The sequence below is a fragment of the Cryptomeria japonica genome, chromosome 9 (genome assembly GCF_030272615.1).
Source record: "Cryptomeria japonica chromosome 9, Sugi_1.0, whole genome shotgun sequence".
Classification (NCBI taxonomy): Eukaryota; Viridiplantae; Streptophyta; class Pinopsida; order Cupressales; family Cupressaceae; genus Cryptomeria; species Cryptomeria japonica.
This window is the reverse complement of record NC_081413.1, coordinates 672,681,699-672,753,787: the sequence shown is the minus strand read 5'-3', so window position 1 is coordinate 672,753,787 and position 72,089 is coordinate 672,681,699. Positions and strand designations below refer to the sequence as shown.

The 72,089-nt window shown below is 37.1% G+C and overlaps 1 protein-coding gene across 1 annotated transcript; it reads right to left on the bottom strand.

Moving 5' to 3' along the window:
* Nucleotides 1–23,297: 23,297 nt before the first annotated feature.
* LOC131054860 (autophagy-related protein 18a) lies at nt 23,298–42,130 on the bottom strand. Its single transcript, XM_057989484.2, has 4 exons — nt 40,913–42,130; nt 24,131–24,374; nt 23,891–24,017; nt 23,298–23,715 (listed from the first exon to the last, which is right to left on the bottom strand). Exons 1-4 carry the CDS (start codon nt 41,645–41,647, stop codon nt 23,619–23,621), a joined length of 1,203 nt encoding a protein of 400 aa, XP_057845467.1. The 5' UTR covers nt 41,648–42,130; the 3' UTR covers nt 23,298–23,618.
* Nucleotides 42,131–72,089: the final 29,959 nt, after the last annotated feature.

Here is a 72,089-nt window from a genome sequence, read left to right as displayed (position 1 = left end):
TATATATACATAAAGAATAAAGAATATGGATCCTTGGTAATGGTTCATGTTCATATAGTCGAGGTATACGCTGTAGTCAGCAAGCCGTAGTGATCTATGACTGCATTTTGCATAAGATCACGTAGCTTAGTGAACTTCCCACGTAGACACCATTAGTACATGCCCCAGAACTTCATCGGAAATGATGCGCAAACAAAACAAAACAATGCTGAAAAGATCCCGATACAGATAAACAAACGATTGTACTCACAAATCAACCAAGTATTTGATAGCTTAACATAATTTTCTTGTCAAAGAAAATGTCATCTTGTCTTTGTTTTGGTAAGGAAGGATGCATCCTTGGTTAAAGACAGGTTTGGATTGTTGATGTCGATTGGTTTGGTGTGATTGGTAAATGGTCATTTGTGTGAGTAGTTTGTCAATGTTTATTTTGTATCTGATTGGATGAATATGTACAAGGTGTTGTCATGTTTGTGTGTGATTTTTGATGGGTTTTTCGATGTTTTTGGATTTTGTGTAATAGTTTTTTGAATGTTTTTGATATTTTCTGAAGATTGCCTAAATGAAGGGCATAATGATGTATAAGACAATGTAGAATCCACTTCCATCACTAGGGTAAGGGTATTGCCCCCAGTTTGTAGACCGGACTATGAAAAGGTGGGATGCTAGACGCGTGGAGTACTTTCTTAATTGCAGATCAAATAACAAGCCATAGCTTGGATGGATGTGTGTGTGCATGAATGTGATCGCAACGAGCCTAAAAGATACTGGAACCATTGCCTTTACGAGTGGCGCCTGTTTGCCAGGTTTTCACCATCGCACTTACCCAAGGTGCCACCGGAGTGGTTGTTCACCGTTTGGATGCATGATTTTTCTTTACTTTTTTTGAATGTTTTTGTATTTTCTTCAGAACATTTTCTGAATGTTTTTGGTATTTTCTGATATGTAGGGGAGCCTAATGCTCTGTATACCTTAGGTATAAAACCTTTTGAGGTGCATGCTATTGATTGGATCTGCAAGCGGTTCTCCTTCTGATGTAGCCAACTGATATGCCCCGGACCCGAATACAGCAGTGACAACATATGGGCCGAGCCAATTTGATTCAAACTTGCCTTGATGTTCTCTGTTTGGTTGGTTGCGAGGATTTTCTCGAAGAACAAGATCACCTACCTCAAATGTACGAGATCTAACTCGGTGATTGTAGCTTCTACTCATGCGCTGCTGATAGGCTTTGAGGTGATTGTATGCAGCTTGTCGTTTCTCATCAAGTAACTCTAAGTCCTGAAGACGGGATACTCTGTATGCTTCATCATCGATGAGATTATGCAAGGAAACTCGTAATGATGGTATCTCGACCTCAATAGGCAAGATAGCTTCTGCACCATAGACCAATGAATAAGGAGTTGCACCTGTAGGGGTTCGAATGCTAGTTCGATATGCCCATAGCGCTGGATTTAGTTGAACATGCCAATCACGACCGGCATCATTGACTGTCTTCTTTAGGATCCTCAGTATGTTTTTATTGGATGCTTCGGCCTGACCATTGCCTTGTGGGTAATAGGGAGTGGAAAAGCGGTGTTGGATATGAAATTTCTCACAAAGCTCACGGACATCCTGATTTTTGAAAGGAAGACCGTTATCTGTGACGATGGACATGGGCACGCCATACCAGCAGATGATGTAGTTGAGGATAAATGAGGCGATCTGCTTTCCGGTGACTTGGGTAAGTGGAACAGCTTCGATCCACTTGGTGAAATATTCGGTGGCGGTAATAATGAATTTATGGCCATTGGATGAAGATGGATGTATTTTACCCACAAGGTCAAGACCCCATTGACAAAAAGGCCATGGTGTTGTGATTGGTTGCAGTTCTTGAGCTGGTGCATGTATTAGGTCGCCATGAACTTGACATTTTTTGCACTTCCTAACAAAGTAGTAGGAATCCTTTTCCATAGATGGCCAATAGTATCCAGCTCGCATGATCTTCTTGGCTAGTGATGGACCACTTGAGTGAGTCCCGCAAATTCCTTCATGTACCTCTTCCAAAGCCTTTGTTATCTCACCTTGTTCCAGACATCGAAGGAGAGTACCATCAAGACCGCGTCGGTATAGGGTTTCGGCAATAATGGTATATCGAGCAGTTTGGCGAATGAAGGTTTTTCGTTGGTTATTCGATTGGTTGGGAGGAAGGGTGTGATCGCGAAGATAGGTGTAGAACTCACCGTACCATGGGGATTCGGAACCGACAAGGCGACATATTATTTCGGATTCGGGGATATCATAAGCGGGAATCCAAAGCTGTTCTACCAAGAACTCGTAGCGTGTTGAATTCTGTGGAAGATCTAAGAGAGATGCGATAGTAGCCATAGCGTCAGCAGCTCGATTCTGATCTCTTGGTATCTGCTCAAAAGTAATAGTAGTGAATGATGTCTTTAGGCTGTCCACCATTTGCTTATATGGCATGAGTTTATCATCCTTGGTTTGATATTCATCTGTTGCTTGTCGAATGACTAGTTGGGAGTCGCCATATACTTGTAGTTCTTGTAATTTCCACTGTACGGCTAACCTGAGTCCTGTGATCAAGGCCTCATACTCTGCTATGTTGTTTGTGCATGGAAATGTGAGCCTGTAAGACTTCGGGATGCTATCACCTTGAGGTGTGATAAACAAAATGCCTGCCCCCGAGCCGTGCCTAGTGTATGAACCATCAAAATATAGCTTCCATGACTGTGCTTCTGTAATCATGAATATCTCTTCATCTGGAAAATTGGAAATGAGAGGATGATCACCTATGAGAGGCGCATCGGCCAACTGATCTGCAATGACCTGCCCTTTGATAGCTTTACGGTCCACATACTCGATGTCAAATTCACTTAGAATCATTACCCATTTGGCTAAGCGACCTGTCAATGCTGCTTTGCTGAGTAAGTACTTGAGTGGATCAATCTTTGCAATGAGTTGTACCTTGTGTGTTAATAGATAGTGCCGCAGTTTAGTGGCTGCCAAGATTACTGCTAGGCAAGCTCGCTCAATAGGTGTGTAATTGAGTTCATAGCCAACCAGTGTGCGAGAGATGTAGTAAATAGCACACTCTTTTCCTTCTGCATTATGTTGTGCCAGTAGTATACCCAATGCTGTACTTGTTGCTGAGATGTAAAGTAACAACGGTCTACTTGGATCTGGTGGCATCAGCAATGGTGGATTCATGAGATAGTCTTTAAGTGCCTGAAATGCTTGCTGGCATCTGTCATCCCACTGAAAGCGGATGTTCTTGTGTAGAAGGTGTGTGAATGGGTGACACTTATCAGCCAATTGTGCAATGAATCTGCGGATAGATTGAAGCCGTCCTTGTAGTGTTCTTAGCTGACTGATATTCTTTGGAGGTGGCATGTCCATTATTGCCTTAACCTTTGCTGGATCGACCTCAATACCTTTGCTTGAGACAATGTATCCTAGAAGCTTCCCGGAGGTCACTCCGAAGACACATTTCTTTGGGTTGAGTCGAACATGGTATTGTTCCAGTCTATCAAAGATTTTATCTAAGATGTGAAGATGTCCTTCTCTAGTAAGTGATTTTGCTAGTAAATCATCCACATAATCTTCCATTATAGTATGCATCATGTCATGGAAGATGGTGGTCATTGCTCTTTGATAGGTCGCTCCTGCATTCTTTAGACCAAAAGGCATTACATTCCAGCAGTATGTGCCCCATGGACATGTGAAGGCTGTCTTATGTTGGTCCTCTGGTGCGATCTTTATTTGATTGTATCCCGAAAAGCCATCCATGAGTGAAAGCATGGCATGTCCTGCTGTCAAATCTACTATGATGTCGATATTTGGTAGAGGGAAGTCATCCTTAGGACATGCCTTATTCAGATCTCTAAAGTCTGTACAAATGCGGATGCCCCCTTTTGGTTTGCCAACTGGTACAATGTTGGAGATCCATTCTGCATAATCAATTGGTCTAATGAAACCAACATCCAGGAGTTTCTTGAGTTCTGTTTTGACTAGCACTGCAATCTGGGGATGCATCTTACGAAGCTTCTGCTTGACAGGTTTGGCTCCTTCTACTACGGTGAGATGATGCATGACTAAATCAGGATCAAGCCCAGGCATGTCTGCATATGACCATGCAAAGTTGATCTGACGCTGTTGGAAGAACTCTATAAATTGAGGCTGTTCCTCTGGAGTGAGAAGAGATGCCAGATGTATGATATGAGGGTTTTCAGGAGTCCCCACATTGTATTCTTTGGTCTCCTCAATGAGAATCGTTGATCGTTCCTGTTGTGTACTAGCAGGGAGAATGTCAAACCCTTCATCCTCAGGCGCCTCAGAGAGGTTTTCACCATTGGATACGCTCTTTCTTTTTACTTTTGTCGGATCAAACAGTGCCACAGTGTGGTTTTCACTGGAAGATCCATGTTTTATTGTTATATTTTTGCAGCTGAAGGGTTTGGCATCCGCCCCGAAGTATGCTGCGCTATTAAGTTCAATGGCGAATCCAGCTTTGTGATCCCCGCTTGGTAGATTATCCCTTAATTCCAAAAAGTCAATGATAGCCTCATCGTTCTGGAAGAGGTCAAGACATGGGGGATTTGGTTGGTTCCATTCAATGAGTTCAGGGTGGACAATGGGCATTACGTCATCGATTAGGTTAAGTGTGGGAGATGTATCAGTGAGGGTTAAGACGGTGTGGTGAAGGTCGTTGATAGTACTCTCCCTGTCAGAATCGGGCGTAGGATGAGACGTAGGGTCTGTGGAAGATGTTTCCAGCTCAGGTACCCAAGTGGTCTTTATCTGTGCTTCTCCGTAAATAGGGATGTCTTTGCGTGGTGGAGGTGGTGATGTGTCTTCCTCATCTGAAGTATTAAGCTGTACAGAATCAAATTCCCACTCATGTGAGTCAGTCTCTGAATCACTCTCCAGCATCCGATTGCTATACCATACTGGGATGTCTTTGGAGTTAAACACGACAGGTGTGATTGGTTTATGTATCTTTGTGATGATTGGTGCTGCAGGAACCGTGATGGGGTTTAAAGGATTTGTTACTGGAAGTATTGGTAATGGTGACTCAGTGGCTTCTGCTAGAACTACTGGCGCCATAGATGTTGCTGCGGGTTCTGATACAGTTGCTGCTGCTATTGGTGTTATTGACGGGATTACTGGTTCGATTGGTGGTATGTTTGGCACTGGTGATGGTTGCGGTGGGGTTGTGAGCCTCAATGGGGCAATGGCAATATTGCTTGATGGTGCTTTGATTATGAAAGGTGTCCTCTTTGCAGTAGGTGGGCAAAATGGTTTGCTAGGTTTTCCTTTAAATCTGAGTTTAGGAAGGATCTCTTTTTCAAAGCCTAGGCCTGTATTACCTTTGGGCTTGAACTCTGGCAGTAGTGGTTCATGTCGTCCTTGTTTGCAGTATCCCAAAGCACTCTGACCATCATACCCCATTCTTTGCATAATGAGGAGGCCTTTACCATACTGTTCCGTAGGAAGTGTAACTTGTGGTTTATCAGTGGTGATGGGATCCTTATAGATCCAGTCCGCTAGGTCCTCATCTTGTGTTTCTTCCTCTTGACTCTTTCCAAGAATGAAAGGCGTTAAGGCACATGCAGGCGTGATTAGTGGTTGCTGGAGCAACTGCTGTGGTTTACCATGTGTTCTAGGAGAAGTGGGCATTTGTCCCACACAAAAGAGCTGACTCAAGTTATATTCTCCAGGACCTTCCTCTGCTACTTTCATCTTTAGCTTTTCTTGCTTGCGCATAGGGGTGTTTGAACTGGCAAGAGAGGCGGGATTTACATATGATGTGGAGGAAATGGCTTCTCTATTATTAGGAACAGTAATCTCTGGTTGATGGCTGATATTATGGCAAAATGCAAAGGGATTTGCATCGCCCAGGATTGTGATCTCGACACCGTTATGTGGGAACTTGATACATTGATGGTAGGTAGATGGAACAGCTTGCATGGCATGTATCCAAGGTCTCCCTAATAATAGATTATATGGCAGAGGAAGGTCCAGAACCTGACAGATTATGTGTTTTACCACGGGGCCTACTCGGATTGGTAGTACCACAGCTCCTTTGGATGAACGCTCTGCATCATCATAGGCCTTGATGGTGATCTTCTTGCGAGGATCCACTGATTCTATTGCATATCCCAATGCTGTGACCAATTGTAGTGTGCAAATGTTTAGGCCTGCTCCATTATCAATCAAGACTCGCTTGATCCTGTGTTGGTTGACAAAGCCTTCAATGTGTAGCGAAGCGTTATGAGGTTGTTGGAAGGAAGAGTTGTCACTTTCAGAAAAAGTGAGACAGGGTGATGACTTTAGACTTCCAACCATGGCTTGAAATTGGTCCGTGTTTAAGTTTGCAGGGACTGACGCCTCTTGGAGTGCTTGATCCAAGATTGTTTTATGAGAGGGTGACAGACGCAATAGTTCCAAGATGGATATAAGTGCAGGGGTTTTGTCTAATTGTTCCACAAGATTGTACTGCTTTGGGATGGAGGTAGTGCCTTGTGGAGCTGCCTTTATGGTGACCTTGCCACGACGTGTAACAACATTGCAATTTGAGGTGGGATTTTTGAAGGTGATAGTTGCAATTTGTTCACTGGCATCATACAGGTGATTGACAGTGTAATTATACGCAGCTTGTGTATAATCAGTGGTATCAGGACCTCGTCTGGACGTGGAAGGACCCCTTTGATCTTGCGATGGAAGTGGATTCTTGAACATCTGATGATCATTATTGGTCATTTTTGGGTCATGCCCTTCAATTTCAATTTCTCCTCGATCAATAAGATCTTGAATGAGATCTTTCAATCGATGACAATTACTTGTCTTATGTCCTCTTCCTTGATGGAACTCACAATGTTCAGTATCTCTCCACCATGCCGGTTTGACTTGAGGCTCATAATTTGATAACTTAGGTAGCGTGATCAAATTCTGAGAAATGAGTTGTCGCATCACTGTTTCAATGGGTTCCCCTAAGGGAGTGTATGTGCGTTTTTGTTTTTGTGGACGAGGTCTTGGTTCATCCTGAGATGTGATGCGACCTTGATTAGGAAGAACATTTGTGTTATTTTGAGGTGGAGGATTTTGTCCTACAAATCGAACCACAGGTTGTGCATTTTGGATAGTTCGAGCATCCACAACCCCATCATTGACGATATTCTTATTCTTGTTCCAGAAGTTCGGTTTATCGCTATTGAAGCGCGGGCGAGGACCATCTTTGGGTTCATTAAAGATTTTGATGAGTCCTTTTTTGATGAGTGCCCGCTCACATTTTATACCCTTGGTGATCATATCGTTAAAAGAATCTGTGTCTTTGACATCCAGGTGAAATTCCATTTCTTCGTTTAAGTTGGAAATGAAAATTTCCACTAGTTCTCGTTCAGGTAACTGAAGAGAACGTCTGCTAGACATTTGGCGCCATCGTTGCAGGAATACTGAGAATAATTCACCTGGTTTTTGTTTGGTGTTGCATAGATCAGCCATGGTGATGTCACGTTCAATATTATAAGAGTAATGAGATAGGAACTTCTGGATGAGTTCCTCAAATGTTCTTATGCCACCTGGTAGTCGGGAAAACCATGATGTGGTTGTTCCTCCCAAGCTTTGGGGAAAAAGGCGCATTAAGTATGTGTCTTCATATGCAACTTCGAGACAAGCGGAATGAAATTCTCGGACATGATCGCGGGGATCTCCCTTTCCTCTATATTTTTCGAATTTTGGTGTTTCGAACCCGCGTGGAAAGGGTGGCATATAAAGATTCCTGTCAAACGGATAGGGACAGATGTCGTTAAGTGAGAATTGATTGGTTTTAACACCACTATGAAGTTGCTGGGCGAGATTCTCAACTTGTTGCCGCAACATCTCTATTTCGTTAGGAGGAGGAGGTGGTGGGTTACCTCGAGGGATGTTATATCTGATGTGGTCTCTACGCCTTTCCTCCTCATGGCGACTTTGTCTTTCTGATGCTTGTCTTAATTGGGCAAGATCAAAGTCTGAGGGGAGTTTGGCTCCTTCTTGAGCCAGTCTTAAGAAGTGAGCATCCGCATTGCTCCTTAGTATTTCATCGAATAATCTGTTAAAATGAGGGTTATGCTGAACCCTTTCGATTGTGGAAGGAGTGGGTGTACTTGGGTTTTCATCATTCCCAGTTCCTCCAAGTGCTTCTTGAAATTCATTGAGGTTGTCCTCTTCTTCCTCAATTTCTATTTCTCGCTGCCTTGATCGTGATCGGGTTTGAGCCATTTTGTTTGCAAGTTTGTTTTTGAAGTTGATTGAAGATGATGATGAGTTGGTGATGAAGGATGGATGTTTTTAGTGGATTGGTGGTATGTAGGTCTCTAGCACTTTAAGATAGATGTAACCAAAATTCCTTCTTTGAATTGCTTGCTTGTTTTGATAAGTTTTGATGTGATAAGGTGTAGAGAAATCTGAGATGTGTTACAGATTTTGACTACCTAGTAATGAGAGGATTCACTCATGAACTAGTTTTAACCTGCGTAGATGTGTCTCTTAGGATGAGCTTATCCTAGATGTAGAAACAATCTAAAAGTGATGTGATGTGTTTGATTTCAAGCAATATCTAAAAAGAGAATTTGGGACAAGAACCTCTGAATGTTTTGAGAGTTTTGGGATGAATTGATGATGGAGTGATAATGTATGAATAAGATGATGGATGTTTTGTTTTCAACTTCAATAAAAACTTTGTGTCACAAATGGGACAAACTCTATCTCTTCCCTTTCGGGTGTTGGTGGCACTTCTCGAGCTGTGTTGTAGGTGATACAGATGTTTGGGAAGAATTTGGGATTAATCTTTCCTCCTTGATTTTTGTGATAACTCAGAGCTCTATATTGCATAAAAGCTCTGTGGTTCAATGATTCTGAATCAAACTCGTTTGTTTTACCTTGAAGGTATAGACGCATGCGATGTAGAAAGACTCTATGGGAGACAAAGATTTGTCGATTGATATAGAAGAATTTCCTCCTTTTGATCAAAGCCTTTGAGCTTAGTGGTCTCCTTTTCAAGGTGATACTCTGATGACACTTCTTCTTTCGCAAGATGTGAAGAATGGTCATAAATTTTTGATTCTTTGTTTGTTTGCACTTTGTTTTTGGTATTTTTGGTTGTGTTGACAGATGTTGGATGAATACTTTGTTTTTGAGATTGATTTTCTGATTTTTCTTTGACAAGAAAACAAAGCAAGCACACAAACACAAAATTGTAGCCTCAAAGGCACAAATGAGTATGGGTCTAGATCAACCCAATCCTTGGACTTGTTTTTGACCCTTCCTTTAGATTTATTTTAAGGTGTATTTCCAAAGCCTGAAGTCGGCTCAATTCGCACTAGGTCTGTAAAACGAACACACTTCAAACACTTTTTATCCCTAAGGTCAAATGGCCAGTTGTGATAAATTTAGCCCACATCTTGACATTTCTTCGACTTTGGTACTACATACCTTATGAATCCCGCCGTGGCAGGTAAGGATGTGATATACTAAGTCTTGCGCGAGCATAACAAATAGATGATCCCTATGATGGGGGAGTCACCACTTTTATCAAGCCACAAGTGACTTTTCAAAAAGCTATGTTTCTACTCAAGGAAATATGTATGGTGAGTATCTTGGGAGCAAAACCATCTATGCTCTTGCACTAAATTATACCTCAAATATCCTCAATCAATAGAACAGGTGGGCTACTACTTAAAAGTGTTTAGTCATGTTCGATGGCTTTGGACATAAGTTCATTCTGCAGTGACTCACTTAAGAGCCTTGTAACTGGTGGTGGGGCCCATTTGTCCTTTTGGCCAGTTACACTGTAGGAACAGCTATACCCAAGGCTACAGCTTTCGCTCTCACCTGATTTCTATAGCGGCTCGAAGGATTTACCGCTCGAGGTCGTTCCCAAGAGTATCGATCCCTTGGCAGGCCTCTCTTAAAAAGATAAAATTTTGAGCGTTACTAACACTTTTCTCTTGCACCTAGGACCACGAGAGCCAAGGGAGAGGATAGTGTGTGTTAGAAGTAGGACCACTCGACTGACTTTTTGTGCACAAGCGTGTCAAACACGTAAAACACTTGTTCCTTTTAATCCAGCATTTGCAAATGTGTTCTAACTATTTGGAGATGTTGCTCCAACAGCCATGGTGTTCTTTCTAACTTCAAAGCAATATGTTTTGTAATCTAGAAGTTGAAAGTCCTGGTCAACTTAAAAAAAACACGATTGCATGAAGGAAAATTTGTTTTTGCCAAAATAAAGACAAGTGGATTGTTCTTTTTACTGCACCAAAAATTTTGAAGTGTGGATTGTGATTTTTAAGTCCCAATTGATGCAAGAAAGAAAGTTTGTTTTGTTGATTTTAAGCACCAAATAAAAATGAGGCCTAACTAGAAAACAATGAAAAACTCTTTTTTGTGTTTTTAAGTTCTTTTTAAGCACTAAAAAAATTTTTTTTTTTTGTGATTTTTGTTGTGTTGTTTTAACCTGCACAAAGAAAAGAAACAAGTTAATAAAATCGATGCTCAAAGGGGGGCTTCCACAAGCCTAATTTTTGATTTTTTTCGGTTACAAGTCCCTTTGGGCGACACTCTGTCGCAATAGCGCTATTCTGTGTTTTTTACAGAAGCGCTAATTAATACGAAAGCGCTAGTCTGCGTGAGCAGAAGCGCTAATTTACACAGTAGCGCTTAAATAAAAGAAAATCCCGAGAATACAAAAGCGCTAGAATAGAGTCAATAGCGCTGAAATGGTGACAATAGCGCTAGAATGTTGTTAATAGCGCTGAAACATTTTCAATAGCGCTACTTTATGGTCAATAGCGCTAAAAGAAATTTTTCAATAGCGCTAAAACGCGTTCAATAGCGCCGAAGCGCGACCTGTGTGGCAATTTCAACAAGAAAAATGTTAATTTCAAAAAAAAATCAATCAGAAGGTTGCGTGTTCGATTCACGTCGGGTTCACCAAATGATGCCCTCCTAAATGGCACAAGATTAGTCCAAGATCAATCAACACAAAACACACAAAACATTAGTGTTAATCAATCGAAAACTAATCTAAAAAGGCATACCAAAAGAGAGACTAAAAGCATGCAAGCATATTTAACTATCAAAGGAAACATGATGAGGCATCTCCAAATACCTCCTAACATACTCCTAGCTTCTTCTCCCTTGTTCCTCTCCTCTCCAAGTTCCAAAATAGTGTAGCTCTCAGTAGCTTTTTGCACTATGGATGCTTATGGAGGATTGAGATTTATAGAATAGCTCTAAATGTGAAATAAAAAGCTATTTTAATGCTAAAATGAAGTATTTTACCAAAAAGACAAGATTTAGTTAATGCTATGCTAAATGCTCTTTAAAATGGCTATAGTCTAAATGCATACAAGTTTTCAGGATCTGGATTATGAAGGAATGGGCTCTATTTATAGGAAAAATGGAGCAATGGATGGCCAGGATTAAAAGGTTTAATCAAGGGTCAAGCTTGAAAGTTGGGGATCCATGTGCACAATTGGCACCAATAAAATAGTGACAAGTGTCAACACAGGATTGGGTTGAAAGAAAGGGGTTGGAGGCATTGAATGCCTGAGAAGACTTCATGGTTATCTAAAGGCTAAGGGTCAAGCCTAAATTAGGATTACCCACTGGATTAGGAGTTAATCCAAGGATAAACCTTTGTGCAAATGATTAAGAGATAATCATGGTCAAAGCATTAATGACCTGATGAGACCCTTGGGTTGGGTAGAGGTTGAGTCAAACAAATGTTTTAACCATGTGGGAGGGTTGAATTAACCATTAATGGTTATTGGAGACTTTGTGGATTAAGTGGTTGAAAGTTGGAAGCCTTTAATGGTTTTCAAAGACTTTGGGGTTTTTGGTGGTTGAAGGTTGAAAACCTTCAATGGTTATCCAAGACTCTGGGCCATTTGAGAAGTGACTCCATTTTGCTTAGGAATGTGACAATAATTAGGGGATGGATTAGGCTAATTAGGAAGGGGTTAGAAGAATCTAGAAGGGGATTAGATTTTGCAAGTGGATTTGGTGGGTGAGGGAAAATAGGATTTAATTAAAATAAAAATTCATTTATTTCAATAATGTGTGCAAGTTGCATTTGTAGGAAAATGCAAGTGGGGTGGGGATAATGTTTTAAATAAATGTTTTATTTAATTTATTTAAAAGAGGAAAAGGGGGATTTAATTAAATAAATTGATTTATTTATTTAATTGATTGGAATTGGATTTAATGAATTAATTAAAATAAATTGAATAATTTATTTAATTAATAGAAGAATGTTTGGGGATGAATTAATTAAATATTAATTTAATTAATTGGTGGCTAGTGGATTTTTAATCAAATAAATATGAAATATTCGTTTAATTTAAAATGGACAGATTTATGTGACTACAAACATATTAGAGAAGTAATTATTAGTCAATTTTATATGGAAATATTTAAATATTTGTAAAGTGTTGTAAAACATGTCAAGTAATGAAAGGAATGGCATAAAATATAGGGTTGTATAAAGAATTACTAATTCTAGATAAGTCTATGGAGTACTTGCCTATGAATTATCACACACGTGGAAATTTTTATGATTATATGTTTGCAACATGGTTGATAGGTTTTCTAAAATGGCACATCCTTGTTAAAATTTGAATAATGTAGGATCTAAGATCGCATACTTGCTTTTAGAAAGGAGATAGTATAATTGCATGGGTCACTAGAGATAATTATATCAAACAAGGATATGAATTTCCTTCGCAATTTCAAGCACACTTTGTGAAATAAGCTAGGCATGCAACTCAATTATAGTTATAACTATTATCTGTAAATATATTTTAAAGAAAAGGTTGTGAATCAAAGACTTGATAAGCATTCAAGGATATTTAGTGGGAGAAAAACCTATGTATTGGGACTCTATGTTGGTGTAGGTTGATTTTTGCATGCAACAATTCTATGAATAGCTTAATAAGAAAGACATCATTCTAAGTGATGAATAGAATGTATCCAAAGGGTGACACAAATTTATTGTTTATTGAAGTTGATGGGTATATCAATGTATAAGTTGTTCATAAAGACTTCACACAATACATAATAAATTGATACAATAGTCAAGAAATAGCTAGATGAATCTAGAACCAAGTAGAATGAATGCAGTTATGAGAGGCATAGATAAAACACTTTCTCAAGACAACAATTAGTGAGAACAATCTCGAAGAAGGAAAGATTCTCATGGGGAATGCACAAATTGGTCCTTTATAATTTTATTTTTTTTGCATATTCTTAGAAAATACATACATGCATGCATATACATATACATATAAATATACATATACATATACATATACATCTACATCTACATCTACCATACAAATGCATATGCATATGCATACATACATACATACATTACAACTTGTTTGTTTGTTTAGTGTTTTGTATCTAGGTTTCCATGTATGTTGTGTTTTATGAAGAAAAAATATTTTTAAAGAGGGGCATTTTGATCATGCAATGATTATGGGGATGTGCATGTGAAGATTTAGTTGTGTATATACATTCTACCCACACAACTTATTTGATGGTGTGATTGGATCCTTAGCTCACATATAATATTTTCACTACTAAAAATTAATAACATGTATATGAGTTGACTAACAATTAATGAGTATGATTAATGAGTAGGATTCATGATATTCTATAACTCGTTCTTGTTTTAGGCATAGAAATGGTTTTCGTCCTTGGAAGGTGAACTATTTTTTTATCATTATATAATTTATAACCAATCAAATCAAGAAGATCAAAGGGGGCATCAAATAGAGATTAATTAAGGCTATAAGGATCTTAACATCAAAGTTGGCAAACCTTATGTCATGTTATCTAGCATTGGAAAGAGTTCCAAGTCATTACATATAGAACCTCTACATGTTTGTAATCTTCATGCAATCAAGTTGTACATGAGTTGCAATCTATTACTATTTTACAAATGATTAAAATTTATTTTCAATGCCACCATACCAATTTGTTTTATTTTTCATTGTGTATTGTGTGTGTCCATTAATTTGTTATTTATTTGACCCATTATCTATTTCACATCATCATTGTAATTTTATATAAATTAATTTATACAATTAATAATAAGATGGATGAATTGTAGAAGTCTAAATTAACCAAGATAAGAAGAATAAAAAAGTTATTAATTTTTTTTTTAAATGACTACATCATAATAAATTTTAAACATTGACAAAGTATTAATGTTCAATAATCGTTTCTAGATTCAATTGTGTAAGCCAAAAAAAATCATCGGCATTTTGAATGACACTCTGTGATTCATCATCAAGATGCACAAGAATACCAAGGAGATGAAAGATAAATTTTAAATTAAATTCAAAAAAGAAATACCTTTTTCACGAATTTTAAGCAGTTAAGAATCATGTGAATTTATTATCATAATTAGGGCCTATAGCATGATTCCATGCAATTGTTTAATACTTAAATTTTGAAGGTGTAGTTGTTCCATAAAGTTTTTAAAGAAGCATAATCTATAGTTTAGAATATTCTTTGAAATGGTGGAACAACTACTATTGAGATTTAAAACCTTAATTAAAGAAATAGGGAGACTTGAAATTATGTAGTCTTAACCACAAATTTACCGCTAGTTTGGGAGTTGAAACTTGAGCTAGATATGCAAGGAGTTAAAATTCTATAATTATTAGTTGACTACAATTTTTTCCAAACAATTCTATATTTTATCTTTCCTCCATTTTACATCTTCCTTTATATTTTACCTTCATATTTTAGTAATAAAAAACATATCACATTTGTATAATTTTTTAAAATTAGTAGAAAAATAAAGATCATAAAATAATTAATCTAAAGAAAATTCTTTTTTTTTTAAATACCCTTAATAAAAGAAACTCAATGGCTTGATGATAATATCAATGTGCATGAAATATATAATTTGACCACTACAATTAATTGTACAATGAAAAGCTAATAATGGCATAACATGATGGTTATCATCGTGTTGTGATTCTTTCCACCCATGTTCAAACCTCTACCTCTACCTTGGTGTTATTGTTCAGAGTGTTCATGTTAGGGACGAGGTTTGCCCCCTCATCTGTGACCTTACAAGTCAATTATCATTGAATTTTGGGTCAATACCTTGGTGTTATTGTCGAGAGTGTTCATGTTAGGGACGAGGTTTGGCCCCTCATATGTGACCTTACTAGTCAATGATCATTGAATTTTGGATCAATACCTTGGTGTTATTGTCGAGAGTGTTCATGTTAGGGATGAGGTTTGCCCCCTCATCAGTGACCTTACTAGTCAATGATCATTGAATTTTGGGTCAATACCTTGGTGTTATTGTCGAGAGTGTTCATGTTAGGGAGGAGGTTTGCCCCCTCATCTGTGACCTTACTATTTAGTGATCATTGAATTTTAAGTCAATAACCGAAATCTACATGAAAACGCAACATATTGATTAAATACCAAGATAACTTATCATACTCATAATAGAATAATTTCCTACTAACCATTTTTTTTTTAAATGAATAAAAGAATCAATCCTCTAAATATATAAAATATTAAGCCCATTGAAAAGCTTACCTTTAACAAACAAATAAACAAATAAAAATTCAACAAAGAAGAATCTACATAAGTAGGTGGAATACTATGCAACAAAAATATCTTCAATCATATAAACCCAGCTAAGATCCCTACTAAGTGGTTACAATGATTATATTTTTGCTACTCTATCTATCTCATACTCCTTCAAACCCAACTAATTTTTAGAAATTTAAATTGCCATAGTCAAGACCAAAACACGCAAAATAATAATAATGTCTAAATTTATTCCCCTGCAATTATTTACGCTACCCTCATAATTTTTCCCAAAGGTCTTTTTCCAATAAAAAAACAATAATAATTTTTCCTAAAGTTAGTTGTTATATCAACCTCAGCCAACTATTTAAACCACATGCATGATAAAGATGTCCCTCTCCCCACGTTGTCATTATCATTTCACAGCATAATAATAATAATAATTAGTTGTTCTTGTTCAAATGCTTACGTCATCTTTTAACAGCTGTCGTTTATATAAAGGCCCTTTTTAATTTTATCCGAGGGTCCCACCACAGCCGTATTTTTCGTAATAGTGAGTATTTTTGGGAAGCGTGTAGGGCCCACGTTGGAAATTAAAACGCGTAGTGAAAGCTGGCGGAAACGTATAAAATATTGAGGAGAAGAATAAGCAAATTTTTTGAATTTCCTTTAAAATACACACAAATGTTTCCTTTTAAAAAACAATTTGGAAACATTTAGGGCTAGGCACTATAGTATTGGGAAAGCATGATGAATATATTTTTGAGTTTAGTTGTCTTTTGTGCTTTGTCGTTTAGGTGTTTTAAAGTGGGCTAAAAAACAAGATTGGGAATCAAGTTAAAAAGTTAGGGTTAGGGTTGCGTCACCACTTCATTATTGGTGACCCATTTGTTAGACAAAAGGTATTACTCTTTTTTTTGAGTGTGACTTTCTTCCTACCCATTATATTTGTTGAGACTTTTGCTGTTTCGTACAAGTTATAAGGACACTAGGACATAGACACTATAATGGGGGAAATCATTACGTTCCCCCTAATTGAAAGCAATGCCCACTTTGCATAAAGGAGTGTAAAGGCGAGAAACCCACCCCCTAAGGAAGGGTTGTTTGGCCATTCATGATGGGCCATTTTCAAAGTGGGGATTTTGTAACACCCAAAGTATGGTAGAGCCCCAATTTACTCCACTTTTGCCATCAATTTTGGGCCAAAAATAGGCTTAGAATTTAAGGGAGGGACGTATCTTTTGTTATAATAGAAATGAAGAGTATTGGAGAGGAAGATGAGCTTTGTGGTTAGTTCTCACTTTCGTGTTGTTGTCTTTTTATGTTAGCGATTTTGTAATTTTCAATTTTTTGTTATGGCAATTTTATTTGTATATTTAGATGATGAGAAATAGGATTTGTAAGAAGTCATAGGCATGACTAAATCTTATTTGTTGGAAATAAGTCTCACCCAGACCGATAATTGGTTAGTCAAAAAGGTTAGTGGTTCAATTGGTAGAGCACTCCAGCAAGTATGGAAGGTCCTAGGTTCGAGTCCTAGTTGGTCCAAATGAGTTGTAGCTCAACATTATTCGAGTTAGCTTTTAAAAGCCTAAAATTTCTACATGTTTTCAAATGGATTTGATTGATGAAATTCATCCCTTCTCAAATTTAACTATAGTTCATTGTGAAAAAATAATCAACAAGACTAAACCATCCCTCCCTCCCTCCCCTCAAAATACCCTTCCAATTCATTTAACGTTAATTGTATTAGCATCTCCAATACACATATGCTTTGCTTTGTAATGCTTCGTAAACCTAACCCTAATAATGAAATGTACTAATCTTTTCATAACTCAAACACTAAGATCCTATTCACTTGGTTATTTGACACGCCAACTTGTGGAATGGTTTGTTCCTCTTAAAAAGGGGTGCATACCCGCAAAGGCAGCCTATTGATTAAGGTGTTTATTCACTAGAGCTAGCTGAGGCATTTAGAACCTATTTTTAGTACAAGGGGTTGTCGTTTAGTTGATGCAAGAGCTAAATTACACAAATAAAATGTTCCAATGTTCTAATATTTATCAATTAAACTAAAACTAGAAGCTTAGACCAAGACCTCAAAATAACATTGAACAAAAAATTAAAACTAATTGTACTTATTGATTGCTACAAAATGACACACCTAGCACAAAAATATGAGGCAATCTTAGATGCCAAAAGCAAAACTTCGAGCATGTAAATAACCTTTAGAGTAATTTAGCTTATTACCTAATCTTAAAAATAAAGTGATTACTATAAAGAAAGAGGTAGAAAGAAGCACGAGTTAGAAAGATATAGGGGTATAAAGAAATAAAATAACAAAGGGTGATGCAAGAAAAATAGTGATGAATTAGTTCTCTTAAGAATTCAACCAATTAATCAAGCATGAAAATGATACAATTGTAGTTGGAGCCAAGGCTCAGCCCACTTTGAAAGGACCATAAGAAATAATTTATTAATCGATATGATACAAGTTTCTTCAACTAGCTCCCACTTGAGAACTTTAAACAAGAAACTAAAACATTTATGCAAATGAAACAAAGGGAAACTCTTCAAATCGAGATATGAAGAATAAGGCCAAAACAACATTTCAATTCATTCAAGACCTAAAAGCTCTTAACAAAAGAAAAAAATATCTACTTATATTGTTCAAAAGACAAAAAAAATTATTAATTGTTAATCAAATGGGGTAATCCAAATGTCTAAGATATTAGAATACTTGTGTTAATGTATTTTAATGCACATGTGGATGCTTGTATGTTAATGTATTTTAATGTACATGTGGATGCTTATATGTGAAGTTATTTTTTATGATTCCTTCTTGTTGATATAAGTGATCATGTATGGTCATTCCTCTAAAATTTTTTGTATATGTCAACACTCATTAAAGCACTCGAGGAGAATCAAGTGATCAATTTTTCAAACCCAAATAACAACTTTTGCCAAACATTATCCTACCTTATTCATAATGTGAAAATATTTGGCCCAGGTTAGGCAAAGCATGCTACAACAAGAATCATATCCACGGTTTCTTGACAACAAAGCATGTTGGGATTGTGTTCTTTAATTTTAAAGTATCATTGATTTGATTGTATTTCTCTTTTGTATGAATGTGGATCTTTAACTTTTGCATGTATTGAGAATTTGATCTTACATTTATTACATGTGTAAGATCATCTATGATTTACTTACATTATTTTTAAGGTTTATTTTTTTTAATATTTATGTTGTAAGTTTATTTGTATTCCTTACATGTATGTTTTGTAGGTTTTAGTCCAAGGATAGAGATCCCTCACTTTAAGACTATTGTGTATCATTTTTATATATCATCAACATATTTTCATTTTTTATATTTTTTGTTTGTGTACTTAAACATAGATTATTACAAGTTCACTAAATTTGAGACACAGTGTAATATCAAAATAGAATACCTTACAATTTTGACTCTACAAATTATATATATTTTAACATTCATTCCCACACTATGTTTCTAAGACTTTATTTTAGCCCATCCTTAGTCTCTTCCTCTAGATGCCAAGTTTGTTCTGTGGTTGAGTGTCAATGTTCATTTGTGGTAAATTATTTGATATTTTATGCTTATTTTATTTGAGGTAAACATTGTATAACACTTTTTTTTTTTTTTTTTGTGAGACACATTTCCATATCATCCACACTTTTTTTATTTCATCTTAAAATAGTACAATCACGCAAACATTGTTCAACAACTATAAAATTGACTATTAAAAATAAAGGAGGGGTAAAAATTTATTAAAGACAAGAAAAAGTAAAAAGCAAGGGTGTTACATAGCCCTATCAAGCTCAACTAAGTGAAGCAAATGTTGATACAAATCAGTGGGTAACTGACCCCAATCCACAACATTTCAATCATGAATATGATCAAAGACTCACTTGGCAAGACAATCAGCAACCCCATTCCATTCTCGAGGAATATGGGTAAAAGAAGCAGACTCCAAAGAAGCACAGAGGTTGAGAATCTGATCAACAATCAAAGTCAAATGCCAACTAACCCCATCTAAATGATTTTGAACAAGATTCCATAACTCAATAGAAATAACAATTAGATGATGAAGATTTGAGAAAAAAGAACAACATTATTTTGAGCAAACTAACTTTTGCCTTTCTATATATTTTATGGGCATTTCTCATGCTATTGTTTTTACTACAACTCCTTACTTATCCTAATACCTTAGTGATCTTGTGTTTTGATGAATTGTTTTTTGGTTATTGCAAAAGGTGTTGGAGCTTGTAGAATTCTTTTTTAGTATTCTTCTTCATCACCATTTTCTAGATAAGTTCTAGAAGAAATGTTTTCTTGAGCAACAATAGTTTATTCACTCATTATTTAATTCATTTATTTCATTTTGGTTTGTATAACAAATAAAAATTCTTGAACATGCTTCTATTTAATAGTTTTGTTCATACACAAGTATTCTCTAGGAGAAATATTTTCTTGAACAACAATAGTTCCTTTCCACTCATTAATTAATCAGTTTAGGTTAATATAACAAATAAAAATTATTCAACATGCTTCTATTTCATAGTTGTGTTCATACACAAGTATTATAATAGATACACTTTTGTTGTTTCGTTTTATCATTTAATTTGACGTTCTTAACCTAGATACACAGGTTAAAAATGAAAAAAAAAAAATTAGTTATTTCATACATCATGTACTTTTTTGTTGAAAATTTTATATTATTGTGTGTGTTATATTGTTTTCTTTGGTCGTGTACTATTCATTTCCATAACTAAAACATCTCATCTCATTTTTCAGACTTGGTGTGTAACATCTCATCTCATTTTTCAGACTTGGTGTGTATCTAGGACCACGTTGCAATTTGACACTCTCTTAGATCACTATCATTTGAGAGTACTAGCAACTATGCAGTAACGATTTAAGTTATTTCTTAATTTACTATCCAACTTAAGTTTTTCTTAATTTACTATCCAAATTAAGTTTATGTTTAAAAACCCCATTTTCTAGATTTTACTTTTGTATTTCTATTTTTTCTTGTTTCAGAAGCAAAGAGCCTAGCATTTTCATCTAGGTGATGAAAACTAAATATGGTTAGGTGGAATAAAAACACTATTGATTCAAGTGCTTTAAGATACATTTGTTTGATTTAGGAGTCTTAAGTAAACAATTTGAATGCATTTCACTTACCACAAACTTTAAATGTATTGTAAAGGTCTAGGTGAGGAGAGTAGGGAACAATTTGAAAATAGAAGTATGAAACGACGTCATTTATATTTAAATATGGACATTAAAGACCATCTAAAGGACGTCAATGTAGATTCAATCAAGAGGATGTTCTTAAAATTTGTTAATCGGTCATCTGAGCACATATGCTTCTAGCAATCCACCATTATAGCCCATGCTGCTTGGCAAGTCAATATTATGTATTAAATATCAAGCACATATAACGAGTTGATGAACAGACGTTCAGATGTTGTATCTACCGCCTCAATGTTTTTTTTAATTTGAAGTATAACATAGGTTGTTAGTTAGTGTCGTGGGAAAACTAGATGGTTGTTGCCTTCGGTTTTATCATGTAAGATAACAGTTTGTGATATAAGTGCATAAACTTTCTAGTTTTTGCTTCATTTTATTATGTGGCAATTTGGAAGAAAACGGTTACGTAGTCCAATGACACTAATTTTGTACAAAAAAGTTACAAGACAATCACCTATTTTACCAACATTTTTACACCTTTCTAGTCTCAAACAAATCATGTTTAAAGCCTTCATTGGGACCTTGTTATCCACTATTACCAAAAAAAAAAAAAAAAAAAAACTATCTACTCGAAATAATTTCTTGGTTTTTCTTCTTTCTAATCAATGAATTCCTTGTTGCTTTATTTACTGGATTCCTAATTTGGATAAAAACAATATAGCATGGTTCACAAGAAATATTCTCATTAAATATAATTGTTTGTATTTTGGTTTGTTGTTACATGTTAAATTTTATATAAAACTGTAAAACAGATTTTACAAAAAAATCAATCCACTGTCAACTTCTTCCTCTGTACAATACATGTTATATGAAGGATATAACAGTGAATCAACGTACTAAAAAAAATTAGTTTGCATTTCTAGGCACAAGTGGATTTAGAAGAGATGTCGTGTAATTACACAATCTACGAGGGTCCTAATTGAATCAAGTGTAATGGTAATTCAACTCACAGTCTTTTGTCATAAACAATACGCATATGATAATATTTCCACTGGAACTTCTTGCTTATAATAATAACATTTTAAAGGTTAACATAACTCGAATATTATTTCATATTTGGGAAGAATTTGACAAGAACTACAATTTTTTTTTTAAAAGAACATGATAATCGTTTTACCATTTATATTCCCTTCATATTTATTCATAACATTAATAATCGTCGGATAGCATTCTAAATTGATATATTTTATATCCTTTTTGCTAGATTAAAAAAAATTGAGGTAATTGCCTAACAAAAATACATATCAATCGTCGTTTTTTATTGATCCCTATGTTGTTGATTATATTGTTGCCTATTTGATGTGCGAACGAGTATGAAAGAAGATGATTAAGGTGGTTGTAATTTAGAAAAAATATTATACTTTTTACTTGTTTTTTATACCGCTGTTAATATTTGAGTTGCGATATTTCTATTTAAATTGTTTTGCAAAATGGTTGTCTAACATTCATGTTACGTGTGGTTTCTCAAATGCAAGTCTCACAAAACTTAAGTTTGTTAATATGGTCCTCTGCACATTTTACTAGCTAGAGACTGCAACACAGTTAATGCAAGTTAAAGCCAACATTCTTTGCAAGTTGTGTTGTGCAAATATCTGAATTTATAAATACATGATATTGTAATCATTTATTGAATCACATGGGAGAATGAAATGACAAAGGAAAGAAGTTGTTGTAAGCCTCGAATAGGTGAATGTCCTGTAATCTTGATGGAAGATTAGTTTCCCTACATGGTCAACTTATTATGTTGGCAATACATTGTTTTCCAACGTATGAGGTAAGGCAACTTATCATGAGATTATTATGATCAATTTCCAAATATACTAGCACAGTTGGTATGTTATATTTATCTTTTCTATCCGATGTACACTACGTTGGCAATCACAACTTTTGTTGACAATGAATTTTGTTTTTACCAAATGCTATTTCACAAAATACAGCTCTAATTTTGTATCTTAACATAGTTTGTATAGATCAGTTCTATAGGAATCCTGTATGAACTTTTGATTCTCAAATTTTTGTATCAAAGTACAATGCTCTCAAGAAAGACATCTTGGGTTACTAATTATAGTCCAGAAATCCAAACTGACCCTGATCTTCATGTCACTTTTCACATTCATTATCACAAAAGGGTGTAATATTAAGTCTTATATGAGTTATATGTGATTGAAGTAATTTGCTTTTTAATAACACACCGCAGGTCATAATGTTATAGAGTACCAAACCTAATCAATTTTTATATCCATAATCATATCACAAAGAACTGAGCATTTGTTATTCGTGCTCTGACAAGAACCAGAACAAAACAGAGAACACTGATGGTATTCTCACAAAACAAAGGCAATTATAGGAACTTTGTTCTAAATCAAAATTCAGATATATCCGTGTTCAACTAAAAGACAACTGTTACCTGAAATGGTAATAGATATAAAAGTCGGGGCATATTCTCCATGCACTTTTATCCAGTCTTCACATTGAACTTTATAGAGCTGTTCATACATTATCTTAGTGGGTTCACATATATTTGTGTCATTCATATTTTTTATATTACATTTACAGAATGCCAAGCCTGGTCACCCACCTTGGCTATTGCATAAATCCTATAAACCCAAATTTTATTCCTACTAACGTACTGTACAATATTGGATCAATATGGCATTTACAGTTGATAAAATTCGAAAGGTTTAAAAGCACCAATTGGATTAAATAAAAACGACATAAACATAGATTTGGAAACAAGAAATCAAAGGACATTGGATTCATCTGATTTCAGAAATTTTGCATACTCTTGTTGCACCATTTCACCACCATGCACAGGATCAAATGCAAGCCTGTAGAAGCTGCATAACATAACAATGAATATACTTAGCACATGTACATAGATTCTAAATTCTTATTATTTACCCATTGTTCAATAAGAACTAAAACCACAAAGTTAAATTATATATCAATTGAGGAAAACAAACCGAACAGACAATAATTAAAATTCAGAAGCCAGCGTCAAATTGTAGTTACCTTCCATCAAGGCCAACAATAATAATTGTGTTCTTTTTATGGCCAAATGCTACAAGAAATTGCAAACCCTCCGGCAAGTGAAACTGTGCAAAAGACCATTGGGAGCTAAAATATTTTGGCAGAACTCCTGCATAATAGCAGCTAGTCAGCACACTTTTTATTACTATGGCATAGACTGCTTAGACTCATTTTTTTTGTCCACCACTCGTATAATTCAACAATTCAAGCTCAGATTGTTACCTTTCATAAAAGAAAGTGAAGAGCCAGGGTTAGCTCCTAATGAAGGAACAACTAGATTAACACCAGAACCATTTGTCCCTGAGACCCCTTGCATGCCTTCACCAATCCTTGGATCCTCTGCCATCCGGGGTACATTGAGACCAAAAATATGCACTGTTCCCTTATCACTTGAAACTGCTAACCACTGGGCATTTGAAGAAAACGCAAGACTGTAGATTTCTGCCCTATCAGCACCCCTACGAACCTGCATAACACATTAAGTTACATGCAAGCTTAAAACAAAAAATAATAATAATAATTTAAAAAATAATTTATTATATTCACATGCAAATGGTTGTTTCTCTGGCTTGGCAAACAGTACACTATATTCTATATTATAAGCATCCACGTGTCCATCTGAAGCCACTAGAAAAAGAATCCATTAAAATCCATGGAAATTTCATCTTCATTCCCTTTAAAGGAAATGTCTATGGTCTTGAATTTCCATCCTCTTCACCAAACACTGAAAAGAAATTTTAAATTCAATTCTACTTAAGTCTTATTTGAATGTTGCATCCCTAATAAACCAGATATTTTTTGGCATTTGCTGATTTACCTGCCATTAATATTAACGAGTTGTTCTTGGCCATGAACACTAAGAGAGACCATGAGAGTGGTATGTTGACCATCCTGGTTACAATGAGATCATCTTTGACGATGCTATAAAATTATCCTTATGCTGACAGCACCAATCTCAATATATATTCCCAGATCTTATGCCTCCCATACAGATGCATCTCCTTATCCAAAACAATGCAGATACAATGTTGCTTGGATGTTTTATAACTCTCTTATCCTACCCAGCTCCAAGCCTGACAACCCACTTCCAGCGACTTGAACTTGCATTTAACCTCCAGTAGGCTGATATACCATATCACTCTCACCAGGACAGATTATGCCACCACTCAAAAAATTGTTTTATGATCCCTTGTGAAACAGGACTAAAATGAATAATCTTTAATGGCCAGGGCCGTATTAGCTAAAATCTGCCATCTGAGAGCTTCCGCCCCAAGGAACTTCCCATTTTCCTAATCCTGTAGTTTTATAAGTTAAACTCCAAAAAGATAATTCAGCAATAGTGTGCATGCAGCTTAATTTGTCTTTTATGTATATGGTCACCAACCCCAAAAATATATTCCTAGGCTACGAACCATTCAGATGAGACAATTTTTTTCTTTCAATCATGATTATTACTTACTGATTTTTAGTGATTTTCCATCTGAATAAGACAGGAACAATCCTCTATTTTTTCTTTGTATCTCAGATTTTCTGCCTTAAAAGGTTGCAGCACATAAAGGATATCAAACAAAAGATTGCCACTAAATGAAAAGGAATTTCAGAAATTGGATGGTATGGATTTCGTTAAAAACAAACAACAGTATTAAGGGATACAACAATTTCAAATGTTAAGCTCAATAATGTCTGCATAACAGAGAACCCACCTGATGAAATAAATTCCATATCAGCAATAACAGACACGACAATCAAGCACCATGCTGAAGAACTTTTGACATTACACAATAGATACAGTCATTTAAGATGGGATATCAAAGCACACATGTTAAGGGCTAAAGCACTCAGTAGACCAAATTTCTAGAATAGACACGCAAGATGCTTCTCTAGAAGAGATCCCTTCAGCTGAGGCTTATATAGTGACTTGCTGATGTCTTCCTCTACAAATTTGCAAAAACACTGGACATCAAAGAATAGAGGAATTAAACCCACAGATTTAACAAAATTATATCCAAACACAATACTCCAAACTTGATAATAAATCTTAAACAATATTAAAGAAAATGACATGCTACAGTATTCAGGATCTAAACACAGCAAAGCTCAAGGCAAAATTTCTAATAATTTCGCAAACCCAAAGCAAGTCTGCATGAGTCAAAATAAAACCATAGAGAATCCCAATCACACTTTTCCTCATGTTCTATGAGAAGAAAGGCTCAACCTTATTTCTACAGAAAAAATGTATATTGTACTACAGAATGTAAAGGGCTTGCATGGCCCTCCGAAACAAGGATTCTCAAATGCTTAACCCTGCTCAACAATCAAAGAATAGTATTGTTATATGACATAAAAAAGGCCCTTCCTACCTGAAAGATATAAAAAGATGTGCAAAATGACTATCGTTTATCTGAGGGGCAGTGGGGTGGCTTGGCTATGCTTTGAAATCCTTTAAAAATCTACTACAGTTTTCTTCTATGGTCAGGTAATGGAATTCATAGCAAAAATCAATTCTTTAGCTCCAATATATCCATCTCAGCAACTAAGGTTTATAGCCTTGTGAACCCTCTTGAAAGACAATGTTTGCAGGGTGGAATTGGAAATAATAACAGAGAAATATTTTCCAACAGCAAGTGCATAGGGTTTATACATATCTGGATTGCCATACCTAGTTTGAGCATTTCATTTATTTTTGAATTTGTAAGTGCCCAAGGTTTCTAATCTAGCATTTTATAATGAATCTGGATGTGTTTAAAGGAAACCTTTACTGTGAGATCATGGAAAAAAAGAAAGATTGGCAGAAACAGCAAAGCAAAGCTGAGAGATTTGGTGACACCAAAAATTAGTAATGCAATCTAGTTATCAACTCCTTATCACATGATGCCAATTATCACAGCAAATCTGTTTCTTTGACTACAGAAAAGGTTTCACATTCCAAATAGAGCATCTCCTATTCCCAATTTTTGAATATTTTCAATAAGATTTAGTCTAACAAGACCTGAATATTTTGCTATTTGTAAATTGACTCACCCCTTGGCTTGCTGAAATATTGCCAAGTACAACTAATTGTTTTCCATAACGTCTACACACTTGAAAATGTGTATTCAACACAGTTAATAAATCTCTAATTAAAAAATGAGAACTATATAATATATATAGCCTAGTAATTGGCAAACTCAAAGAAGTCCTTTCGAACCACAAGTGATTAGGGTTTATGCACATTAGGTTTACATTGTCTGATTGTTTTAGCATTTCAGTTCTCTGTCAAACTTTAAGTGCCCAAAGTTTTGAATCTAGCATTCTATATTGTAGATGGATGTGCTAAAAAGTGGCACTTACTGTGAGATCACCCATGGAATAACAGAAAGATTGGCAGAAACGTCATAGCTGAGAAATTTGATCACTCCTCAAAGATTGGTAATGTGATCAAGTTAGCAACTCCTAAACAAATGATGCCAATTATCAAATCATTACTTTTTCTTAAGGTGTAGAAAAGGTTTCACATTGTAAATGGACAATCTCATGCCAACCAATCTCTGAACAATTGCAAAAAATTTAGACTTGCAAGATTTATTGGATATTTGCAAGTGGCAAGTTGACGTGCCCTTTTGCTTGCTGAGAAATTACCAGGTACAACTTTGTCTTCCATACTGTCTGCACACTTTAAAATGTGCATTCAGCATAGTTAATAAATCTCTAATCAAAAGGTAAGAACTATATATATGTCATAGTTTAAAAAACTCAGACTTGGCAAGCGTAAAATTCGACAAGGACTCGAGAAAAACTTGGTAAATTTTCCAAACATTAAAAAACACAAAAATTTTAAAAATAATCTTTAAAGACACATTAAAATGAATTTACATATACCATACACAGTTTTTCCTTCATTTATAGATCAAAACAAGATTAATGAACACCATAGTGTCATATAATTAAAGTTTCAAATCTATATTAGTATTTTTACAGATTCCATACATGAAAAATATGGGCCCAAAACAAATTTTATTTTTTGCTTTTCAAAACCAAAGCAGGAACTGGTGGGCGAGAGCACGTAGCTAGCTTGAAAATCATGCCATTTGTCACAATTTTATCACTTTCAAAAGTATTAACCAACCACTGATAAATCAATACAAAGTTTGTCAAAGGAACAACTGTGTAAATGAGAAAATGAAAAAAAATATACTGGTCTTTTCTCCACATGGCGAGTTTTTCTGTCAAACTCACAACCTTTTGCAACTTTTCAGCAATTTTCTGGCAAATTTTTGGGCACATCACTCACCAGCCCTATTTGCCTCATGACCTGCAAATTACTCACTAAGTTTTTATACTATGAATAAACATTTCTTGTGCTAAAATCTATTCAGTCCATTGGTGTCATGTTCCCTACTTTTCATTCCAGTGAAATACCTTCATTCCATCTTCAGAAAGATCCTTTGGCATGGAACAAAAGAAACTAAGAAATTCGTTTTCTAATTTGTAAAAAGCAGATCTTCTAAATCTAGAGGCTTAGGTTCAAGAAAAGGACCCTAAAACAGTATTCCCCATGAACATGTCCCCAGAGTTTTTGGCCCATTCCCTTAAACAAAGGAACCACGGAAACAATGGGCCAGGGACAAAATACCCCACAAACATCTCCTTGGTTATATTTAAGTACAAAAAATAAATCTAAAATCCTAATCCTAAACCTAGAAGGTGGCCCATCATATTAATATTGTAATATTTAGTTTGTAAGGGTCAATAAAGTCTTTAGGATGGACTTTAGGAATATTCTACTATACTATCAGGTACATCCACAAACAGGCCTGCACCAATACCAAGTGTGTCTAGGTACGGGTTCACCTGAGGGTATGCCTGGGTGCGCCCAGGCTGCATACCCAGGCATACCCAAAGGTGCTGAACGCCAAAAAGTAACAAAAAAAAGACATTTTTAAACTTTTTCTTGCATCCAAAAACACTAAAAGCATCATTTCGCCCAATACAAAGTATCATTTTGCTCTCCTCTCATTTTGGCATTTTGAAAGGCAACTAATATATATTATATGGCATATGACAATATTGATATTCTGAACTATCAATTGGCATTTAATATTTATCTTTATCACTACCATTTTGGCATTTGGCATTGATCAACGATGAAGTATCATACTATAAAATGTATTTAGTTTTACAATTCTATATACTTTTTAAATTTTTAATATTTTGTGTATATACATACACCATACCGAAGGAAAAAAAAACACACACCAGCAACTTAGATATTCTTTCATTCTTTTAGCTAAGCTCCTATCTTTAAAGGATAGATCTTTTGCATCTCTTATTTAAGGAGACCTTCACTCCTCGTCAATTAATCAAATATCTTGATAATAAGTATGTCATGTATTTTTCGTAACTGATATCAAAGCTAAGTTCAACCCTTGGGATACGTGAGAACAAATCATCTTTAAAACTATAGCTGACAGTGATGGGATTGAGGAATCACTAGTGAGACGGAACATGCCAAAAAAAAATTGTACATAGTAGTACAATACTAAACAGATTCGTGCATGGGTGTTTGGCATATTGTACAGAGTAGTACAATACTAAACAGATTCATGCATGGGTGTTTAGCATATTGTTCCACAAAATCACAATTTTTTTGTCAAGTAAAAATCATGCCTTTTTGTTTCAATAAATTGATGTCTAGGGCATCTGTGCAAGCACACAATTGCTTTCTAAAGATAACTGCTGATTTTTTAGCATTTTCTTTACGATTTTTTTAACAAATCATGGATTATTTTTAAAATTATTGGTCAATCTGTGACAAGCTATGGCACACGTGACGAATAAAAAAATAATTAGTGGAGTTTTACCATCCATTCTTTAACATTTTTGGAGTTGGCATAATTGGTTTTATCAGAGAAGCAAAAATCTGCAATCAATTGCAACTAATCACAAATTGCCCGTCGTTCCAATTTTTTCTCTTGAATCGGGTCAAAAAATCATTGACCATCAGTCAACAATTTTTCCCCTTGCATTGTCCCCTTTTCGAAATAGGATTTAATAATAAATAATAATAATAATAAATTAAAACATAAAAAATAAATAATAAATAATAATAATAAATTAAAACAATAAAAAATAAATAATAAATAGGATTTAATAATAAATTAAAATATTAAAAAGCTCACTCACAATTTGCTTGGTGAAAAATAAATTGAATGAATGATTCAATAATCGATTAATTACATTAAACGATATACACACGTATATGTAGAGGTTACAAGACGATGTTCTATAATTAGAACATAATGTTAAAGTAAAAGATTAAAGAGCTAAACACTAAATTAAGCGTGAAAGGTAAATTAAGCTTAAAAGCTAAATAAAGCTTAAAAGCTAATTACATAATAAAAAGCTAACTTAACAAGCTAAATAAGTCGACAACTAAAAATAGACGATGACCACTAAAAATAGACGATGACCATTATAGAAGATATTAATATTATTTTAACACTTGGGACTAAATTTAGGGCAAACACATTTATTGTAATTGTAATTGTAATGTCAGTAGGAAAATTGTCAGTAGTGTGACCATTTTCGATAGTGGCATTCTGCCCAACATTCACCAAGTGCTCCTCTGCAAAAAAATTGTGGCCATAGATGAACAATTAATTTTGTATTCCTAAAAAATTATTTTATAATATGCCTCACAGGTTAAAATCCTAGTGATTGATAAATGGTTGCCTTTTATTTGAGAGTCTTGTCGTGAAATGTGCTTAGTGATTATGCTTAAGCCTTATCTATATTATATATTTTATAGTAATGTCAATTTTTTTATATAGGATGCCAAGGCCATAAAGTCTATTTTTAATATACTAATTTATATAACCATTTTGAGAATTTAAATTATGTTCTTTTAATTTTGAATATTTATATATTATTTTAGCATTCAAATAATAAAAATAAAGTCTATTTACAAAGAAATAACATTTGAAAATTTATAAATTCACACATTATATTTTATTAAAGTTTTATCGTAATAAATTCAATATCATGAATCTACGATTTTAAAAGATATTTTAAATTGTTTCAACTTTCTCAATATTGTTACCACCTTTTGAACAATGTAAGTTATATTATAATTAATAATATAATCATGTAATATAATCAATTACTTAATATAATTATCAATTATTATACAATGATAATAATTTTTAGATCTTTGTTTTTTGTACGAATGTACCTAAATATTCCAATTGACAATTTGACAACCGTCACCATCTAGTTATTATTTATGTCGTTGCGGTATGTTTTTTGCAATGAAATCAACGATATGAATATAAAGTTATAAACAACAAAAGCTTATTTTCTACAATTCATGGGTTGAACTCTATTTTATTTGCTGTCAATATCTATGTGTTATGGAAATGCCCATAAATTTTAGTAGTTTTGACTACTTTTCTACAATTTTTTATGTATTTTTAAAAAATTCAATTTTTTTTTCAAAAGAATCGTATACTTTATGTTGCCGATTTTTCCCCCAAAAGATTAATGTTGTTATGAGTTTTACTTTGCTAGCTAGGGTTTACCGTGAATTTCCAAACTTACTACATTAGCAAAAAGATTAATGTTGTTATGAGTTTTACTTTGCTAGCAGGGTTTACCATGAATTTCCGAACTTACTACATTAGCAAAAAAAGAGTTTATTTATTTTCCGCCATTTTGGATTGCATGAGGGATGGCTCGATAAGATGGTCCTAAATACTGACAATGCATTCCTGCGATCTTTGAGTATAGTTGCCTCCATAAGATCGTCCTTAATACTGACACTCGACCAATGGTTTCAAGTTAAAAAACAAGACAATTTGATGTGCAAGATTGAGAAGTCGTCATGCTGATCAAGTTATCAATTACAAATGAAATGCTTCCAAAGGTTCAAACAAGCAAAACCTCTACAGAGATATGTTAGCCAAGTGTGAGCTCTACACAAGATGCCAAATAAAGACAAGGCCGCCTTCCTTAAAAATATTATTTTCTCAATCATGATGGATGAGAAGATGTCTTTGCAAGATCATTTAACGAAGATCAAAGACATTTGTGATCAATTGGAAGCCATAGGTCGCAAGATGGAAGTAGTCATAATGCTGAAAAGCTTACCACGAGCATATGAACATTTCATTGAGACTCTCAAAATCACATCTACAACTATTGACCTTAAGTTTGAAGATTTGTGCAACACACTCTTGCAACAGGACATATGGAAGAAGCAATTTGGTAGCGGCAATGATATATTGAGTGTGTAAAAAGCCTTTGCAGCCAAGGACAAGAGCAGAGGCAAACTCCATATTGAAGAGAAGTCAAGGGAATAATAAAGATACTTCAAACAATCTGAAACATATCAACATCACTATTGTCGTAAACTTGGTCATCTAAAGAAGCACTACAAGAAGAGGTTTATTGAAATGAAATCCAGCCAATGAGGGCCTCCACAAAAGGCTCATGTCGCAAAGCATTTTGAGCAAGAGGCAACCTTCTTTGCTTTCATAGCCAAACGAACAAGCAAATCGATCCAAGTATTCTGTGTGGTACATTGATTCTGGAACATCTCAACATTTCGCCCACAAGAAAGATTGGTTCAAAGTATGCGACTTGCTCAAATTCAATGATCTTAGGTGGTGGTGAGTACACAATTGTTGGCAGAGGAAATGTGCAAATATCTTCTAAAGAAAAAAATCTCATTTTTCTAAATGTGTGCTATATCCAAGGAAAGTACATCCATTTGCTCTTTGAGTCAAATTATGCACCATTGTCCCAATTTCGATGTCAAATTTAGCAAACACAAATGCTATATTGTTGACAAGGAGTCCAAAAAAACCATTGTTGTTAGAATTGAAGATGATGGTTCATATCAACTTGTTACTAAACAGATTTAGGAGCATGCATCAGTGGCCAAGGGTGCATTAACTTATCTCCTTCTGTGCTTCATGCAATCTAATAAAAAGTGAACCGAAATCCTATTGTTGTTTTACTCTATTTTATTTATGTATAAAACAAACTAAACATTGTATAAAATGATACTAAAAGTCATGTACATTTTGTGTGATCTAAAATAAGAAAACAAAAAAAAATCCCATGAATTTGTGCAGCTATTGGTTGTTTCTTAACTTTTAGCTGTAATGAACAAATCAAATGGAAGCAAAATACATGAAACATACTTGTGTTTGTATGATTAGTGGGCTACTCAAATAATGTCTTAGGAATCTTACATAATTAAAACAAAGATTTTTCTTGTTAATGGATTGGTTATCTCTTAGAATACTAGAAGTAAGAAGAAATAGATGGCTTTATTGCAAAGTGGGAAGCTGAATTTTAACAATGCTCCAAAAGGCAATCCAAGACCAGCCAATGTCAGCTATGTGATCAAAGATGCCTCAAGCATTCTTGCTAGGTAGATTGTATAATTTGGAATTAAAAACTAAACAATGAAGCTAAAAGGAAGGGGATTTTAGCTGATATGAACATGACACCAAAGGATATCACAACATCATAGTGAAGTGAGATTCTTTAATAGTTATTAATGCTTCTAAAAAAGCACAATACCCAAACTAGAAACTTCACTCACTTTTGGAAGACCCTTCAATTGGGAAAAATAGGTTAATTCTAATAGAGAGCAAAATAAAGTTGTTGCTTTAGGGGAGATCCTATCGTGTATTGGTAGGGCTTCTTGCATGTAGTGCCATCAACCAAGGTTCAAACCTTGTGTTGTTACTCTCTATCGTGTTAATAATTGTGTGGCCTCCAAGATCTTCTATCTTGTCTTACTTACAAAATGTGGGGTGGGCCATTTGCATTCCACACAAGGGGTACATCCCTAGCACTATTTCTTTAGGGGAAACCTTGCAATAGGGCCATCAAACCAAGTTCGAACCTCACGAGGTCATCCTCTACCGCTCAACAATTAAATTGTTTTTTTTAACTCTAGAGGTATCCCCGCGACCCAGCCCAGCGCCCAACCAACCTTACCTTGGTCTTACTGCCAAGTTGGGGCCAGGAAGGGGCGAGCTGAGGCGAGACTAGTCCTCTAGGGATGTACACAGCCACCCACAAGCCACATGCATCGGACTAACCAGAGCCTCGGAGTCAAACCCGAGACCAATGGGGAGCAAACCCACAGCCCAAGCCAACTTCACTACTAAACAATTAAAATTCTTACCCCCAATTTTTTTCTCCTATCTTATGCCTCTTCTCGCACAACTCATGTGACTCTACCAACTACCAACAATATTCCATTAGACTTGCTTGATCACTTAAATATTAGGATAACTTATACACATAAGAAATCAAAACAATAAATTAAAAATGGCTCGCAACCAAGATTCTAAACAAAACGAATACCTGTGAAGGGACTCATGGCACTCTACGCTAAGCCTTATGGAAGATAAAATAATCAAAGTAGACTTACCCAAAGAAGTGGAAATGAACGCATACATGCTAATGGAGTCTAGAATAATATGTTGATTCATCGACCCAAAGAAGACAAGGGAAAACATTACGAAATGGGTGCAAGAAAATTGGTGGTGTCAATTTGTTTTGATATTCTTCCCCAAAGGATTCTTTGTTGCCGTTTTTATCAACAAGGAAGAATGGCAAATAATCCTCACAAACAAAGTTTGAGAAATGAATATAATTGCTCTTTACATGCAAATGTGGGTGCTGATTTCAACCTTAACAATGTCATCCCTTATGACAACTCCTACTGGATTTATCTACACAATCTTCATATAGAATACTAGTTGATAGAATGTTTGACAAAGATTGGGAGAACCCTTGGAACATTGATTGATTTAGACACATGCATTCTTAGTAGAAGATTCCTATTTTTATACCATACTAAATGTAGCAGTGATTAAGCAACTGCAGAGCAAAATATTCCTAGTGGTAGGGGATAAAATTTGTAAACAATCAATTGAAACAGAAAAGATGAAATTCCATTGTCGAAAGTAAACAAAGAACCATTCCACGGATTTGTGAACCTGCACTCGAATTACAAAAAAGAAGATTTGGGCACCAAAAAGTACAAAACCAAAAATTGCTCCTAAGGAAGATAAAATTAAAAACAATTGTTGTTTCGGCCTCCAATGCCCTAACCAAAGAAGTGACAATGCAGCCAAATAAGTCAAATATCCCTATTACTTTTACCTTTGGCATGACAGCCCCAACTCACAAAATTGATGTTGCAAACCATTCTTTGATCCCCATCTCTACTAGTACACATCAAGCTAATAACTCTAAACCAATTCACAAGGATTCGGATGAAATGTCCAGCGATCCCAAGAATGAACATGAAATCAAATTATTAGATTTTCCATCAATTGACCAAGCCACCTCAAAGATTCTAAAACCTAATTTTAAAGTAAGCAAAAAAGAAGGGTTGTAAATTTAACATGATGTGACATGCTAAGTATGCTACTACAAATGGGCAAACTACCATTGACAAGATTTCAATGTCTAAGGGAGGAAAACACTCCCTTAGGGCACAACGAAGATTGAAATGTTAGGGTCTTGAATGCCCTAACAAAAGGTGCCTACTCAAGCGCCACTTACAGACAATGGGTGTACATATTTTCCTTCTCAAGGAGAAACAAACTCTCTAAAGAAGATAGAAAAAATTTCACGAAGCAATGTTTTGGATGGGATGGTATGTTTGTACCTATCGATGGCGCTTCCAACACTAGTGAGGAATGGTGGCAAGAGAACTAAAATTACTCACAATGGTTTGTGTCTCTCCTTCCAACTCAACAAATGTGTATTGACCAATCAAAACAAAAACCTCAAACTTCATTTCTATTTTGAATAAAATAAAATAACCATACTTGGGGGAATCCCAACATTATCCTATATACTACAGAAAGAAAGGTGCGTTAAACCATGAAAGTTGATGCCAAAAAGACTTAACGAAATTTGTCAATGATAATGACCCCATTGACTTTCCTCAAAAATTGATGAGTTCAATTAGACAATCCACAAAAAAAAGGTTTTACCAACATTGTTGAACAACTAGACAAATTTCTTGTACCTTCATATTTGGTGTCAACGACCTATATCGATCGATTCTTCTATTCTACCAATTTCAAGATCCGATCATTTTCTAATAACTCTCAACATAGATAATGACAGCACCCCTATGAAGTGTCCTTTCAGATTTGAAAAGATGTGTTCAAGAAATGAATCTCTAAAAGGACTTATGAAAGAATGGTGAACAAATACCCGAGCTCCCAAAGTCTGGAAAATGTTCACATTAGCAAAAAAATTAATTGCAATCAAACACAAATTGAAGGATTGGAATATCAATTCCTCCAAAAATATTCTTAAGAAAAAAGAAAGTAAAGAAGCACAATTAGAAGCCCTAAACTAGAAGGTGTGATCTGTCTTGGAATATTTTCAGAGTACTATGAAAAAGAAAAATAACTCCTAAAGGATCATTCAAGCTCTTGGCTAGGGAATAAATCTATTAGTGATCAAATCTCACAAAACATTTCTGCGAGATGGTGATTTTGAACACAAAATTCTTCCACAACTCCACAAAAATAAGAAGAGCACAAAAAAAATCATCTCAATTCATAAACCAAATGGCACCCTGATCAACGGACAAAAAGAAGTTCAAGATGAGGCTGTTACTTTCAAAGTTTGCTTAAATGTATCAATGCCACAAATCTTCCCAAGCAAGAAATGTTTTACAATTTCATCCCAAATATAATCTCAGAGGCTGACAACAAATTGCTCAGAAATCTGATGATGTCAAAAGAAAAGGTTCGAAATGATGTTTATCATTTGCACCTAGATAAACCTCCTAGGCAAGACAGATTTCTGGCTTTGCCTTATCGAGATTATTTAGAAAATATGAACAATAAGACTGAAGGAAGAGTAGAGTCATGGGCTAAGCAAATCACAAAAGGCAAAGAAAGGTCAAAGGATGGCTGAAAGACAACATCAACAAAGAATGCTAGAATATCACATTTTGCAAAAAGGATTCAAGTGAAGTTTCTTTGTCTATATACTTTATAAGGACCTACAGAATGTTTGGTGCTAAGAATGTTACAGAAGTCATCATTTTCATTGTCATTGTCATCATCATCATAATCATCAAAAGGGACTCAATGGTTTTAATTAATGCAATTAAGGAAGGTCAGGCGAGCAATTGATTCTCAAATAACATCAATCAGGGAATCCAAAGATGAAAAACTTAAAAAAGCAGATTAAAGTCTTCGCAGTCCAGCATATAAGAAGAAGTGGTAATGAGGCTGCAGATAAGCTGGCTGACCAATATGTGAGTAGAACCCTTTTCATTTTTCCACTCAGGTCTCAAAAGATTCACCAAGCTGACCATCAGTTAAGAAGGATACTTCGTGTGGTCCAGTTCCAAGTGCTTAGGATTCCTCTAAAAAGTCTATCTTGAATCAAAAAAACTGTAATGCAACATCATTTAGAAAAGTTGGGAGCTGCACAACTGAATTTGGTGCTTGAACAATAAACCAGATGGAAATGAACTTACGAGGATTTTGGGTCCATCTCCCAGGGATTGCAATGCAGGTAATCATGCTGCATATAAAATTAGAAAAAAAATGCTGTAAATAAGGAAGTCCACCCTTATTCTGTTGATGAACTTAAAAAGCTTATCTTAGCCTGAAAATAATGTTAAATTTACAAAGTTGGTGGCTGAAAATGATATGATAGCTTGGAGAACTGCTCTGATAGCTGGTGTTAATGAAGCTAGATTGCTCAAATGGAGAGCACATACTTGTCTTCTGCTTCAATCAGGAATCGTATTGGAAAGTGGTCAACAGACACTGACATAATTGTGCCCTCAAGAATCCTGAGTAATCCAAAACCCATCTGAAAAAAAACAAAGGCTGATAAATGATACTGCAGACTGCTTTGCTGAAAACTAGCAAATTACTGCAATCAATACAACTTTGAGGAGATGGAGAACAGTCTCAACTTTGAAAAGGCTATCTCTGACAGATTATAAACACAACTGTGATGTACAAAAATCAATGTGTCTGTGACTAGGTACATTTCTGCCAAACTGGGCTTTCCAATCCCTGATCCACCGTACATCTGCAACCTTGACAACTTATTTCTGGAGGGAGATGAGGAGGTGACTGAAAGACTGTAATTGGGAGACACTAGCTGCAGTCCTCTAGACCATTTTATATTTTGCAATCTGATAGTTTCTGTTGTGTTATGCAGTAATTGTACAGAGAATAAAAGACTACTATGCTATGATGATGTTGACAGTTAATACTATGATTAGCATGATATTAAGAATTTGGTAGTGGGACTTATGTACTTTTTTCATTTTTCATATCATGTATACAAAGGTGAGACCCTTTTCATATCATGTACATGAAAGCGGTTCAGACTTGATTCATGTTAGTTTTATTTCCTGATTGGTTTTTCCATGGTGACCAGGAAACTAATACCCTGACCTTTGGTACTTGTCTCCAGTACAGGAAGACAGAAATGCATCCCCATCTCAGAGACCCATGTGAAGATGTCTCCAGACATTAGGAGATTTCATATGAAGTTTTTTTACATCTCCTGGAAGCATACCTCGAAATTTGGGTAGCTTATAGAGGATTCTCAGATATATCATATAAATAACACGTCTTTCTTAAAGCACTGCTAAGTGGTTGACAAAGGCTAATTGTCCTACAGAAATACGCTAAAAGACCTGTATAATTCTTTTTTTTTTGCATTAACATATACAAGGTTTTTATAGCAGAAAATTTTCCTATCAAGTCACAAACAGGGAATATTACAAAGAGATATGCATTGAAAAATGATCATGTCCAAGGACAACCATACCATGTTTATTAAATAATGGCATTCCCCTTCCAAGCTCCAGGTGATTGTGTTTTACTAAAAAAAAATTATATCATGATAATTTACAAATATCAATATAATTAATCTTCTGCTTTTGTTGACCTCCATTTCATTACTTTAAAAGGTTTTTTTTTAATTATTATTTTAAGAATTTACATTCTTTAAAGTTGCATATATACTGTATGATCATGATTTCCAAATTTTGAATTATTTATACCAGCCTCCAGCTTTTTTTGAAAATGATGTACCAGTACCCATCCACCATCTCCTGGTAACTATTGGGTTTTTCTAAGGAACCAATCATTAATTGAGGAGACTATCAGTTTAATCAATCTTGGACCCATGTGATGTGATAATGCTTTTTATCCATAGGGTACAAAGCAATTTCTAATTTTCTTCTCAAAAAATAATTCAGATTGAATTAGATAAAGATGTCACTGTTATTTTATCAAATTTTACTATTTTGGTCAATAGGGTAGTTGTCGGAAATTCAAATTATATCTATGACCTAATATTCCATATTTCTTCTTCTTCAACTTTTTTTCCCAAATAAAAACTCTTTCTGATGACGGATGAAGTAGCTAACCCAAAACATTATAGATACAGACTTTTATATGATTACATACAGAAAGCTCGGCAACAAATAAAACAATTCATTTTAATATAAGCTAATGTCAATGTTTTCAAATCATAGTTGCAAACCATGTGACTTGGCAAAAATTGAAAGACCTAATTTTGACTCATACTCAGCAACTTGGTAAAAACTCAGCAAAGTTTCTCATATCTAATACAGTGATCACAGGTTCCCAGGGGCAATGAGGGTTTGAATGTGCAGGTTTCAGAGACAAAAGGGTATCACCTCGAACCCAATGATAAGACAACCCTTCTTTGTAAGCCCCATAACTGAAACTAGCACAGGTGTAGGTCACAAAGAATAACAAGATTGCTGTTATACACATGCTTCAAGCATGATCCAAATGTGATTCAAGTGTAACTCAGAGAAAGGCTCGAGCACAATACAGCAACATTTTGCAGGGTTTCAATGCATTTTCAGGCGGCACATTTTCTAAATGTTTTTTTGGCTTTTCCTAAGCATTTTCCAGGTCCAACAAATCCAAGGGTAATTTATATTGAAAACAATTTACTCCAATCCAAGAAGTTATCAAGTAATACCAAATCTAAAAATATAAACTTAAAAGTTGTTCCATAGAGGATGAATCCAATATTCTTGGAACTAATAGCATTTCCCCATTAATTTCCAGAAAGCTCAAAGAAACCAGTAGCAAATGCTGTTTCATAATATTGAAGTCAATATTTTCTTAGAACAAAAATTTGTTTTGCAATAACAACCAGAAAACGCAGACAAAAGAATAGAATAAACATAGTGGAGAACTGTGCTCAAATCCCCAGAAGTCAAATTACATGCTTAAACGCACAGTTTCTTGAAAGTTTAATCAAGCAAGCTACCACAAATCTGAGTGTAGCTTACCCAAATGGACCAGGCCTGGATGACAGAAAACATCCCACGAGAGGAATTTAACTGTCAATAGGAAAAATACTGATTTGTGTAAAGAATTAAGTTATTATCCTTGTCAGCATAAACACTTCACAGCAGTATCCAGAAAACTCGACAGCAAAATAGCATAAATACTGTTTCATACAAAGTCAAGCCAATATTGTCCTAACTGTAGACTTTTCTACAGCGATATCCAGAAAACTCGAGAACAAATTCAATTGAATCCAAATGCCGGTAGTGTAAGAAACATAAACTTTTTCCAAGGATATAGCCAATAAAGCTAAACACTAAATAATATAAATTTTGTTTCGTATAGAACTTGTTGCATACATTATCCCACATCAACTATATTATTTGCTTTAGGTCATGGCCAAGCCAGACATCAATTTTTTGAATAAGACGCCATTATTTTGTATAGACCCCCGTTCAAAGAAGTTATTGCCATTTACCTTCCACATTGTTTAAAATTTGCACCCCTAGATTTGAACTTCACGTCCAAGCTTGGTAGTGGTGAGGTTTGCAAATTATGACCAAGCCCAGGTATAAACTAGGTAATGAGTACATTGATACCAATTGATAATCTAAACTAGAAATGATAGGAGCCAAATAATCCAGAGGAAGAATCTATATCGTACCTCTTGCAATCTGGTTCCGTCAAGTGTGTTGAAAATCCGAACAAGAGTCCCTTTTGTGCTAGCAGTTGCAAGAAGGCCTCCATCAAGAGTTAGGGCGAAGCATGAAATGCGAGAATCGTGAGCCGAAATAAATTTAGTCTTCTTGAGACCATAGTGCTCAACCCTCATCTGCCCCTTGTGCAAGCCAGGGCAGGCCAAAACAAACGAATTAGACGCATGAGAAATAGCACACAAACCCTTAGGGTTTGCAATGGTCTCAATCTGATGCAAGAGCTTCAAATCCCCGAAATTATACACATAAATCTTGTGCTCCAGCACCACAACGATACGGTCCCGTCGCAATTTCACGGCCCGAACCTCCGACCGGAAGGACAACTCCCCGATACACTGGCTCTGATGATCATCCCATATCATAACCTTGTTAGGAGGGAATTGGGGATTCGAACCCCCGCCTACGAGGGCCAAAATATTGCACCGGAATAACATCTCCACGATTCCAATGCCCCCGCCATTGTTGAAATCCCGCCGAAATGTTTCTCTGAAAGGATCGCAGTTATATATCTGAAACCCCTGCTCTGTGCCAACGGCAAAACAGCCAGAATCCTGGTTGAAGCCTGCATACAGCAGCAAGGCGGATTCCGAATTGGCGGCTTCCGGAGAAGAAGGCAGATTTGGATCGGGAGAAGGGTCAATTGTTGGGGAACTTGTACTAGTTGGTGGCGCCACCGTTGCCATTGATGAAAGAAGCTATCAATCAAATCCCATACAAAGTAAACACCACCATGTTCTGCAAATACCGCCGCGAAGAAACAGACGGTCACTCCCGAAAAAAACCACACACACTACCGGTTCAAATCAAACAACAAATATTGAATGGATAACAAACGCTACAGGTATAAATCAAACCCTAACTGTAATTCCAATAATAAACCCTCATCTCTGAAAACGAATTCGTACCAAAGACGGAATTCTTTGAGCATACTTCTTGCTCGATTTGAATAAAGTTGCGTGAGGAATGAATGAATATAATTAGTATATGGTAATTCGAGCTTATTCGATCGACTATGATTAATGGCGGTGCTCTATAATTTTAATTTCCTCAATTCATTTAAAGACAAGCGACGGCGACGGCACCTAGGAGGAGGGTTCGAATGCCTTTAATCTACCGGATCATGCGTAACGAGGAATTATTTCTTAGAAAAAGCTTATTTATCTATTTTCATAAAATTGAGGTGGCAATAACTTGCCTAATCAAGTAGAATTTTTTCATTTATTTATGAGTTCCTAATTCCTTTAATCTACCGGATCATGCGTAACGAGGAATTATTTCTTAGAAAAAGCTTATTTATCTATTTTCATAAAATTGAGGTGGCAATAACTTGCCTAATTAAGTAGAATTTTTTCATTTATTTATGAGTTCCTAATTTATTTTTTTTCTAACCAATTAAAATATATTCTGGTCTCACGACAAAGGTGCTTCTAGATGTTTGTGCGTAGACTTTGGTGGAGCAAAGTGCTAAAAAAGAAAAATCTGAGCATGAAAAAAATTAAAATTTTAAAAATTGGAACTTCATGTTGGAGAGTAGAAAATATAAAATATAACTTAAGGTATGGAAAAATTTAAAATTTAAAAAATTGGAATTTCATGTTGGAGAGTAGAATAAAAAATTGGAATTTCATGTTGGTGCATGGACTTTGGTGGAGCAAAGTGCTAAAAAAGAAAAATCTGAGCATGAAAAAAATTAAAATTTTAAAAATTGGAACTTCATGTTGGAGAGTAGAAAATATAAAATATAACTTAAGGTATGGAAAAATTTAAAATTTAAAAAATTGGAATTTCATGTTGGAGAGTAGAATAAACCCTTTTGCCAAAAGATCCTTCAACTACAAACGAAGCTCTTCAAGCTCCTGAGTTGTTATTCGATAAGGAGTGCATGAGATAGATTCAGCTTCGGGCACTAAATCAATTCTGAAATCAATGTCCCTCTTAGGAGGCATATTTGATATCTCACTCGAAAAGACATCTGCAAATTCTCTAAGCAAGGGATGAACATCGAGTGATACCTCCCGACTTTCATCCATCTCCAAGTCATTCACTAACACAGCAAATAACTAACATCCCTGACGCATACAACACTTCAGCTGCATAGTAGAAGTTAGGCGTAGAGAAATAGGTCTTTTATGCCAACCACTTCCACCAAGTTTCCTGAACGGTCCAAACACTTCACTATTTTATTTCGGCAATCTATGACTGCCTGATTAGTTGTCAACCAATCCATGCCCAGAACAATATCGTAGGAACCCAAAGGCATGATACACATGTTCGTAGAAGTATGTAGTTTACCAATCTGTAATTCACATCCACGAACCAAGGTTTCTACCACGACCTTAACCCCAAAGGCTAACTCTACTTGCCACCTAACACCTTGCTCTGTTGTTGCTCGTCCACATCGCTTAACAAGAGAAGAAGATATAAAAGAATCGGTTACTCCATAATCAAACAAAATAGAAACTGAATTATCGTGCTAGACACACCTGAAGACTCCACTACAGTGCTCTAATGTTTTGTCTGGCGGTTGTCCACGGCTGCATGTACCATATGGCTCCTGCTAGCATCCCCAACTATAGGTTTTGAAATGGACGGTATGTAACTGGATCCCTGAGTACCCTTTTGAGGGCAATACCTAGCAATGTGAGCCTGCTAGCCACAAAAGAAACATCTTGTCCCTCGGTCATTACCACCGTCACCTCTAGCAGGTGCACTTGACTGCTAATGACCACCTCTGCCAGCTATTCATCTGAGTACTGTGAGAAGGTTGGTCATTGCAGTCACGTTTATTCCTCTTCCAATTCCTATTCTTTTCTGACTGAGCACCCTCATTCTGCTGGTAGTATAAATTCTTTCGCTTCGACTGCTGCTATTGCTAGCCACAGAAAGATCCTGCTCTCTGATTTTGTACTGCTCTAGAACCCTATCCACCAACCGATGTATTACCAGTCTACCCTCCTCAGTGAGACCCATGAGCCCTAACAAGTTTCTCCTCAACCAAACGAGCTTTCTCAATTGCAACTTCCATGGTTTTTGGTTCGAAAACCCGCACATCACCACTGATCCGGTCATTGAGACCCCTGATAAAATGTTTTACTAGCATAGTCTCATCATCTCATATCCCGACATATCTCTTGAGTTTGTAAAAATGATGCTCATACTATTCTACTGACATGGATAGCTGACGCAAATCATGGAACTCATCTACTATGTGTTGCCTCCAATGATCTGAAAGGAATCGTGTCCGAAAACGTTCCACAAACAACTCCCAAGAGATAGTATTGATGTCCAGGTGAAGCTTTTGTTCTTCCAACTACCACCATGTGGATGTGAAGCCCCTCAGGTGCATGATTGCACGTCTAGCCTTAGTATTAGTATTGAAGGGGTGCATGGCAAAACATCGAACCAGTTCCGGTACCATGGAATTTAGGAGGGCTGGTCCTCATCAAGTCTCTCATGAATGTTGCCTCCCATTCAGACATATCACTAACCGGCCTTACTGGTGACCTTTCACGAGCCCCATTATCCTGGCGAGGACCCAAATGGTCAAGGAGTTGTTCTAGCAACACCTGCAACTGATTTCCTGTTGCCGCAGACTACTCACGCTCCTGATTGCCAGAATCCCCTTGGGAACTCTGTGTGGGGGTATTATCAGTTGCTATCCCTTTGCCATGTCCCCTACCTCCGCCTCTACCACAACCTCTTCCACGTGTTATTGGCATCCTTCTGGACAACACAACAACACGCAAGGGACAAGCTTAGGACAAGAATCAAAATCGCACGCAAATGACTAACATCAACAACAAAGAGAACCCAAGTACACCCAAAGAATCCCAGTGTTTGAACATAGGCTCTGATACCAAGTGTCACACCCCCGCTATGAGGCCTAGAGGACAATACAATAATACACATAAAAATGCAAATAATTTTATTTTATTTTAAGAAGAAATGATCCATACAATACAATGGACATCATGAACACACAAGAAAAGGATATTATATACATCAACATAAACATCAATGGAGTGTCCTAGAGGCCTCACAATGAAACAACTCAAATAACTATATATACACAAGAAGGAGAGAAATACTTTTACATATAATATTACATAGTCCTGCTCAAGGAGCATGGTTTAGATTACATAGCCACGAATATACAAATGGTCATAAATTACATTACATGATATCTCAATGGATACAGTTTTCTAATACAAGGATGTTTGAAACTCAATAACTAGAGAGATAGATAGGTCATTTGCCTTCAACTCGAACAATCACAAACATGAAAGATCTCGTACCAAACCCAATGGGTGTGAAAATCACTCCACCTAACCGTGTGGTACCATAAGGTCCACCCCTATGCTAGGAGGTATCATTCAAACCCTAGAGACATGAGAGAGGTAATAATCACGAAGAAATAACATAATCAAGGCTTACATGGATGCAACGCTAATATATGCCAGTCAAGAACAAGGATTCTCAATATTACCAATATAAAGGAACCACAAGATGACCATAGAACTACTCAAGAGCAATAACTAATACATCGGATTCCAGAGGCCCGACAAACATAGAAGAACAACCAAGAAATCCACTAGGTAAGCAACTGGGAAGAGTGTCATCACTAGGTTGTCATGGGTTACCCTAGCAGGTCTTCACTAGGTCTCGACCCCCATCCTGGGTTACCCTGGTAACCTCTCCTGACCCCTGGCCCCCATACAGCTCTAGTGGACCACACCAACCTCTCATGGAGATGAGATTGGTGGACGCCATTCCAGGCCTTCTCGTCTTACCCCGAACCTAAACGAGCATTCAGGAGTAAGAGAGACATCCAATACAATTATCTCGTTAAGTGTGAACTAACTACCCATTCCCAAGTTTATTATATTATGTTATCACTTATTAACAAACTTCCATTGGGTTACCTGGCAGCCACTTTGGGTCCTAACCCCCCAATGAAATCCACTCTCCCCTAATGCACCTAGGAGTCAAAACCAAGATCCGAAAGAAAAACACATTGAAGGAAACACTGAGATACCATAGCAAGGCATGACCCTCTTGCTAGATTTAAATAAAAAAAAACTCTGGAATGATACACGAAGGGCTAGGAATCACTATCTAGCTCCCAAACTAACATTCAGACTAGCAACTAATTCCAAGAAAATAACATGACCTCACAAAGAGAAAACCACAATTACCCTTCCCTAGCCTTTGGAACGAAACATAAAATCTTTGAACTGGAAAAACACCCCAAAAGAACTTAAAGACCAAGACTTGAATTACGATCGCATGAGTCAAAACTACAAGATACATTTCAACACCAAGATGAACACTATTACATACCAAAAGTTATACATCAATACTTCACAAAAACAAATACCAATTTCTACTAATCATGCCCATACAAAATAAGGATTTTATTACAAGGAAATTCATTAGGCATTACAACTAGACCAAATCACTCTTCTCTTCTCTTTTTTTTGTTTAAAATTAGTATGCCCCTACAACATTTCCTTTCTGAAAATATAACTAATACTACCTTGATTATAACGAAAGATTATTCTTACTTTATGCATAAAATCCAATTGAAAAAGAACCCATAACTATCAACACACACACACACACACACACACACACACACACACACACACACACACACACACACACACACACACACACACACACACACACACACACACACACACACACACACACACACACACAGAGAAATAAGTCACAAAATTATCCTTAACTAAAAAACTTACTGATTATCAATACAACTCAATAACCATAAATATATGCTTATATATTTACACACACACACACACACACACATATATATATATATAACCATGAAGCAGACGACTCCAAGGAAAGGCGAGCACATAGGAAGTCGTGGAGGCCACGACTGGGGGTGTAACCTCATAGTCATGGCTACGCCCACAACTGTCGATATTACACCCCACAGTCGCAGTTTATCCTAACGGCTGTGGGTTGTAAACCCACAACTTCAACTTAGACAGTGAGAGATTAAAAAAATACACCACAACAAAAAAAAAAACATTTGAAAAAATAAATTATGTATATATATATAAAACACAAAAGCCATCAATACACAGGCAGAGCTTCGATTACATGGGAAGCTGAAAAATTAAGAGATCAAAATATATGGACAATTTGATCAACGATGAACATATATATAAATCTGCATACAAAGAAATCTACAGTCACGGGAGAAATCTAAAATTGAGTTGCCTCAAATACACAAAGGTTCCATAGCTCAAAGATAAAACCCAAATTTTTCGAACCCCTTGAAATTTAATAATCTACAAGTATTTCTTTTTCTTTTTCTCAAAAACTATTTAACAAAATTCCCAATTTTGAATAATCTAAAAAATCAAAGTAAACCTTATTACTAAATTCTAAATCCATATAAAAAAAAAATTAAATTCGTCTTTATAGCAACCCCCATTCCAAATTTATTGAAAGCCAAAAACACGCAGCAATAAACTTTTCCCAAAAATAAAAAAACGTAAAACCCCGAAAACTTTGTTTATATTCTGAAAACTAAAATTTTCAATTTTAGAACCAGAATTTCCAAACAATATGTGGGTAAAAACAAGGGTGGGTAGGAAATAGGTGTGGTAGGTAGGAGAAATAATAAAATATTCCACATGAGGTGGACCACCCACCAAGGGCGGAATTATCACTCCACAATAAGTGGATATGATAGAGTAGTAACAATATCAACACCATAAAAGGTGGAAATTCTCCTACACACACTATCCCAATGTGACACAAACACCCAAGTGTCTCATACCCAAACTACTATGAAATGCATTTCCTAAGCAAACTTAAGTAAGTGTAATAATATCGGTGTACTCATGTATAGTACTGATCAAGAGCAGTTTGTTCCTCTATTTCCTGAATTCTTATCTCTGCTCTTAATATCCTCTAATAGTGTTTTTCTTGCCCCTTCTGCTACGATTTTCTCCTAGCACTTGCAATCTTAAATTTCACCTTGCCTGCCATAAGATGTTATGTATTATATGCAACATACAGAGATAAAACTTTTGGATTTGGTGAAGAAGATATCTCGCTCTGCAACTCTGTCTAGACCTAGGGTTTGGACTTTGGCTGCAGGGTTGTAGGCTCTGACGTAGGGATGTACGCGAGCCTCCCACGTAGGTAAGCTCATTAATTGATTTGTGTGCAGGCTCCCCCAACATCCTCCTCGCTGTTGCTTCACATTGCCTTCCCTTGTGCAGGCGTTTAATGCCAATTAATGGAGGGCTCTTCTGGAGGCATTGTAAAACTCAATAACAATGCCCCATTTAAACCTAAGTCCTTCAAGGATGCGGTTACGTCTTCTTCTCCCTCTATCATCGAAGGTGCGAGGTTTGTCACGAACTCTAATGGCAGCCCCTGTGGAGAAGGTGAGGACCCTCACTCAGCCCGAGAATCTATCTCCATCTCTCCTAATGACCTAATGTGTAAAGAAATTAATATGGAAAAGGATAGACTTAGAGACACTACAATTTTCTTTGCTACTGTTGATTTGGATAAATGCCCTACTCGTAAATTCATTGATGATTGGATTAGGAATGTATGGAACACTAAATTAGGTTATTTGGTATCATTCTGTAGACTCATTCAAAAAGGATTGTTTGTTATTTTTTTTAAAGATCATAAAATGCAGAAAGAAGTGCTTAGTTAACAATACTGGTCTGTCAGAAAATGAACATTTCGTGCCCTAGAATGGACACCGGAAGCGGTCAATGAAGAAATTCTTGCACTCTCGTGCCCTAGATGGGTTCTAATTCGAGAAGTGCCTCCGCTTTTGTGGAAATTCATACCCCAAATACTGGAACCGATAGGAAAATCTATTCGGGTTGATTACTCATCCTCACTTATTCCTCATTTAGATGCTAGGGTTTTGATATCACTTAATCTTGAGTGTGATTTCCCCAAAATGGTTAATATTAATCTCGAAATTGAAGTCGTGGTTTGCCCCGTTGAAATCCTTGGTGGGGTGAACGCGTGCTTTCTTTGCAGGAAAGAAGGGCATATCCATAGGAATTTCCCGATTATTAATAAAACTAAGGGCTTAGATAGACCTCGCAATCAATCCGACAACCCGCCACCTGTTCATGAAATGCACGTATCGAGCATGGATAAGCTCAATGGCATTAGTAAAAAAATCAATAACTTGCTAAAAGGGGAAAATTCTAAACCCCTGGAAGGTGGAAAAATATTCAACTCTGGTAGCTCTGGTGTTGCCCTCACCCCTCATTCTACAATCTCAAATGCTATAAAACAGATAAATGAGAATCTGCAGGAGGAGTTTCAGATTGTAGGGAATAATCCTAAGAAAAGCAGGAGAAAAAATGGACAACAATTAGCATGGGAAAAAATTAGGGCAAATGGTCCTAGTAATTTGACCAATAAGATAAATCTGGACAACAATTTAACATCTCCTATGGAGGATGATGGTCTTGAGGTCCCCCCGGAGATGAAATTCTCTAGCCTAGTCTCTAATGGTGATAACCCTGGAGCTCGTAACCCTGAGGATAGAGTCGGTGTGAGTAGTGAGTTGAGTTTGGGAGGGGGCCAGTTTGGGTTGATGAATATAACTTCTCACAGAAGTTCGGCAGACATGGATGTCTCATTTGAGGTGATTCCATCAAAGGATCCTCCCTTCATCACCGAGGCTGAGCTCCCCTCTCAATTTGAACCCATTCCTGATTCGATCTCTATCATTCCCCCTAAGAAGTTTATAGAGCTTGAAGATTCCTGTGTGATTGCGGTCATTGTTGCTGACCCTAAGGCTAGTGAAACTAGTCCAATATCTTGTGATGGTGTTATTCTAGACCTTCTAGATAGTTTGAAGGCTTTGGAGTCTTGTGTTGAGACCTCAGAGACCCCTAATCAGGGGATCATTAGGAAGGAGTCTAAACTAGATGAGGAAGACCAGGGAGAAGAGTGCCTAGGAGAAGAAGGAGAGTGGACTTCGGATACTAAAAATCCTGAGGCAATCCCTAGGAGAAGAAGGGGTAGACCACTGGGATCCAAAAACAGGGGTACTATTAACAAAAGGAATAATGAGGAGAAGAAAGACCTCCCAAGATGCTTTAACAAGTTTAAAGCATCCAGAGAATAAAACAATACTATGATCCTAGATGAAGTGCATCTCTTGGAACATTAGGGGTCTGGAATCTCCAGATAGGAAAGAAATGGTCAGAAGGTTTGTCAACTAGCATAAGAATGCAGACTTCATTATGCTTCAAGAACTCAAGGCTGTAAAATTTACCCTAGATGTCAACTTAGAATTTATATGGAAAGATTCTATCAAGATTTCCTCAAATCATGACAGAGGTAGAGGAGGTGTTGGAATTCTTATCAACCCCAGATGGAAAGAGAGTATAGTAAACCAAGGATGCTCACCATGTAATAGAGTGGTCTGGGTGTCCCTAGATAATAATGGATTTAGATTTGGAATTTGTTCCATTTATTCCCCCAACGACTACAGGGAGAGAACTGCATTATGGGATTGGATCGCCACATTGCTAGATATCCCCTGGATTGTAGGAGGTGACTTTAATATGGTTGAAAATCAGGAAGACGAGTGGAGGTATCCCTATGGAGTGGAAAGTGATGGAGAAAATTCACTGGGAAAGATTGAAAAACAGGAAAAAACTGTTTGACCCTCTATTCTGCAAAAAGAAAGATAACTCTGAAATTTGGTACACATGGTGCAACTTCCAGAGTGGGAAACACAAGATCTTTTGTAGGCTGGATAGGTTCTATGCTAATAAAGACCATCTCTCTTTTGACCTAGGCAATAATGGCAATCATGTGACAGTCCTTCCGACCACTCTTTCAGACCATCATCCTATCATCTGTCAGGTTAGACTTAGAGACTACCCCAAGAGCCAGGAAACTCCGAAGGATAAGTTCTTTCTGAATTCCAGCCTTCTCTTAGATGCAGATGTGTTGAGTGTGGTTAAGATCATCAACATGTTTAACAAAAGGAATAGATTGTTGAACTCTTGTGTGGAAAGATGGAACTAGAACGTGGATAGCTGGCAAGTGTTGCTTCAAACCATAGGGCAAAAGAAAGCAAGGGATTTTATGTGGAAAGAGAAAAGTCTAGCTGAAAACTTCCACTTGTGTGAAGCTAAGATTCAAGACAATCCAAGCAGTATTGAACTTACTCATGAGGTAGCCTTGGCCAGGGATAGACTCAGAAAGCATCAACAAACTAAGACCAGAGGGGCCATAATTAGGGCTCGAGCACATTGGATGCAATTTGGGGACAAAGGATCTCAATTTTTCTTTAATATGCTAAAGCAAAAACAGTGTAGAGAACAAATTGATAGGATTTGGGTAGAAAACAAAGAAGTTAAGGACTTGGAAGATATCAAGGAGGCATTCTTCCAATTCTATGAAGGTCTCTTCTCATCTAAAGACTCTGCTAACTCCCAGGAAGCAAGAGAAAAGTGCAGAAGGATTATTCCTCCTAAAATCTCAGAGGCAGATGCTCAGGCATTAAAAGGGCCAATCACTCTACAAGAAGTAAAAACTGCCATCAAGAACTTGAATAATGACAAATCTCTAGGCCCAGATGGGCTGACAATAGAATTCTATAAAGCCAATGAGGATTGGGTGAGTCATGACCTACACGAGCTTTACACTGAGGTCTTTAACACTGGCTCTTAGTGGGATTATCAAACTACTTCCTAAGGATGGGGACAAGTCCCTTATCAAAAACTGGGGACCGATAACACTCCATAACATTTCTTACAAAATATTGGCCAAAACTCTAGCGATCAGATTGGAAAATATTCTCCCTAAATTCATTTGTTCGACACAAACAGGCTTTATCAAAGGAAGATATATACTGGATAATCTAATTACCAGCTGGGCGACCATAGAATGGGTGAGGACTTCAAGACAAAATGCAGCCATGTTTCTCCTAGATTTCAAAAAAGCATACGACAGGGTAGAATGGGGCTTTATTCTAACTATGTTAGAAACTTTTGGTTTTCCAGTATAATTTTGTAAATGGATTATGGTTTTTCTCAAAGATACTTCAGCTCAGGTAGAAGTTAATGGATCCCTGACTCAAAACATTTCTCTAGGAAGGTCCATTAGATAGGGTTGCCCCTTAGCCCTTGCTCTCTTCGTTATTGCGGTCGATGCCCTATTCTACATACTTAGAGACTCTACTATCTCTCCTAAAGTTCAGGGGATCCAACTTCCAAAGGGGGTAGGAATTGATCAATGCATAATTTGTTGATGACACAACACTCTTTCTAGATATCAGTAAACATAATTTAGAAGCCTAGAAGGCAAAATCAAATTTCTAGGGAGATTTCAGGAGCTAAAGTTTCACAAAGAAAATCTACCATGCTTGGATGGGAGGAGCAGCCTCCAGACTGGTTGCAGCAGTTTGGGATCCAGTGGGGAGGACCTAACAAGATAGTCAGATACTTAGGAATTCCATTTGCAATATCCCCATCTCTCAAAGAAATGTGGCAATGGGTTATAACCAAAATAGAAAAAAAGCTTAATAGATGGGATAATAGATATCTCTCACTTGCCGGGAGAATGCAGGTATGCCAAAAAGTTCTATCTTCTTACAACATTTATTACTCATCAGTATGGATGTTCTTGAATTACCAGATCCTAGAAATACAGAAAACCATCAGGAACTTCCTATGGTCTGATGGAAAAGGTAAAAAAAAAATGCATTCTGTTAAATGGGAGTGGTGCCATAAGGACAAGAGCCTGGGAGGGCTAGGACTTAAGGACTTGAGAATCCAAGGAATTGCTATTGCAACAAAATGGATTTTCCAGGCTGTTGATGGGAATGAACCGTGGAAAGTGCTGGTTAGGAATAATATTTTGAAGGCCGCACCAAAGAAGGCCAAAACTTGGAAATCCCTCTCTTTCTGTGACCTTGTGGCTGGAGACTTCGAGGTATCAATACAAGGGTCCAATGTCTTCAAGTCTACTCTGGAAGGCTTAGAGTAGTGTTAAGCCCTTCATCAGCAATTATAGAGTCAGCAACAATGAGTTTATCCATGGAAGTAGATCCATTTGGTGGAACCTCTTGCACTCATCCAAACCCCTGGCTCTTACTCAGGGGTGCTCTGCCAAAGCATGGGCGGCAAAAGGCATCTGTTGCTTTAAAGATATTATTAAGGATGATAGGCTACTGGATTGGGATACCCTTAGAGCTAGATTTAACCTTCTGAGTTCCCATAAACGCACCTATAGTATGTTACAAAAAGCCTGTGAGAAGCTTTATTTGCACAAGAAATGCAAAAATGATAGAATTTTGTAAGGATCTTTTGTGGAATAATACCATCTCGGTTCATAATATTAAAACTAGTAGATCATTTATAAGACTCTAACATATGATGAAGCAATAATTTCCCATGCTAACAAGCTGTGGTTTGCATACTTTTCAGTTAAACAATGGCAGAAGGTGTTCAATAGGCTCTGGACTAGCCTTGTCGATCCTAAAGAGAAATGTTTTAAATGGTTGTTGATTTTAAATAGGTCACCAATAAGAAAAGATCATAACAACAGTGATATTTGTAATATTTGCAAGGTTCCTGAATCAGTTAGGCATATTTTTTTATTGTAGCATTGCTAAAGAAATATGGTTATTATTTGGTATTGATTTTCCTGTTCAATTTACTGTTCTTGATGTTATAATCAGATAAATTAAAGATCTAAAAAATGACACTAACCTTTTCTGGTATGTTCTTACTTCTGAGATTTTATGGCACATTTGGAAATTAAGAAATGAAGATAAATTTTAGGGCTCAAGTAGGGCCCTTACTGAGTCTTTTCATGGACTCACCCTTCATCGAATTCTCTTGCAGGTATCAGTAATGATGAATGTAGAAAACAACAAGTTCTTCAGGTTCATAAAGGATGGAAACGCAAGGATGTTCCTTCACAAGCTAGAAAACAGATATAAATGGAAGAGGACAATCAAAGGGAAGAAAGAGGTGGACCTGGCTCTGGAGACCCTACGAGCAGAGGTGGCCAAAGTGTGAGACCCTATCCAAGATCATATTCAGATGCTCACAGAACTCCTTGACGGAAAACAAGTCGTTTGGATGGAGGGCCCCAGGGGTTGGACCACATGGATGGATGCTTCACAGGAGCAAATCCTTCAAGGATAATTGACATGAGCATAGTGGCTCCTTTTTGAATTAAACATTAGAGTATCATATGTATAAATTTTCACATCTCTGTTTATATTTCTCATTAAAACTGTTAAACTTGTGAAGTTTGGACTTGCTGTCCAGGATGAAAAACTGTACATGTTTTTGTAATAGTCTTCTCTCCTTATATGCAATATATATAAAAAGTGTAATAATATCCATGATGAATAATTATTGACACCAACACCCACCTTAAGTGCAACTTAGGGGAATGCACTAAAGTCTACAATGCAACTAAGCAATGCAAGATGGGTCCCAATAACGAGGCCATGTTAGGTACCCATGAACAAATACAAATGCAAATGCAATCTCCCATAAAGTGGGGAAAGAGAGAAAAACCCCATGGGAAAAAACCCTCCCCGAAAAGAGAGATGATGAAAGCACACAATGCTCTCAATGATGAATGAGAACAACAAAATCTCCCCCCCCATAAGAGAGAAGAAGAGACCCCCCCTTAATGTCAAAACTCCTGCAAGGATGGTCCAAGATGTTGACCAAAATACCTCCTCATAAGGAAGAAAGAGAGCCAATGTTGCACCAATAATGTCAAAGTGTGACAAAACCAGGTACCAAGTCGATGACGACGAATCACTCACTGCAACAAAATGAAGATTAGGCATGGAGACAACCTTCTTTGAGCGTCATCTGGATACTCGTAAATGGCAGAAATACTGGTACAATTCAAGTCTCACAGGAGTCATGCACAAATGTGTACAATCTAAGTCTCAACTGGAGCCATGCACCAAGTCTCACGAGATATTCTTAATCTACGTATACATGAGGATTACATCGAATATGTCAACAATGACAAGATACAAAGAGGTGTGGCACTTTATGATAGTGCGAGTACAACATTGCTCATGTAAGAGCATACAACATGAAGATGCAAATCTGGAAACATGAAAATGATGCCACCAAGAAGCCCTGTAGAATACTGCAGAAAAAGACGCCTTAGGTTAGGATGTGGCTAAGAGATATAAAGGAGCAAATCAACCCCCCCCCCCCCCCCCCCTTGACTGTCGATTGGAAGCACTGCATGACAGGTATGAAGTGACAAGAAAAAAAGTGTTCCCAATTGTGCTTATTTCATGATATTTGTGTTTTTAGAAGATTTGAAAAACCCATTAAAAACAATTTATTAAAGCCCATAAAAAAACTTTATTAAAAAATAAAGAAAAAATTAAAAAAGGCGATAGTCATTTTTTTTTTAAAGAAATGAAAAAACACTTTAATAAAAATTTATTAAAGATAAAAAAAAGTTTATATTTTTTAATTATTAAAAAAACTTTTAAAAAATAATAGTGTACCCCCCCACCGGGGAGGGCCCCGCAAGGTACCGCGGGACCACCGTAGGTACAATGCGGGGCCGCAGTGCCTACAAACATCCTCAGGTACATTGTGAGGCCACAGGGCCTACAGTGACCCGCAAGTGGCTTGCGGGGCAAAGGACCCCCAAAAAATTATTTTTGCCTAAAAAAAATTAAAACAAAAAAACGCCCCCCCCCCCCTTAAAACACTTTAATAAAAATTTATTAAAGATAAAAAAAAGTTCATATTTTTTAATTATTAAAAAAACTTTTAAAAAAATATAGTGTACCCCCCCACCGAGGAGGGCCCCGCAAGGTACCGCGGGACCACCGCAGGTACAATGCGGGGCCGCAGTGCCTACAAACATCCTCAGGTACATTGTGAGGCCACAGGGACTACAGTGACCCGCAAGTGGCTTGCGGGGCAAAGGACCCCCAAAAAATTATTTTTGCCTAAAAAAAATTAAAACAAAAAAACGCCCCCCCCCCCCTTAATTAATTAATTTTTATTTATTTTTAAAAAAAATTGAAAAAATAATTAATAGAAAAAAAAAAAAAAAATTCTCAGACCTATACCTACAAGTCCGTACGGCGAGCCAGGAGGGGAGTATTTTTCAACTCGGGGTAACGAAGGTCAATTTCGACGAATTGATAGTCGATCTTGGGGTTTTTGGGCCTTCTAAGTGCAATGGTGATGACAAATTTGGCCAAATATGCTCCAAAATTGCAGATCGCTGTCGGGACAAGTCACCACCCTCCACATTCAAACGACTCTAGATTTGGCCTTAGATGTCAGATTTGGACGAAATAAAAGGCGATTCTTAATTGCTAGAACCTCCTCAATCCAATGGTGACCTCATATTTGACCCAGCAAGCTCCAATAATAACTTGCAATAGAAAGCTCCAAAATGGAAAACCCCAAATTTCTCTCAATTAGCAAACCAATGGCACTCTAATGGCTCTCATACCATGTGATATTTTACCAATATCTAGAGGTAATGGAAAGCATAAATAAGAGAGACAAAATAGATGATAGCAATAAACTGTATTCTATCAGGAAAATACTGATCAACTGGATCATTATATGATGCTCAATGATTGCCCATACAAACAATGTAGATGAGCCTGCTTATATAGGCAAGGCTATATGGATATGTGAGCACACAAAAATGACATGTGGCTCAATAAAAAACAAGGGTAGGTAGGAAATAGGTGTGGTAGGTAGGAGAAGCAACAAAATATTCCACATAAGGTGGATCACCCGCTGGAGGTGGAACTATCACTCCACAATAAGTGGATATGATAGAGTATTAACAAGATCAACACCATAAAAGGTGGAAATTCTCCTACACACACTATCCCAATGTGGCACAAACACCCAAGTGTCTCATACCCAAACTACTATGAAATGCATTTCCTAAGTAAACTTAAGTAAAGTGTAATAATATCCATGATGAATAATTATTTACACCAATATATATATATATATATATCTTAAAACAATAACCAATCTAGTTTAAACACGCATAACAACATTTAACCAGGTTATAAAATGCTATATAAATTATAATTAATTATTTGATGTCTAATTAATTTAATCTTCACTAAAACTATTTCCATTTCATTAACTTTAGTGAATAAACATGAATATTAAAATGTCATTAATTTGCAAGATCAAATTCACACCAACTTACACAAAGAGAGCAACCATGGTTGACAACACCACACATGGGTAAATTGACATCAGAAGGCTAACCACAGCCTCAAGGTTACCTGACAAAAGGGGTAGAATCTAGGGTCTGATTGATATCTCCGGTCCCACTTTACCATTGGGTTGATGAGCATGCTTAGACCTGTAAGTTTGGGCGGAGTTGATGCTCGGTACCTGTAGTTGCATAAGAAAGTGTCGAACATGTGCATATAACATATAGCATCACGTCCTAAAAGAGGAATGGAAGTGATGTAGCTTTCTCGTAAAGAGCAGTGCGATGCTTCTCCCCTTCACCCCAAACACATCAAAGATAATAAGTAATGTAATATCAAGGCATATATACATCTAAGAGCATCGAGATAAAATTCTAACATTACAAAAATATTCCATCTAAAATCATCTAACACATAGAGCGAAGATACATCATATAACATCACATGCTCAAAACATCATTATTCTAACCATCCATATAACATGAAATATCAAAGTCACATAGAAATTTAGGAAGCATAGTCAAGCATCACAATCAAAAATCAAAATCGACCAACACCAAAAGGGTCAAAGCCACACACAAAAAGCTCATAAATATAAGGTCTGCCAAGTCAAAAGAGAGGGGCACTATAGTGAGCGCAAGAGTGAGGTTGAGATAGGGCTAGAAAGAGGGATATATAGAGGGGTAAGACTGAGGGAGAGATTGGTAAAGAGATAAATATAGAGATACATAAGAAGATAAAGATATAGTTGGAGTCAAAGATAGAGATGGAGAATGGGGAGAGGAAGATGGAGAGAAGGAGAGAGATGTGAGAGAGACAGAGAGAGAGGGGAGAGGAATATATAAATATGGAAGAGAAAAATAAATAGTTGGAGAGAGATGAAGACATAGAAAGAAAGATAGAGATAGGAAGTGATATATATAGAGAGGGTGAGATATAGTGGTACATAGAGACAAAGATAGAGAGATATATGAAAGAAGTTAACAAGAAGTAGAAAAATTAAATTTGATGTGTTTATGACACTTAAATGCATAAAAAAATGTTAAAAAAATATATTTATTTTTCCTCTCAAATACCACTCACTCTGAGTTTTATTATTAATAAATTATGTCTATCTCCATCATACTTGAAGAGGGGAAAATAGATTAGAAGGGAAAATTATCAAAACATAATGAAATAAACATGAAAAATGCTAAAATATGATGAAGAGACCATTTCACCTTGCTATTTTACCTTCTCCTTCGGATTGAGCCTTTGGTGAAGTTGAATAGCGCCTCTCTCTTCAACTTGATCGGATGGGCTCCTCTTGCTTGTTTGATGTGGATGGCTCTCCAAATGTGCACAATATGATTGATGGGAGGATGAGATGGATGGATAAGTGACTAAGTGATGGATGAGTATGGATTTGGCTATAATTTGGATGCTTTGATGACTTTTTTGAACTCAAATGGGCAGCATAAGATTATTAAACTTGGAGATGATGAATGGAGAGATGGAGTACTCAATTTATAGGAAGAGGAGAGGAAGAATGGATGGCTAAGATGGATTCAAGATGAAGGGCTAGGATTTCTTGTGAGCTCACACAAGGCCCAAGAGAGGGTGTGGAGACCAAGAGATATGCCTTAAAGGCATTTCTTGTCTCCACACTCCACAAGGTGCATTGGGAAGACTCCCAAGGTACCTTGGGAAGAAAAAGGTGCATTGGGAAGACTTCCCAATGTGCCTTGAGAAGAGCAAGGGATGTGACATTCCTTGGAGAATGGAGAGGAGGAATTAAAAATTTTCCAAAAAGGGATAAGCATAGGGATTGGAGGAGTAAGAAGGAATTAAAAATTCTTTGGGAGAGGGGATGCCTAGAGGAATGTGAGATCTTGAAAATCTCACATTCACCTAGGAAAAGAACATTTAAAGCTAGTAGTTGGATGGAAGGGACAAGGGGTTGACTTTGTGACTAATCATGATGATTAGTCACTAGCAACTCATTAGGAAGGGGATTAGAGGAAGTGTTAGGTGGGATTAGGATTTGTAGGAGGATTTGACTAAGAGAGAGAATGAGTGGAGGGAATTAAAAATTAGAAGAATAAGTTTGGAGTTTATGGAGTTTCTAGAAGAATTTATTAGGTTAATGATGAATTAAGAAGATGATTTGTAAGAATCATGGGGGTTAACTAATTAATTGAAATTAATTAGCTAAGAGGGAGATTTGTGAGGATTTGATTTTTTAGAAGAATAAAGAAAGGGATTGAATAAATCAATCACATGCTATAGTGACAATATTAATTATATTTAATTAATATTGAGGAGAATTTGAATTAACATAATTAATTAATTAATTATGTGAGGAATTAAAAATAATTAAAATAATTATTTTTAAGTGTCTACATTTTGCCCCTCTTTGAAGCGAGGTGTGATGACGCATTGATTCAAAGAATAATATTGTTTTGGTGCTGATATTGGTTTGATAGGATGCCCCGACTCTTGATTGATAGATTACGGTATGGTGATGCCTCCTCAGGAAATCAATTGAGGTAATTGATCTTTGGAGTTTTGCAAGATTGATTTCCCGATAGATTTGATTTGATTTGATTGATAAGATCTAGATTCAGTCTGGTTTCAGGAATGATTCATCCTGTATAAGACAAACATGATCAAAGCGTCTGGTTTCAGGAAGGATTCATCCTGTATAAGACATGATTGATCACAACGTCTAGTTTCAGGAATGATTCATCCTGTATAAGACATGACCGATCACAATGTCTGGTTTCAGGAAGGATTCATCCTGTATAAGACATGATTGATCACAACGTCTGGTTTCAGGAAGGATTCATCTTGTATAAGACATGATTGATCACAACGTCTGGTTTCAGGAAGGATTCATCTTGTATAAGACATGATCAGAGCGTCTGGTTTCAGGAAGGATACATCCTGTATAAGACATGATCGATCACAACGTCTGGTTTAAGGAAGGATTCATCCTGTATAAGACATGATCAGAGCGTCTGGTTTCAGGAAGGATACATCCTGTATAAGACATGAATAAGAATCAGAATTGATTATGTGAGGAAGAAATAGAGGAAGAAAAATTAGGGTGGAAGGGATAAATGAGGAATAAATATGAAGTAGTTGTGAGGTATTTGGAAAGAAGAATATGAGATGCGAGACCGCGGAGGAAAATGGGGGCCATTGAGAACTCCATGGGATTATTGAGTTTAGGGTTTTGATGGAATGATGGTGAGATTTTGTGCACAACAAGTGTGGAGAGCCAACCTAGTTTGATGTTGCCCTGAGTGACTTGCACCACTGATTATAGAAATCGGGATGCTATGAGAAACCCAGGGCATGGAATGACTCTGTAGACAAGCGGGAATTTCTTGCACACAACAATGCAAGTGTTAAGAAACAGTAGTACAAAGTTGTGGGTTCGTGCAAGGAAACCCTCAAACACACCGATACCTCTTGTACACGAGAAGGTAAGTGTTGATAAACACTAGTACCAGGTCGCCGGTTTATACAAGAGGGATCCAAAACATGTCATACTATGAAATATGCCCCAGTATGCGCCTATTTTAATGTACCTAGATATGGAAGAACCCAGGCAGTCATAAATAGTGGCAGTCGTAGGGCAAAATATGCAAGTCTATATGAAAAGATCTAACAAAATCTAACAAGTCACTTCCTTGTGACCAAATGATACCTCTTGCCAAGAGTAGAACTAGGATGAAGGATTAGGTTGCCAGGTGAGGGAATGAGTCATCCCTAGGGCAAAGTGGGCTTTTGGATTAGGCAAGTGATTCTATGGTTTTGGAGAGTGACTGGTGGATTTGGGATTGTTTCTCAAAACTTCTTGAAGTTTACAAACAGGCGCAGAAGCTTAGTTTAATGGGACATTCCTTGTTCATGACTCAGGCGATGACTCATCATCATACGCGCGTTTTATTAGGAGGCGAAAGAGAAGGAATGTTGCGAATGGGTGGAGTGGATGGCGGGTTATTTGCAGTGTCGATCGGATAGACAATGGATCTGGTTATTTACCTTGGCGCCTACATGGAGGTTTTCACCAAGGTACTTGTCCATGGCGCCACAAAGTGGTTTTCACTAATGGGCGAATTGTTTTTCTTTCTTTTTCTGATTTTCTCTTCTTCTTTTTTTTGTGTGTCACAGGACGCCTGTTTGCCAGGTTTTCACCGAAGTGACCCTTTTTTTTTTTAGGATCGTTTTCTTATTTTTTTTTATATTTTTCTTGATTTTTTAATTTTTTTTGGTTTTTTGACAATTTGAGACTTTCGGAGGATTAGGCATAAAATATTTTGAGGTACATGATATTCATTGGTTCATCCAAGGATCGCCTTCAGGAGTAGCCAACTGATAAGCTCCTGATCCATACTTTGTTGTGATTACATATGGTCCCAGCCAATTAGGCTCAAACTTGCCTTTCTTATAGATTTTTCTGATTCTCCATGAGGACAAGATCACCAACTTGGAATTCCCAGGTTCTGACTCTTTTGTGATAACTCATCCGCAAGCAGTTCTGATATACCCAGAGATGGTTCAAGGCCTTGAGGCGCCTTTCATCTAACAATTCTAGCTCTTGTAAGCGGGCAATTCTGTATTCTTCCTCTGGTAGGATGTCTTGCAGTGATACCCATAGAGAGGGGATCTCGATCTCAAGGGGAAGGATGGCTTCAGAGCCAAAGACCAGGGAATAAGGGGTGGCACCTGTGGGGGTGCGGTAGGCCCACAAAGTGGGATGGAGTTGGAGGTGCCAATCGCGGCCAGCTTCATTGACTGTCTTTTTGAGGATTTTGATTAAGGTTTTATTAGAAGCCTCAGCTTGGCCGTTGCCTTGGGGATAGTATGGGGTGGAGAAGCGATGTTGGATGTTGAATTTTTGGCAGAGTTCTTTGACATCCTAGTTTTTAAATTGTTTGCCATTATCTGTGATAATAACTTTTGGAATGCCATATCGACATATCAGGTAATTTAGGATGAATTTGGATATCTGCTTACCAGTGGTAAAAGTAAGAGGGATAGCCTCTACCCACTTGGTGAAATACTCGGTGGTGGTTATAATGAACTTATGTCCGTTGGAGGATGAAGGGTGGATTTTCCCAATGAGATTGAGCCCCCATTGTGAGAAGGGCCAGGGTGTAATAAATGGCTGCAATTCTTGTGACGGTGCATGAATCTTGTCGCCATGTTGCTGGCAAGGGATGCATTTCTTGACATAGTTATATGCATCTTCTTCCATTTTAGGCCAATAGTATCATGTTCTCAAAAAAAATTTAGCCAATGTGAGCCCACTTGAGTGTGCCCCACAGATACCTTCGTGTACTTCACGTAATGCCCATTCTACCTCTTGTTTATCTAAGCACCTTAGGAGGGAACCATCAAAATGCCTTCTAAATAGAGTGTCTCCGAGGATGGTGTAACGAGCACATTGACGGATGAAGGTTTGTTGTTGGGTTTCGGTGAGATGTGGGTGAATGGTGTTGTCTTTTAGGAAAGCAAAGGTTTCTTGGTACTAAGGGGACTCAGGACCAACGAGAACACACACCATTTCAGAATCTGGTAGGTCATATGCTGGTACAAATAATTGCTCGACCAAGAACTCGTACTTCTGACTGCGTGCTAGCATTTGAAGGAGGGAGCCAATGATGACCATTGCATCTGCAGCCCTGTTGTTTGTTTGTGGGATTTGATTAAATGTGATTGTTGCAAAATGTTTCTTAAGATCTTCAACCATGGTACGATAAGGAAGGAGTTTATCATCTTTTGTTTGGTACTCATCATTGACTTTTTTTATAACGAGCTGAGAATCACCATAAACTTGTAAATCCTTTATTTTCCAGTGGATAGCTAGACGCAAACCTTTGATGAGTGCCTCGTATTCTGCTATGTTATTGGTACATGCAAAGGCTATCTTGTATGATTTGGGGATGCCATCTCCTTGAGGTGTGACCAATAATATTCCTACCCCCGATCCATTTTGGGTGCAGGAGTCATCAAAGTATAATTGCCATGTGGAGGATGTGGAAACAGTCATAATGAACTCATTTGGTAATTTTGTGAGAATAGGATGGTCACCTGGAAGTGGAGCTTCAACCAACTGATCTGCAATGACTTGTCCCTTGATTACCTTTTTGTCCACATATTCGATGTCAAACTCACTTAGGAGCATGACCCATTTGGCGGTTCTTCCAGTGAGAGCAACTTTTGACAAGAGATATTTAAGTGGATCAATTTTAGCAATTATTTTTGTCTTGTTGTTTAGCATATAGTGTCATAGTTTCTATGTGCTGAACACTAATGCCAAACATGCTCTTTCAATGGGGGTATAATTGAGTTCATATCCTACCAGAGTTTGACTGATGTAGTAAATGGCACGTTCTTTCCCTTGGTCATCTGTTTGTGCCAATAATGCCCCCAATGCCACTGCAGTAGCACATATATACAAAATAAGGGGTTTTCCAGGAGTAGGAGGCATCAACACTAGAGGTGATGCTAGATATTCTTTTAGTTTCTCAAAGGCCTTTTGGCATAAGTAGTCTCATTTGAATTTTGTGTCCTTGCACAGGAGGTGTGCAAATGGATGGCACTTATCTACTAGTAGTGAAATAAAACGTCTAATAGATTGGAGTTTTCCCTGGAGACTGCGCAGTTGTCTGAGAGTTTTTGGTGGAGGCATTTCCATGATAGCTTTTACTTTTGTAGGATCAACCTCGATGCCTCTGCGGGAAACAATGAATCCTAATAGTTTTCCCGATGTGACTCCAAACACACACTTTTTTGGATTCTGTCGTAGTTTGTATTTTTCTAATCTTTCAAAGATTTGCCTTAGAATGGGGATGTGTTCTTGTCTTGTCTTAGATTTGCCTAGCAGATCATCCACATAGTCCTCCATAATTTTGTGTAAGAGGTCATGAAAAATTGTTGTCATGGCACGTTGGTATGTAGCTCCAACATTTTTGAGACCAAAAGGCATGACCCAATAACAAAAAGTCCCCCATGGTGTTGTGAATGCAGTTTTATGCTGATCCTTGTCTACAATCCTGATTTGGTTGTATCCAGAGAATCCATCCATAAGCGACAGCATCTCATGTCCTGTTGTAGGGTCCACAATCATATCTATGTTTGGGAGTGGGAAATCGTCTTTAGGACAAGCTCTATTTAGATCTCAGAAATCTGTGCAGATGCGGATGCCCCCAGCAGATTTACGGACAGGTACAATGTTGGAGACCCATTCAGCGTAATCTACTGGTTTGATAAATTTTGCGTCTAACATCTTTTGGAGTTCCGCCTTGACCAAGAGTGCAATATGTGGGTGCATTTGGCATAATTTTTGTTTTATAGGTTTTGCATCTGGATGGACAGCGAGATTGTGAACCACCAAGGTAGGATCCAACCCTGGCATATCGGAATAGGACCATGCAAAATTGATTTTTACCTCTGTAAGGAAGTTGATGAAGTCTTGTTTCTCTATTTCTGTGAGGGATTTGGCAATGAGCACATTTTTCAGAATGACTTCAGTGCCCATGTTGATGTTGTCTGTTTCTTCTATCAGCAAATTTGATTTGTCCTGTGGAAGGTAACCAATGGTAGGGAGGTCAAGTGCCTTTTCCAAGTTTTCACTTTCAGATGCGCCCTTTGTTTTTATTTTTTGTTCATCCAAAGGTGCCTCAGGGAGGTTTTCACCTAGGGAATCATGTCTTTTTCTTTTATTATCATTTTTGTGGCTAAGGGCATTGACCTGACTACCAAAGTATCCCTTTTCGTGTAGTTGAATACCCTCGATTCTGTTACTATCTTTCAGGTTTCGCGTTGTCAGGAGAGCTATGAGAGCATTATCGTCGGCACAGATATCTAAAGTGGGTTTGTCTCATTGGCCCCAGTCAATGAGTTCAGGATGGACAAGATGTAGCTCGTGTGAAGTGGGAGGGGCTACGGGGGTGATGGTATTGATGTAAGTGTCAAAGAAGATATATTTCTCATATTCATAAGGCATTTCGTGGAATTCCTCTTCGTCAGCGCTTTTGATATCCGAAGAAGGACTAGAAGGGGCACCAGTGATAGTAATCTTAGGCACCGGGGTGTACCCCAAGCCTCTGTTGTATCTGTAGGAGATAGGATTTATGGGTGCTTTTCTTCCCTTTTCCTCTGGTCCTAGGTCGTGTCCTTTGTAACCCATTCTTTCAACTATGGCAAATGCTTTTGGGAACATTTTTTTGGATATTGTTGCTGGATCATCATCCTCTTCTCGGTACAACCAGGAAGAGACATCTGCTTCAAGGCTCTCCTCATTAAGTGGGCCCCATTGCTGGAAGGTGGTATTTTGGTATTGCATGACTGGTTTTGGGTCCCTTTTGAGCTCTTTTGGTTTGCCAAATGACTTAGGAGAGAGAGGGAGGTTGCCTATTAATAAGATGTCCTCCAATTTGTATTCTCCACAGCCATTGTCTAAGATCTTGATTTGATTATTTGGTTGGGATGATGTGGAGGCAACATTTGATGTGTCAGATGGAGGCGTTGGTGAGGGTATATTTAGTGGACAATGATACAGATGCTTCCCCTCTAATAGTTTGCAATATTGAAAAGGTTGGGGATCGCCTTTGATAGTTATCTCTCTTCCATTGAAGGGGAATTTGATACATTGGTGATAGGTGGAGGGTACAACCTTCAAGGAGTGAATCCATGGTTTCCCAAGGAGAATGTTGTAGGGGAGATCAAGATCTAGTACTTGGCAAGGGGTTTCAATTATAATGGGGCCCACTTGAAGAGGTAAGGTGATCATGCCCTTTAAAAGTCTTTCCGCATCATCATATGCCTTTATTGTGATCCTTCCTGATGTGTCTACCAGATCCTCAGAAAGTCCCAATTGTTTTTATTAATTTGTATGTACACAGATTAAGCCCAGATCCACCGTCTATCAGGATACGTTTGACCTTATGCTTATGGATAAGAGCTTCGATATGCAAAGGTTTGTTATGGTCTTCATCTGCGGGAGCATCTTTGGAGGTAAATACAAGGTGCTGCTGGGCAGCAAGGTTTCCAATGATGGCTTGGAATTGGGTGGCGTTGATGTTATCAGGAACGCGTGATGCAAGAAGGGCTTGTTCCAAAATTTATTTATGGACCGGGGAAGTCTTGAGAAGTTCTAGAATGGAAATTTGTGTAGGGGTCTTCCCAAGTTGGTCCAGGAGGTCATATCGGCGGGTGGAAGACATGGGCGGGGGGTTTGGTGGGGGAGGGATTCCTTGGATGGTGACCTTACCTCGGAATGTAGTTACATTGCAGTCAATCTGGAAATGGGAGGTGGAAGGCATGGCGCCTTGGATGACTATCCTAACAGGATTTGGTTTGCTTTGGGAAGAAGGAGGATTAACTCCTTGGATGGTTATGACATTGACATAAGTGTCTACAGGTTCAATGCGACCTACTAAGAAATCAAAGCCGGTTATGTGATTAGCGTAGTCATAACCCATTGCGTTGGATGATGAGCCTTTTCCTTTATCATGCTTCGGGAATGGTTCCTGGTAGATTTTAAGTTTGTCATTGTTATTACCAGGTTTCACGTTTGCTACTTCAATCTCACCCCTATCAATGAGATCTTGTATGTAGATTTTGAGCTTCATACACTTTTGTGTATCATGTCCCTTTATACGATGGTATTCGCAATACTCATTTTCATTGTACCATCTTGGTTTAGGTTGATTGGGGTCAAACGGGCGAGTGATTGGAAAAACCACTACATCTGCTTGGACAAGTTTTTGAAGCACCATTTCAATAGGCTCAGCCAGAGGAGTGAAGTCCCTTGGAGTCCTATTATTTGATCGGTGTGGTCATCCCTGGATTGAGACATTGTTATGCAGTTTTTGAGATTGATTTTGATTGAATTGATGATTATGGGTGATGGATTTTGGGGGAGCGGTCACGGTTTGCACCCGCTTTGCATCGGTTACACCATCATTGACCACATTTTTGTTTTTAGACCATAATTTTGGCTTGTCACTATGATAAGAGGAAGAACTTTGTGTCGACTTCTGGTAATGTTTCAAGGTCCCTTCCTCCAACAAGATACGTTCGAGGGTGAGGCCCTTAGCGGTCAATTTTTGGAAGGATTTGATACATTGAGATATTAAGGGTCTCGAAAGTTCAGGCACCAAGTTCTTTTCAAATAGCTCAATTTGATGCTATTCTGGCATGTCCCACTGGAATTTCTTGATAAGATGTCACCATCTTTGTAGGAAATTGGCGAAGGTTTCTCCAGGCCTTTGTTTTGTATTGCATAGGTCCATCATAGAAACATCATTAACCATGTTGTAAGCATAGTGGGCTACAAATTTTTCTGCCAAGTCTGGAAAGGAGACAATGGAACCTCGTGGTAGAGATGAGAACCATGCCAGGGCGTCTCCCGTGAGACTCTTGGGAAAGAGTCTGCGAAGATAAAGGTCACCATAAGAGACTTCTTGGCATAGGATGTGGAATTCTCGGACATGATCGCGGGGGTCTCCTTTGCCTTCATACTTGGTGAATTTGGGGATCTCAAATCCCAAGGGATAGGGTGCAACTGATATAGATGGGTCATAAGGACAAGGGCAAAACTCTTCGAACGAGTAAGTTTTTCTTTTATTAGTCCTTTCTTTCATGTCTTTAATGATACTCTTCATGTATTGAATTTATTTGATGAGGTCTTGTTGTGGACTTTGATAATGATGAATTGTATTTGCCCCAAGAATTGGATGAGCAAAAGAAGGTGCACCACCACCAATATATTGATATGAGGAAGAGGCGGGAACATGAGATGTGAGGGGCGATGTCGCAGGTATTCGTGTGATAGTTGGTTGTGATCCACGAACTGTTGTAACAGGAATGAGTATGGCCTGGATAAAATTTTTGACATTGTTGGTAGGAATGGAAGTTTGTGGAATAGAAATGTGCGGTTGAATGGAAGGAGATGGCACAGAAGCATGTTGGAGAGTATATGAGATTGGATTCGATAATGGTATAGATGGTAAGGAGGAAGAAGGTGGGATGGAGAATATGGTGGGAGGTGTCGTGGATGGCATTGATTGAGCTTGGATGATTGATTTTGAATAATAGGTGCAGCACTTTGTGAGGGAACAAGGTCTCCTTGTGGTTGTTGGCCAAGAGCGGATCTATGAAATTCAGGCGAAAGTTGAGCTCCATTGTCAAGGAGAGTTTTTAGAAGTGCAATAGGATTGTGTTGAATAAATTTTTCCATCATCTCTTGGTTATAAGCATCTACTAGGAAAGTTTGCACTTCCGGAGAGAGTTCATCTTGACTAACCATTTTAGGATCTTGGCTTTGATCTTGATTGCTAGGTTGTCCACTTTGTGTAGGATCCTACATGGGATCTTCATACAGGACACTAATGTTCGGCATGCCATATTGTTGTTCAGCCATCTTTCTCTTTTGGGATTGAGTTGTGACCATACACGAATAACCTTAGAAATGTTTGGAGGAGGAAATTTGTGATAAAAGGACTTAGCAAGATATTTGTGGAATTTTGGATTTTGTTTTCAATGACAAGGAATTTCGTTGATTGGTGGGGTTCTTGGATTAGAGCCTGGATTTGATGAGGATTTGATACCTTAGTCCTTGGATGAAGATTTTAGGTGGTGGATGCAACCATAAGCAAGGTGATGACCAATTTGGGTAGAACTTAGACCTTGGATTGATGATCAAAAAGCCTCTCTTATACCAAGGGTTGACTAATGACCCTAAGCAAAGTAAACACATGAGTTAAGAGTCTTGATCAACTCAAAAAAGATTAGGCAAAAGGCACTTGGAGAGGATTCTCCTTCAAGTACAAGAGCCAATTTATTGATGATGAGATCTAAATGGAATTTCACAAGGCATGCAACCTTAATGTGAGGTAAAATTGGATTAGAGGATGATTGGATTTGGATTTTGATATTTGATTTGATAGTGGAGGGAGATTGATTTGATGTGCTAAGTCCTTGGGAAATTTGAGGATGATTGATGGAGGAGGTATGGTAGTGACGGCTTAGAAGAAACTTTGATGACTAGGTTGTTCTTGGCATGAACATGACTCAATGGAGGGTTGATTCTAATAATAAGTTGTATGAAGGGATACGACCACCTTGATTTGGACGATAGTAGGTGTTTCAAAGGACAAACTTGAATGTTGATGGAGAAGATGAACTCTTAGCTTCTCTCTTGGGCTTATGAAACATGGGATAGATGAAGTTTTGACGCAATTTTGGACTTTGTGTGGATAATGACTTGGACAATTGTTTGTGTCTTGACAAGTGTTTTGCAAAGTGTTTTGGGGATAGTGATGTGTTTTTAGTCTTCTCTTGGCAAGTATGTATCAAACAAAGCAAACACAATGATCAAATGCATATTATCTCAAAGACACTCATGCTCATGTACAACATTCTTAAGGCTGGCAAGGACAATAGTCATTGGATCCCAATTGGTTTCCCAGCTACGCTTACCCAAATCGGACACTTAGATGCTTGACCCCACTGGCTCCTCTCCACGACACTCACTTCTCGGGGTAGCCAAGCATCAATTCCCATGAAAACTCCTCATGGCGAACTTTGTGTCTCTACTAAGGGCCGTAAAAATATGGGCGGCTTCGGAGGTCTGACCTCCTGTACCAATGACTAGAAGGTTTTTGGCCACTATGAACAAAGTGTTAGTAAGTCTTCCTGTGAGGAGCTACCCTTCGAAGTTGTGCAAGCGCAACTGAGGCCTATAGCCCAACGAAGCACCAAGAACTTAGTAGTCATGCAAGCGTGATTGAGATCTCTAAGATCCTACTAAGCACCCAATGTGAGAGTGAACTCTCATATAGCCCCAACCATTAACCCTTTCGTAGTTAATGGCCTATTTATTATAGTGAGTTGGGAACCCCAAGTCCGGGTGTACTCACTTGGGTCATTCCCCTCTTACCTTCTCAAAGAACAAGTTGGGAAGGCAGGCCCGCTAGAGGTAAACACACAATCAAACAAGAAAAGGTTGGAGGGTCTGGATTTCTGATCATCTAGCTAGACGAGAGCATACTCTCCTACCTTTACGCTTTTCTTAAAGACACATAAGACAATGGTTCATTCCATTTTAATTAATATCTAGGTGCCTAATTTAAATACATGCACAATGTTTGGTTGAATTAGCTAAGCAACCTGCAAAACCACTTGATTAGTAGTTTGAAAAATGGAGTCTTCAACAAGCGTCCTGCAAAAGACAACAAAATGACAAAAATATTAACTTTTTTGATTTTTTGGGAATACGTAGTAAAACATGAATAAAAACTTTTTTAGTAATGACAAATGTGGATTTGGAGGAATCTTTGATGGGTAAATGGGGTTTGACTAGGTTTTTGCTACTTTCCAAGGGATAAGCAAGCAAGAAATGGGGATTTTGGAGGAGAGATGAAGGAATGGAAAAATTTGTCCAAGAGGGACAAAGAAGCAAAAGTTGGAGGTGGACAATATGGGAAAATTTGGAGGTGATTGGATAAAAGGGGAAGGAGTTATGGCAAACCCTAAAAATGGAGTAATGTGGGATTTTGGGCTTCAAAAAACGGATTTTGGGATAAGGCCCCCCAAAGAAGGAAGTGTGCAAAATGGCAATGCGGGGGATCTAGTGAAGTTTGGAGAAAAATGGAGTGAAGACAAAGCAAATATGGCGAAACAACTAGCAGGTGGTCAGATTAATCTGCAAAACTCAAAATATGGAAATTAGTCTTAAAAGTGCTAAATAAAATAGCAAACAAAAACAGAGCAGATAACAGTCGCAAATAATAGACCAAATAATAGAGCAGATGACAGTCCCAAATAACAGAGCACATAACAGTCGCAGATAACAGTCGTGCTAAATAGATAGAAAAGTACCAAAGGTCTGGATTTCTGATTGTCTAGATAGACAAGAGCATATTCTCATACTTTCACACTTTCTTCAAAAGATAACAATTCATTTATTCCCCTAATTAAGCCTAAGTATCTAAAAATCGAAAACACAACTTGCAACACCACTTGGTTAGTAGTTTCAAAATAAAGTCTTTGACAAGCGTAGATTTGATTGACGAATCCTTTGACAAATGAGATCTGCAAACACTTGTTAGACTATCAAAACATCCAAAAAAAGAAAACTCCCGACCCTGAAAAAAAAACCCTGAAATTTGAGTAAACAGAAACAACAACTCTCTAAAAACTGCTAAAAAAGAAAACTCTCTATTTTTTTTTTATATACAAGTAAACAGAAACAGAAACTCATACGACTCATTCTGCAGGCTCCTACGAGTTTTCTTAGTAGTTTTCGTGCTGAAGTGAAATCTGCAACAAAAATTCACAAAAACTTGCAAAAAGAGGTTAAATTCAGGGATGTGAGTCCCACCGGGCGTGCCAAAATGAAGAGGGGAAAATAGATTAGAAGGGAAAATTATCAAAACATAATGAAATAAACATGAAAAATGCTAAAATATGATGAAGAGACCATTTCACCTTGCTATTTTACCTTCTCCTTCGGATTGAGCCTTTGGTGAAGTTGAATAGCGCCTCTCTCTTCAACTTGATCGGATGGGCTCCTCTTGCTTGCTTGATGTGGATGGCTCTCCAAATGTGCACAATATGATTGATGGGAGGATGAGATGGATGGATAAGTGACTAAGTGATGGATGAGTATGGATTTGGCTATAATTTGGATGCTTTGATGACTTTTTTGAACTCAAATGGGCAGCATAAGATTATTAAACTTGGAGATGATGAATGGAGAGATGGAGTCCTCAATTTATAGGAAGAGGAGAGGAAGAATGGATGGCGAGGATGGATTCAAGATGAAGGGCTAGGATTTCTTGTGAGCTCACACAAGGCCCAAGAGAGAGTGT

What these genes read in the sequence shown, in the direction of transcription:
- LOC131054860 (XM_057989484.2), bottom strand. Translation starts at nt 41,647, where the DNA reads ATGGCAACGGTGGCGCCACCAACTAGTACAAGTTCCCCAACAATTGAC. An exon ending in ACGGAACCAGATTGCAAGAG is followed by an intron (nt 24,375 to 40,912) that starts GTACGATATAGA and finishes TGTGTTATGCAG; the next exon opens with GTTCGTAGGGGTGCTGATAG. An exon ending in TTCACTTTCTTTTATGAAAG is followed by an intron (nt 24,018 to 24,130) that starts GTAACAATCTGA and finishes GCTATTATGCAG; the next exon opens with GAGTTCTGCCAAAATATTTT.